The 56,824-nt window shown below is 39.6% G+C and overlaps 2 protein-coding genes and 1 long non-coding RNA gene across 7 annotated transcripts; 1 reads left to right on the top strand and 2 right to left on the bottom strand.

Moving 5' to 3' along the window:
• Positions 1-6,183: 6,183 nt before the first annotated feature.
• Positions 6,184-37,155, bottom strand: CCDC168 (coiled-coil domain containing 168). Of its 2 annotated transcripts, XM_017951404.3 has the most exons (4): positions 35,541-37,155; positions 35,384-35,417; positions 35,251-35,293; positions 6,184-27,163 (listed from the first exon to the last, which is right to left on the bottom strand). In XM_017951404.3, exons 1-4 carry the CDS (start codon positions 35,769-35,771, stop codon positions 6,265-6,267), a joined length of 21,207 nt encoding a protein of 7,068 aa, XP_017806893.3. In that variant the 5' UTR covers positions 35,772-37,155; the 3' UTR covers positions 6,184-6,264. The 2 variants fall into 2 exon arrangements, with proteins under 2 accessions (XP_017806893.3, XP_021785439.2); XM_021929747.2 differs by lacking the exons at positions 35,251-35,293; positions 35,384-35,417; positions 35,541-37,155 and having other exon boundaries at positions 6,184-24,019; positions 26,295-26,331.
• Positions 37,156-42,895: 5,740 nt separating this feature from the next.
• Positions 42,896-50,548, bottom strand: TEX30 (testis expressed 30). Of its 4 annotated transcripts, XM_003914052.5 has the most exons (6): positions 50,412-50,548; positions 46,781-46,855; positions 46,080-46,310; positions 45,025-45,076; positions 44,051-44,256; positions 42,896-43,354 (listed from the first exon to the last, which is right to left on the bottom strand). In XM_003914052.5, exons 2-6 carry the CDS (start codon positions 46,793-46,795, stop codon positions 43,175-43,177), a joined length of 684 nt encoding a protein of 227 aa, XP_003914101.1. In that variant the 5' UTR covers positions 46,796-46,855; positions 50,412-50,548; the 3' UTR covers positions 42,896-43,174. The 4 variants fall into 4 exon arrangements, with proteins under 4 accessions (XP_003914101.1, XP_009190451.1, XP_003914102.1 ...); XM_009192187.4 differs by lacking the exon at positions 44,051-44,256; XM_003914053.4 differs by lacking the exon at positions 46,781-46,855 and having other exon boundaries at positions 50,412-50,545.
• On the top strand, positions 46,134-49,416 carry LOC108582964. Its single transcript, XR_004178557.1, has 6 exons — positions 46,134-46,221; positions 46,687-46,881; positions 47,446-47,599; positions 47,745-47,846; positions 48,899-49,003; positions 49,199-49,416. It is a non-coding gene; the product is annotated as an uncharacterized LOC108582964 (long non-coding RNA).
• Positions 50,549-56,824: the final 6,276 nt, after the last annotated feature.

The raw sequence follows: 56,824 nt of genomic DNA on the forward strand, positions 1-56,824 counted from the left end.
GGTTACGTTAAGTTTGAAATATCTACTATTCAAACGAGTGGGTATATTGAATAGGGCAATCATACATGTCTAGATTTTAGGAGAGAATGTTGAGGTTGGGGATGTACATTTGGGTGTAATCCAGTAGACAGAATGCCTTTAAAACCATGGTACTGAAAAAGATCACCAAAGATGGAGGAAGAAAAAGAAAAAAAAAAAAAAACCCAGCACATGCACCTGAGATGTAGGAGCTGATGACGGAGGTCTGTGGTATCCTGGAAGCCAACTGAATAAAAATGTTTCAAGAAAAAGGCAGCAATCACCTATGTCAAATATTGCTAATCAAAAATAGTATTTTGAAGTTAGATCTAGCATTGAATTTCGCAAAGTAGAGTCTACTGGAGACTTTGATAAGAAAAGTTTAAGTGAGTGATGGGAGAAAGAAAGGTTGGAGTGGATTTATGGTACAACAGCAATAGAGGAATTGGATTGCAAGTACAGATAATTCTTTTGAGGACTTTTGTTGCAAAGAGGAGAAAATACATGGGGAAGGCATTGGCAGGGGAAGAAGGGTTAATGGATGATTTTAATTTTATTTATTTATTGTTTAGATGAAGGAAATAACAGCATGTATGCTCTTGGAAATGATCTGGTAGAGGATGAAAAAATGCTAATGTAGCAGAGAGAGAGGAGAAATGTTGAAGTGATTCCATGAGTGTATGAGTGCTCTGGTTTGAATGTCTGCATTCCTCCAAAATTCATGTTGAAATTTAATCCCCAATCCAAGAGTAGTAAGTGGTGGGGCCTTTAGGAAGCAACTAGGTGAATGGGATTAGTACCCTTAAAAAATAAAATGGCTTGAGGGAGCGTTTTTGGCCCTTTTGACCCTTCCACCGTGTGAGCACACAGCAAGAAGCTGCGAGTGAGGAACAGGCCCTCACAGACACTGAATCCACTGGTGCCTAGATCTTGGACTTCCCAGCCTCCAGATCTGTAAGAAATAAATTCTTGTTCTTTAGTAATTATCCAGTGTAAGGCAGTTTGTTATAGCAGCCCTAGTGAACTAAGACAATGAGAAAGAATGAGATTTGGCACATAAATTGAGGCATTGGCTTGAGATGGCTTTGTTCATCTGTGGGCAATAGGTGAAGAGGCAAGTATGTAGGTGGAGATGTGAAGAGAGTCTGTGAAGTCTCTTCTCAGTGAAGTATGAAGCAAGATCATCTGCCTTTGAGTGTGGGTAGAAGGTATTCGAAGTTTGAGAAGAGAAGCAAAGGTATGAAATAGCTAAGAGGGCCAAGTTCTGTTGCTCATGCTTGTAATCCCAGCACTTTTGGAGGCCGAGGCAGACAGGATCATTTGAGGTCAGGAGTTCGAGACCAGACTGGCTAACATGGTGAAACCCTGTATCTACTAAAAATACAAAAAAAAAAAAATTAGCTGGGTGTGGTGGCAGGCACCTGTAGTCCCAACTACTCGGGGCGCTGGGCCAGGAAAATCACTTGAGCCTGGTAGGCAGAGGTTGCAGTGTGCTGAGATCATGCCATTGTACTCCAGCCTGGGCAACAGAGCAAGACTCTGTCTCAAAATAAATAAATAAATAAATAAAATAAATAAAATAGCTAAGAGAGTTGGGGAGAGAATGGACTATGGGAAGGTACTAAGGCCCACCAGAGTTTTGTCACAAATGTAAAGTGATTCCAATTAGAGTGGCTGTGTGTACGTGGGGTAACCTGGTGGCAGAATGCCATAAATCCAGCTTGAGTCTCTCACTGCTTTCAATTGTCCCCTTCTCTCACTCTTATCACCTCTTATCATCCCATTGTTTTTGAACAAAGTACAGAAAACAAAGCATTGCAACAAATTTGAGGCAGCAGTTCCAAACATGCGCTCTGCAGTGACATGGAGCATTTTTGAGCTGTGAACATAGCGGCATCTGTTGGACACTGTATGAATTATTAGCTCAAGAGAGTTCACAGTTTTATAATTGCATGGTACTTACATCCCTTTCCATTACATACTTTCTTTGTCGAGCTGAGTTTTCAGCCATTGCTGAAATAAAAGCAAGTATTGCACAAGAATCAGTGTGGTGTTCCATCCAATTCCAAAGTTTGAGGAGTTATGTCATGCCCAACAGGCACACACATCTCACTCAGTAATTGTGGTTAAGAATGAAATAGGCCAGGCGCGGTGGCCTAGGCCTGTAATCCCAGCACTTTGGGAGGCCGGGGCAGGCAGATCACGAGGTCAAGAGATCGAGACCATCCTGGCCAACATGGTGAAACCCCGTCTCTACTAAAAATACAAAAATTAGCTGGGCGTGGTGGCATGTGCCTGTAGTCCCAGCTACTTGGGAGGCTGAGGCAGGAGAATCGCTTGAACCTGGAAGGTGGAGGTTGCAGTGAGCCGAGATCACGCCACTAAACTCCAGCCTGGCGACAGAGTAAAACTCAGTCTCAAAAAAGAAAACAAAAGAAAAGAAAAAGAAGAGGAAATAAAAATATTTTTATTTCAACTTATATGTACTATTCTTTAAGCAACAACTAAGTTGTTAAGATATGAATAAGGTCAGGTACAGTGGCTCATGCCTGTAAGCCCAGCAGTTTGGGAGGCTGAGGTGGATGGATTGTCTGAGGTCAGGAGTTTGAGACCAGTTGAGCCAACATGGTGAAACCCAGGCTCTACCAAAAATACAAAAAAATTAGCTGGGCGTGGTCACAGGTGCCTGCAATCCCAGCTACTCGGGAAGCTGAGGCAGGGGAATTGCTTGAACCAGGGAGTGGAGGCTGCAGTGAGCCGAGATCACGCCAGCCTGGATGACAGAGCGAGACTCCGTCTCAAAAAAGAAAAAAGATATGAGTAATAATTAAGTTGTTTAGACCTAAGCTACTTTTAGTGCTATCATTAGCAATTTATTTTGACCTAGAGGTGCAGTGGAAAAGTTAGAGATGTTAAGGGCACCAGTAACTGATAAAATGTGGGAACCTCTGACTTAAAAATGAATTCCTGTTGCTTTCTCTTTTTCTTCCACATACTGGATCAAGGCCCCGAAAAGTGCAGTTGTATGCAGTAAAACTAAGAAATTCTCTTGCCAAAGTCTAAATCTTGCAGGAAAATCGCTTATGACAAACACTCTCTCCACCCCACCCCACCAAGTTCCCTCATTACCTTAAAACTTGAGCCTAAATCTCTCTCCCTGGTTTTAATAGCATATGGCTACACCATGACCATTTGTTATAATATGGGAATTTAAAGCCAAGAGCAAACATGTGCCTTTTGGCTCCCCTAGAGTCTTACATCTCTAACAGAAGCCAGAACATGTGGGTCACCAGAAGACTTGGCTTGGACGTTTATCATTTTGTCAACATCTACTCCAAATAGGTAATTCCTGATAGATGACTTAGGCCAAATAATTGTGGCCTCAGGACTGCTTTCTTTTTGCTAGCAGAGATACCAGTAATAAACGCATGTGTACTGGGGAAATGAGATGCCACCAGGTGGTGTTTGTTTATATGTCTATGTGTCTATACGTGTTAGGGACCTTTCAAGAGACTGTCTCTCTTCCCTGACCTGACACTGTGAGTTTTGCAAGTCAAGATTGTGCTTTGCAGCAAAAGAAACTCTCAACAGAGTAAACAAACAATCTACAGAAAGAGAAAATATTTGCAAATCATGCATCCAACAGAAAATTTATATCCAGAATTTATAAGGAACCTAAATAAATCCAGAAGAAAAAGCGACTCCATTAAAAAGTTGGTAAAGGACATGAACAGATACTTCTCAAAAGGAGACATACAAGCAGCCAACAAACATACGAACACATACTCAACATCAGTAATCATCAGAGAAATGCACAATGAGATACTACTATCTCACACCAGTCAGAATGGCTATTATCAAAAAGTCAAAAAATAATAGATGTTGGTGAGGTTGTAGAGAAAAAGGAACATTTATACACTGTTAGTGGGAATGCAAATTAGTTCAGCCACTATGAAAAGCAGTTTGAAGATCTCTCAGAGAACCAAAAATAGAACAACCATTTGACCCAGCAATCCCATTACTGGGTATATACCCAAAGGAAAATAAATCATTCTTCCAAAAAGACATGTACTCGTATGTTCATCACAGCACTATTCACAGTAGCAGAGATGGAATCAACATAGGTGTCCATTAACAGTGGATTGGATAAAGAAAAATGTGGTACATATACACCATGCAATACTGTGCAGTCACAAAAAAGAACAAAATTATGTCCTTTGTAGTAACATAGAAGCAGACAGAAGCAGTTATCCTAAATTAACCAATGGAGAAACAGGCAACCAAATATCACATGTTCTCCTTGATAAGTGGGAGCTAAATCTTGGGTTCACTTGGACCTGAAGATGGGAACAATAGACACTGGGGACCCCAAAAGAAAGAAATGGGGGAGGAAGGGAGGGAGTCCTATTGGTACTATGTTCACTATCTGGGTGATGGGATAAATAGAAGCCCAAACTTCAGTACCACGCAATATACTCTTGTAAAAAACCTGTATGTATACCCCTGAATCTAAAATAAAAATGGAAATTAAAAAATAGATTGTGCTGGCCATGCACGGTGGCTCACTCCCATAATCCCAGCGCTTTGGGAGGCTGAGGTGGGTGGATCATGAAGTCAAGAGATTGAGACCATCCTGGCCAACATGGTGAAATGCCGTCTCTACTAAAAATACAAAAATTAGCTGGGTGTGGTGGTGCATGCCTGTAGTCCCAGCTACTCGGGAGGCTGAGGCAGGAGAATTGCTTGAACCTGGGAGGCAGAGGTTTCAGTGAGCTGAGATCACGCCACTGCACTCCAGCCTGGCGACAGATCGGGACTCCATCTCAAAAAAAAAAAAAAAAAAAAGATTATGCTTTGTTAATCCAGGTGCGGTATCACACACCTATAATCCCACTTACTTGGCTTAAGCCCAGGAGTTCAAGACCAGCCTGGGCAACATAATGAGACTAGTCTCAAAAAAGATAGTTTAAAAAATAGTAAATGTTTGAGTGACAGATACCCTAATTACTCTGATTTGATCATTATACATTGTATGCTTGTATCAAAATATCACATAAACCCCATAAATATGTACAGCCATTTTGTATTCATAAAAATTAAAATTAAAACAAATTAAAGATTGTGCTTTGTTAATTTTTGTTATGTTCAGTATCCAGGACAAGGCATGGTATATGGTAGACTTTGAATTTGTTGCTTACAATATGGAAAATAATAAATTGATGCTATCTGCATAAGCAGATATACTATAAAAACTGAAAAAGCTTGAGCTTCAGGGCCCCAAAGATTTGTAAAAGTAAGATAGGCTTACTGCAATTTGTTAAAAATGTTATTTCCACTTTGACTTACCCTCCATCACGTCTGACTTCAAGTCAGTGAGTATAGGATAGGTTACAAATATTTTGGGGATTAGATTTAGGGGAAGTTGAGTTAGGGTGCATTTAGACTAGATGTAGTGGGCTATATATTTGTGCAATTGACATTCACTTTGATATATATTTCTATCAAAGTGTAGGAATAGCTTCCAGGAATCCTTCTGCTCACTTTAAAGGACATATCCTAGGTGGTGAAATAAGGGGGCAAAGTCAGGGGCTACATCCCAACATGAAAGCCTCCTACAGTGTCCAGGACCAAAGGATTGTGCAAAGAGAGGAGAAACGGGTTGAAATGCACAATATGAGAAACTAGTCGGCAGAAAAAGGCTTCTTTTCATCAGGTGTGTACAATTATAAGCGGCTAATCTTTCTCTACAACTTCTAGTCAAAAAGGATGTTCCCTTCTGACAAGAATATACTCAAAAGAGCAGAGCATGCACTATCCATTTACTAGTCTTTCTTTTTTGATGGGAATTGCATGACATGGGGTTCGCCAGAGTTTTTGTGTTTGTGCAGTATAAACTCATACCGATACCACAAACAGCAAGGATATCTCTATGTGAAGTCACACATTTTATGCGTCCCAACCTATTGGTTTGCACCTTACCATATCTGATGTATCCGTTTCTGGTGAAGTCTGGTGGTTCCTGATGAAACGGTACGCAAAATTGCCAGAGTCAGCAAAAGTGCCTGGACTTTCTAAATTGTTAATGGTAAATAACAAATTTCAATCTATCACTAGAAGATTGGATTACTTTCTGTCTTTATATAAAAACACTTCACGAGGAAGCCATTGGACATTATATGATTTTATTAACAGAATATCACAATAGCGACCAGCTGTCCACTTCAGAGGAGTTTAGCTATGGTAATGTCAGCTGCGAAAAACTGTAGTAAGGGACCCCGAGAGCGACCCCAGCAACTTTTTTGAGGAACTCCATATATTCCAAGAACTTGAAATCTTTGCCACTAGGGGAACTCTGAAGTTTCTTTTCTTTAAGGTTGCAGGGGGAATAGTCCAGCGAATGGTTTTGGGTATAACCTCCAGTGAGTCTGCTGGTACACAGGCAAAAAAAAAGGGCTGGTTTTGTTTTCTTTCAGAATAGAAGTTGATATCGTTGTGATGAGGTTTTGATGTTGATTTATGTTTGCTTTGGAAACAATCCAGTCTTTCTGAGTCATAATCATACACTCTCTTCTTCCTGTCACATTTCTCTTTACTGTGTGTATAACTGTAATTGTGGTCCCAATGACTGTTGTTCTTCCTAAATAAATCAGATCTGGCCTTCTTTCTTTCTTTGCTTTCTGGGTGCATGTGAGACGTGCCTTGTTTTTTTGCAAGATGTAATTTAATATTTGATTCAGTTAAGGAAGCTAAAGAGTAACTTGTTCTGCTCTTGCTAGTCCATGGAAGTTTCTCTTCACTGAATGATACACTAGATGACCTAGACTGAATTTCCACAGTATTTAATGAACTATGACACAACCAGTCAGGAGATTTCATTTTGAAAGATGATCTGTATTTCCTGCTTTTGTGGGACTTACAGGAAGGTGATGTAATAATTAAGGTTTCCTTTCTGCACTCTCTAGTACAATGGGAACCTGAATCTTCACTGTAAAATGATTTCAAATCAGTTGTGATTTTGTAGAGATTTTCCAAAGGAATGCCTGTCTGCAATTCAAATAGAATGTTTTCTGATTCCTGACTTAAATAAGTGTTGGCTTCCAGAAACATACATTCCTCACTCTCACTTACTTCAAGACATGAACATTTGTCCAAGTCAGCTGGACTCTCAATATCTGTCTGAATATCAATAAAATCTTCAGAAATCTGAGTTTCATGTGAAACAGCTGAACCAGTAGCATTTTTCTGGGTCCTTAAATCAACAGATTCATATGCATTCCTTTCTTGAAACCATACGTGATATTGTTTGTTTTTTTCTGGAGTCACATGGAATTCTGACTCTGAAAGAACTTGAGGATCTTTCTTCCTCAGGCTGTGTAGATCACGGTTGGAAGCACACACAAGGGTTGGCTCTGGGAATTTTCTGATGAGTGATGAGTTTTCATGGGGACTTTGCTTTTTGAAAGAAATATGTTGTTCTAACAGTTCTGTATCAATGGAAAGACTACCACTTTCTCCACCAGCATCTACTTTTTTACACATTGCAATTGTGTTTAACTTATTATGTTTGGGAAGTAAATTTGGCTCAGGGAACGTACTTCCAACAGGAAGCCCTAGGAGAAAACGAAGGTATTTGTATTGTAAATCAAGATCTATTTGATGGAGAGACTTTTCCTCAAAAAGTAACAATATTCTGTTTTGTCGTTTTGGTCCTGTGAAACCAGGATGAATACAGTTAGATAAGGGTTTCTTTCTCTCACGAGCACTGGTCATTGCATAAGATTCTCTTACAATTCTGGGAAAGGCTTTCATTTGTATCTCCAATGTTTTCACAGAAAAGTGCATGAGGAGTTTGCCTTTTTCTTTTACTGAGTGCTTTTGGAGGGTATGAGGCAATAGCATCTCACTAGCAGAAGTCACTGAAGATGTTCTATTTTCTAGCTTATTAATACTCTGTGGCTTTGTGATTGTCTCCTCACCACCACTTGAAACATCAACAGTCAGTGTCTTCATATTGCTGACAAGAGGGGAATCATTTTGGTATTCATGTTTTGAGTTAGGTTCTATGGTATCAGTCCCTTCTAGAGACATAAAGCTCACTGTTTTATGTCTCGAATAGAACCTCCAACTGTTATCTTTTAAAATAGTCCCTTTTGGATAAAAGTTGAACATTTGTAAAGATTTTCTTGCCATCTCTGGTATCAGATTCAGTTGTATTTCAAGTGCTTTTGACTCTAAATGTTTAGTAAGCTTATTTCTTTCTTTGGGAGTAAACTGTTCTAAAAGGGGTTTGTGCTGCAGTTTGGGATATATTGCTGTTGATATTGTATCTGGACCCTCTGGAAAAGGTGGTGACTTCAAGTCGTCAGGCTTATAGGCTTGTATGTTACCCAGTTTATCAGAAGAAACTTTGTCTTGGATCATATTTTTAACCTGGGATTGAGAGATATCTTTGGTTGCTTCACAAATGGGAAGTAAATGTTCTGCATTTGTACTGTCTGCAACTATTTTGACTTCATTACTTTTAACTTGAGGCGGTATGGGCACAGTTCCTGGGAAAGCTTTTTGTTGCTGAACCTTTTGTGTGCTCATATCCCATACTGGTTCACTCTGATCCCTTTGCTTGGGTAACTTTGGATCTTCAAGCATAGATGGACACTCTGTGGGTGTCAGAACGCGTTTTGGAATCTTTTCTTCCTGCTTGATGATACGTAACTCTGGTGTTTTAATGATCCTTGAGACATCATGCCCTGGAACAATCTGTTCTTTGGTTTGTGCCTTTAAGTATTTTTTATTCATTTCACTTCTGAGGTTTGCTTCTGATTTGACATTAGAAAGTCTCTGCATTTGTTGTTTGTCCACTGCAAAGGGCTGGGGATCTTGTGGAACTGTGTTTGTAAAATTCTGTTCCCGTTTTACAATTGTTAAAGTGTCTCTCTTAAACATTTCCTGGAATTTGGTGTTTGGTGATTTTTCCTGGAATTTAGAAAGACAGATTCTCTTTTCTCTTTCTCGGTTTGTCTTAGAGTCAGCGTGAGCTGAACGCATCATGGAAATAGAAAGACTTCTGATAAATATTCCTGAGATATCCTTACTCCACGAAACCATGTTCTTTAGCTTAACATCATACTCTAATTTCTTTCTATTGCTTGGTGTACCACGCCCTGTGATATTAAGCATCTGTGGAATTGGGTGATTCTGGATTTTCATAGTTAAATATTCGGTGCTCAATTCTCTTTTCAGATCTCTTATTGTTAATCTGCTTTTCTGGTCTTTACATTTGGGAGAAAGAGGAACATATGAATAAAATGAATCCAGAACATTTCTTTGAAATAAGTTTTGTAGTTGAATGCTTTGTTTTGCATTAGATGCTTCTAGTTCTTTTTTCTGCTTTTGCATGGTTAGGTGGCTATTCTCCCTTTCAGTGATGACCTGAGTCTTCATTTGAGATTCCTCTGCCTTTAGAGATGGAAGATGCAGGTGTGCACTACTGCTTGTGTCCATTCTTCCTCTCTTCTTCTCCAGATTGGCAGTCCTGGCCTTGTGCATCTCTGTTTTCTCTTCTTCCAGATGTAAAGCTCTGTTTGCACCTATTTTTAATTTCCCTTCTTTCTGATTCACAGTAGTATCATTGTCCATTTCTATTCTTTTATGCTCTAGATTTATATTGGTGTTTGCGTCTGTTTGATCTTTTTCCTTCAGCTCTCCTGATTGAAATGGAAAAGTCCAGGGAGGGAATAGGGACTTTGGAAGCAATTCCAGAACACCTTCCTCTTGTTTTGAAATGAGCAATGCCTGCTCCTTTCCCCCTTTTGCACGGTCAATCTCTGTCATATCCATGTGTATTCCTGGTAGCATCTGTAGGCTGGGGTGTGCTGTTGTTTTCTTGTCCACATCTGTTTCTGATAGTGTCTTCTGCTTTCCACTTTGAAGTGGAAACTTAAGAGAAAGGATAGTGTTTGGCCTGGTCTTGCGTCCACGTTCACACCGTTGGATCACTTGCTTTTTCATGACAATATCTTGTTCTTCTATATTTTGGGGGGCATTCCAACTGATGATGATACTTATTTTTTTGAGTGATCCCTTTGTCTGTGGTGCTAACACTTTGGGAGAAAACATTTTGCTGATTCTTTCATTACTTTGTACATCTTTCCCTGGCTTATCAAATTTACATGAACCTGCAAGTTCTGGAGATAGTTTTGATGAAGTTTCTTGCTGGTGAGCATCTCTCTCTGAAACAGAAAATCCTTTTGAACTTGTAGGGGTGCCAAATGTGACATACAGTTCCTCAGATACTTTCCTTAGCAGTGAGACTGAAACCTTAGGACTGATTTTATGGTTTAAGTTATCCATTATTTCAGTTTCTTGCTGAGTCTTTTTCCCTGTAAAGAGCCGTTCTAGCCTTTTCCCACTTCTTATGGTACCAAACCCTGTGAAATAAATGTCCTCATCCTCTGAATTTAAAACTAACCGATTCAAATCTCCTTCTGACCTGACTCGTGAAGGTTCGTTCCTTTGCTGGATGCTGATCATGAAGTTTGCCGTCCACTGTTGCTCTGCCTCTGGGCGGGGCACATACTGTTCTGTTTGCTTAACAATGTTTTTATCATCACCTTCAACTGAGTCTCTATTTGCTATTTTCTGGGTATTTGAGGGTACCTGGAGATTTCGTTGTGGACAAGATGATCCTGTAATTCCTGGTGTGTCTTTGTCTATTTTGTTCCCTGAATCCAGATAAAGAGGAGGTGCTGATGATACAGAAAGAAAAGTCCTTGACAGAACCACACATGCTTCATCTTTATCTTTGTGTACTTTTTTCTCCAGTTTGTTAATATTCAACACTAATTCCTTTGCATTAAGGGTATGTGACATTGGTGAAATCCTTGGCTCTTGGCAGTGTATCCTGACCCTCATATTTATCCTTTTCACTTCATGCCTGTTTTCTTTCTGTGACCTATGTGGTTTTCCTTTTCTTACATCACCACTCCTTGCCTCTGCATCTGCTGTTTTCTCTGTATCTGGTAATGCTGATAGCATTAGTGGAAGTAAAAAGGATGTCTTACCTCCAAGCCTTTCTTCATCTGCATGTGTAGCTCTCCCCAGTTTAAGGTTAGATGGTAATGGTTTGGAAAGGAGTATGCAGTGTTTTCTTTGAATCATACCTGGTGGTTTATCTTGACCTTCATGTTCCTTTCGTCCTTGCCCTCCAAAGTTCACGTGCAGTTCTGTTCTGTGGAGCATACAGGAACGAGGTGACTTCTTTGACTTCAAAGTTATATCTGTGCCTCTCATGTCGATTATTTTTTCTTGGTTCTTCTCTTCTTTTTGAGGGATATGTTGCTTTTCATTTTTAACATCTTTTGAGATATCACCAACAATGGACTCTCTATGTACAGTCTCCCCTATGTGTGATATTCTCTGCAAAATAGGTCTTTTAAGCCGTAGCATTTCATTATCTAAATGTGTTTCTTTATCCAATTCCAGTTGAGATAGGGTTGGCAATGAAGTGGATTTGGTCAGAACCGCACCTGGTTCAGCTTCACATTCCTGCGTCTTCTCTTCCTGATGTTTGGGGAATATTACGACGTTTACTATCTGCACATCCTCCTCTTCCTTGTTCTGCAACACATATTTTCCTTTTTGTAGAAAGATTAAAATACCACTAGCAATTGGCCTTATATATGTGCCTCCCTCAGTATCTGGTGACACCTGGAGTTTTACTAGGGGAAAAGAGGATCTTGTTAATATCGGTATGCTTTCCTCCTGGAACCCAGCACTCATGTTAAGGTGAAGTGGGGAGGATCTAGAAGGACTCTTAGACAACAAGACACCTGGCCCACTTTTAACTTTCTGGATCTTTTCCTCCTCTTGCTCTCTAGTTTTCCACTGAAGATCACTTGAACTGTGTGTATGTAAGACAGGCAATTTCTTTGCCTTCAAATACATTTTGTTGGGATCCAGTACACTGGTCATATCCACAACTTTTTCTCTATCCTTCTCTTCTTTCCGTAGCAGGTGTGCTTTTAATTGCTTTACATTACTTGAAAGTTCTCCATGGGTTGCTTCTGGACATGCTATTCTCCCTGCATCTGATGAGTCCTTGGACCATGACTGTGGGAGAGATACTTTTGTAATTCTTACCACGTTCTCTTCTCCTTCTATTGTATCAAACTTAAGATAAGGTGGAGTAAGTAAAGAAGTATTCATGCTTGTCAGACCCGTAACTTGTTTATTTTTATCTTGCTGAATGTTTCTTTTTTGTTCTTTACTTTTCCACTGCAATTTTTCGGTATTGAGTTTCTCTGAGAGTAGTAATTGCTTTGCCTTCAGGTCCGTACATTTGGGGAGCATTTTGTCTTCCGTATCTATTCTGAGTTCACCTTTCTCTTCTTCCTGTGCTATGGGTTGTACTGGTCCTTTTGAGTTGCTTAACGTGTAACCATGCAGTGACTCAGCGTATGCTTTTTTGCCTGAATCTGATGAATCCTGAATCTTGAGTGGTGGGAAACTGAATTGTGTTTTTCCTAATGTGCCTTCCTTTTCATTCCTTCTAGTGTCACAATTCAGGTAAAATGGAGGAGGAGGCAATGAAGGAGAAGGTTTCCTTGGAACCACTCCAGGTTCCTTTTTGCTTTCCTGTACTCCTTCCCCTTGCTCTTCAATATTCAAAGGGCAGTTCTTTCTATTGCATAGAAGTGCAAGTGGGGATGCCTCTGGTTTCAAATGTACCCTTTTGGGGAGTATTCTACCTTCCCTGCCTTCTATTTTTACTCTGTCCTTTGCCTCTTTATATGGCATTTGTTGATTTGCTTTTAGTATTACTTCATTTGAGCTAATACCTTCATTTGAATTTGCACGTCTGCTTTTTCCTGCACCTGATGATATAGGAAGCTTTAGTTGTGAAGGAGAGAATCTATGGTGAGAGAGAGAAGGCATGAACAGATGAATTTTTGTCAGAATCATGTGAGGACATCCTGTCCTGTCCCGCTTCTGTCCTGCTCTCTCTTTCATGCCCCACTGTGGCTCCTTTCTCTTGCTCAGAGGACTGTGCTCAGTGATGCTGAACACTAGTGGAGGTACTGATGTCTTTGCCATGAAAACAGCATCACTGGGGTGCGTCAGGCCATGCGTGGATACTGTTTGTACTCCGTCTTCTTTCTGTGGGAGAAGTTGTTTCCCTTTCTTTACAAGGCTCTCTGTTGGCTTTGTAGGTGCTGTTTGCCCTGAAGGCAATGATTGCTGGATCTCAAGAGGTTGCATAAAGCTTCTTGTTATTCCTGGTTCGCCTTCCTCTTCTTTTATTGAGTCTAACTCAAGGAAAGCTGAAGAAGTGACAGAAGGACAAGTTTTGTTCAGAAGCACAACTATTTCCACCTCACTTTCTTGTGCCTTTTCCCCTTGTTTACTGATGGTCACCTGCAGTTCCTTCGTTTTTAGTATATGGGAAAGGGATGATTTCTCTGCCTTCACAGCTATGTACTTGAGATGCATTACACTTTTCTCTGAAATACTTGCTTTATCATTTTGGATCTGGGCCATGTATTTTGTTCTTTTTGAATCACCTGTGGTATCATTCAAATACAACAAAGTGTATTTTAATTTCCCTGTATCTGATGATTCCATGTGCCATGAGGGTGCAAGAAAAGATCTTGTTACTCCTTGTTCCTCTTTTTTGCCTGCTGTTGCTTTGTCTAATTTACAGTGAGGTAGAGGAGGTATTGTCAGAAACTCATCTAGCTCACTTTTTCTTTCCTGTACATGTCTCAATTTTTCTTTTATGTTTGTTGGTACTTCTCTAGTTTTGGAGCCACTGCTGCCAGGAATATTGAGTGTGTGTGGAAGTGATAATTGCTCTGCCTCAAAAATTGTGCCTTCAGGTTGCATTATATAATCCACACTTACTATTTCTCCTCTATCTGCTTCTTTCTGTGGCTTGTATTCTTGTACTGTTTTTACATCATTTGAGCTATCCACCCCAAATGAGTTTGTATGTGCTATTTTCCCTGCATCAAATGATTTCTGCTGCCTTAGTTGCAAAGCAGCAGATTTTATTATTCCTTGTAAGTCTTTCTCTCCTTCTTTTCTTGTGTTCAATTCATAACGAGTTAGAGAAGACTCAGACGGCAAATACGGGAACAGAACTATTTCCTGTTTACTCTTGTGTCCATCCCTTTTCCCTTGCTCTGTGCCTATTCCATCTGCTTGCTGTTGCCCTTCAACTTCTCCATCCCTTTTCCTTTGCTCCTCACCTTCTCTGTCTTCTTTCCCTTGCTCCTGGCCTTCTCCATCCCTTTTCCCTGGCTCTTTAGGATTCAATAGTAGGTTCTGTGAAAGTGCCTTCTTTCCTTTCAGATCTTTGTCTTTTGGATGCATTAAGTCTTTCTCAGCTGATGTTTTTACTTCATCCTCTTCTTTCTGTTGCATGTAATCTTTTGCTTTTTGTACTTCACTTGTGATATCACCCTCACTAGGCACTCCATTTGCTTTTTTCTCGGTCTCTGATGATTTCTGAGGCCTTAGTTGTGAAATACCAGGTCTGATTATTCCTCGTTGGTCTCTCTCTCCTTCTATTCTTGTGTCCAACTTATAATGGGTTAGAGAAGAATTGAAAGGCAAATATAGGAACAGAACTGTTTCCTGTTCACTCTTGTCTCCGTGCATTTTCCCTTGCTCTATGCCTACTCCATCTGCTTTCTGTTGCTCTTCAATTTTGTGATCCATTTTCCCCTGCTCTGTGTCTTCCCTATCAACCTTTTCTTGTCCTGCACCTCTTCTGTCCTCTTTTCCTTGCTCCTCACCTTCTCTGTCCTCTTTCCCTTGCTCCTGAGCTTCTTGATCCATTTTCCCTGGCTCTTTAGTATTCAGTGGTAGGTCTTGTGAAAGTGCCTTCTTTCCTTTCAGACCTTTGTCTTCTGGATGCATTATGTCTTTCTTAGCAGATATTTTTACTTCATCTTTTTCTTTCTGTTGCATGTAATCTTTTGCCTTTTGTACTTCGATTGTGATATCACCCTTACTGGCCACTCCATCTGCTTTTTCCCCTGCCTCTGATGATTTTTGGTGTGATAGTTCTGGAAGACAGTATCTTGTTATTTCAGTGACATGCTCTGCTTTTTCTCTCCTTGTTTCCAGTTGTAAATGAGAAGGAGAGGGGATGGAAGCGCAGGCATTCATCAGAAGCACACTTGTTTCACCTTTAATATGTTCTATCTTTTTCTCTTGCTCTTTGATGTCCAACTGAATTCCCTGTGAAACTGATGATTTCATTTTCTTCAAAGGCCTATTTTTTTCCATGTTTTGCCTCTCCTGTTCTTTTTGCAGTATAGGTTCTAGGGCCTTTTTTACACGGTTTGAGATATTATCAGAAATGCACTTTTCATATGCTATTTTCTCTGTATCTGATGACTCTTGGAGATTTGGTTGTGAAAAAGAGGATCTCATTTTTATTTCCACGGCTTCCTCTCCTTTAATTGTGCCCACTTTAGAGTAAGGTGGAAAAGAGATGGAAGCAAAAGGTTTGTTCCAAATCTCAACTTGTTTATCTTTCTGAATCTTTCCCCCTTTTTCTTTGATGTTCAACACTAATTCTTGGAATACTGAAGGCTGCTTCACCTCAAGAGCCATTCTTTTGGAACGCATGTTTTCTTCCAAAGCCTTTCCCACTCCGTCTTTGTCTTTCTGCGGCATATGTTTTGCTTTTTTGATACTGCTTAAACTATCATCAATTGGCTGCTCACATTTTTCCATTGTATCTGATAATTCCTGGTGTGTTGATAATGAAAGACAGAATCTTGTTATTCTTCTCATGTACACCTCTTTTATTCTGGGATTCCGTTCCAAGTGAAGTGGAGAAAGAATAGAAGCACAGAGTTTATTCTGAACTACATTTAGATTACTTTCATCTTCCTGCATAATTTTCTCTGGTTTTTTATTGCTCCATTGTGGTTCCTTTCCATGCAGTAAATGTTTAAAAGGTGATTTATTTCCTTTCAAAGTGATACATATGAGGCCCATTATGTCTTTCACATCTACTATATTTTCTCTATCTGCCTTCTTTTTCTGTGGAAAACATTTTGATTCTATTACATTACTTAAACTCTCTCTATTAACTGACTCTGCAAATGATACTAGTCTGACATTTGATGATGCCTGGAGCTTTAGTGGTGGAAGGCAGCCCTTTAGAATTCCTAACTTACCTTTACCTGCTTTTGTTCTTGAATTTGAATTACTATGTGATAGAGATGGTAAAGAAGTACACAAGTTTGTCAGTTTCATACTTGATTTACCTTTGCCTTCTTGCATCTTGCCCTCTTGTTTTATAATGTCCAACAGCAAAGGAAATTCCTTTATACTGAGTATATGTGGCAGTGATGACTTCCTTGGCTTCAAAATGATGTTAGGGCTTTTTATTCTTTTCACATCCATTGCTTTCACTCTATCCTTCTTCTCTCCCTGTGATATATGTTGTTTTGTCCTTTTAATATTACTTGAAATCACCCCATCAATTGTGTCTTTATTCAATTTGAAGTGAGGTAAAGAAAGAATAGACTCACATATTTTTGCTGCAACCAAATCTAGTTCACTCATTCTATGTTTCACATTGACCGTTTTCTCTGTCACGTTCCACTGCATTTCTAGTCTGTTACTTGGGGCACCACAGTCACTGGTATTGAGTATATGTGAAAATACTGATTTCTTCAGTTTTGAAGTTCTTCTTTTGTGGCATATCACACCTTTCCTAATAACTTGTTTTATACTATCCTTCTGTCCTTTACTTTCTTGCAAAACAGGCATGGATGCAGAAAGAGAATGTAATGTTACAGGCAGACATACTTCTTTTTGTACCTTTTCATTTGCCTTATGTGTTTCTATCTTCTTCCCAAGTCTTAACTTGGGTGAGCTATTATTTGATGTTAAATCAAAGACCTGTACCCCATCTGATGATTTCATTCCTTTTGGAAATAAGAGACTTGGATATTTTATAGTTTTATGGTATGATCCTAAGAGCAGCATTGTATCTTGTTTTTTCATCTGCCTTGGAGTACTCAAGGGCATAATCCATTCTAGTCCATTCTTAGTTATAGTGCTTAGTTGATCTTCAGAAAACAAGTCTAGTCCTGGTGTCCGGCTTGATAAATTACCTCCTTCTGATAATGTTTCCTTTTCCTGAGGCATTAAATGTTGCAGGAGACAAGGATACTTTTGAGGGTAAGATATATGCTCCCAAAAGTTCTCATAGGAAATTGGTAGGTACTGCCATTTTTGGCCTGTTTTGAGTAAGGCTTGTCTTTCTTTACTGTTTTGAGTATATCCAACTATGACATCCATTTGTTTTACTGCTCCTCTAGTCTGTGAAATTAAATAGTCATAATGTGGAATATCCATAGCATCTAATTTCTCTTGTTGCATAGATGCATTGAACTGAAATAGATCTGTTTTGGAGTGAGATGCAGGCTTTGGAAGAGCCTCGTATGTATATTTTTCTTCCTCCTCTGCCTGTCTTGGAAAAAGCAAGCCAATTCCTTTTGTATTTGAAGTGTGGTACCCTAAACTATCAACTGCCTTTAATGCTTTCTTTACCTTTGGTGACTTAATCTGAAGTATGTCCGTTAGAGAGTGAGAAACAGATGCTGGAAAAGCTTCGTGTGTACTTTCTTGTAGATGTTCTTTTCTTCTTTTAATATGCAGATTTATTCCTTCTGAACATGGAGGTTGATCCACCAGAATACCTACTTTGTGTGATGCTTTTTCTACCATTGGGCTTAAAACTTTTGAACTCATGATTTCTTCTGCTGAGTCTTCTTTCTTGGGATTTTCAATATGAAGGTGATGTAATATGCAAGGGAAAATGGATTCCAGAATATTCTCTTTATTCTGATAACAATTACTTAGATGCTTCATCCTCAATGTGTTTGAAAAGTCAATTTTCTGTCTATTTGATTTTAATGTAATATCCAAATTTGATTGCTCTTTTCCCCAGAGATTTTCACTGAAACTTTCAGAGATGGTAACGTTTTCTTTTCTTGTTGTATTCACTGTCTGTTTTAAGTGAAGAGGGTCTTTATTGAGGAAAGATTCAGAATCCAGAATACTTTCAGGAACATGATCTGGATTCACCTGTTCTTTCTGCACTGCAGGCACTTTGTTCTGGACCTCTGAATTCGTATAAAGAAATTTCTGTCCTTTAGAACCTACAAAGATAGCAGTTTCCTTTAATCCTTCTCTTTCCAGTACATGTGAACTATTTTTTCTGTTAATGTACACATCCTCTTCCTCAGCTACCTTTCCCGTGTTTTCCAAATCAAGAAGTTCCATAATGGGGCAGGCCATAGATTCCAGGTTTGTCATAGAAATATCTTCTTGTTTCAGCAATTCTTGCTCCTGGCAAGTCTTTTGTTGAGAAGTATCCAACTCTGTAAAAAATACATTCTGTCCTTTTGAGTTTAGTGGAATATCTAGTCTCTTTGATTCTTCTCTCTCCCATGGAATTGAAACTGAATGTTTGGCAATGCCCACATCTTTTTCCTTTGTTCTTTGTGCAATGAAGAATTCAAGTTCTTCATCTGTTCTAACTCGTGGGACGTCAAAACTACTGCAATTGATTTGTTGTGAACTAATCCTTAAAGGTCCAATATAGTATTGGGATATGTCTTCTGAAATGCTTTGGTGTTTTTGTTCCTTTTCTCTAATATCTTGTTCCTGTTTTCTGAGAATGTTGGACATATCAGTACATCCCGACAATGACCTTTGCATTTCTTGTAGCGGGTTCTCCAGCTTTGGCTGTGGAAGAATGCATGCCCTGTCTTTTGACTCGTCTTTCTCCATTTTTACTTTTGTAAGCTTTTTAATGCTAGACACATAGTATCCAGAGTCATAAACAGCCTTTAGAACTCGATGTACTGCATTTTTACTCAGCTGGAATGACTTCTGCTGCTGGATGTTACCTCTCAGTTCTTTTTTATTGCTTGCAGTACCATATTCAAGCAGCTGGGAAACTGGTATTCTCTTCACCTTCAATTTTATCTGTTTGGTATGCATAGTACTTTCCACATCAGCTGTCTTTGCCTTATCTTTATGTCTTATGATTTTAGGAAAAATAGATGTGTAGGGATTAGGATAACTCCAGAGAGTTCCTGAGACACACAGCTCTTGCTGTTTATTTTGCAGGGCAAGTGTCTTGGGATCTGCCCTTGTTTTCCAGTCTGCAGTTTTAGATTCTTTCTTGTTTTCAATTTGAAGTAGATGTATCTTAGAGAAAAAAACAGATTCTTGATTAAACTCTTCTGCAACATTTATCTTTGCTTCTTCATCTATTAAATCAGCTTCTGTTTTCTCGGGAGTGATGTTCCTAGAACACACTGTATTGATTAAAGATGCTTCTGTTTTGAAAGGACCAGGCTCTCTCATTTGATTTGCTCCAAACTCAGATGGCTGGATATCCTGTGGAGCTGTTTGAAACAAAACCTGTTGTCCATACCCTTCCTTCTCCCTCACTTTTGCTTTGTTTAGGGAATTTCTTGTTTCAGAAGATTGTTCATATATATCCCAGGTACTAGGTGATTGCTCCATATTTATGCATAGTAGACGAGGTATAGAAACATACATAGATTTTAGCTGGGCATTTAATGCAACTTTATTTCTCTCTACTTCTGTCTTCTGGGCTTTAAAGTTCTGTTTTTGTTCCTTATTAATGTTTACAATAGCATAACCTGCAGTATTAAGTGATTGTGAAACTGCTGATTGCTTTGCCTGCAAAGGACTACCTTGGGGACTTGACCTGTCAGCTATTTTAAGGCTGCCATTCTGTCTTTTAATTTCTTCTGAAGCAGGCGAATGCCTGCCAACGGAATCTGGGACAATTGCTGCCAAATTACAGAAAGCTTTTTCTTTGAAAACAGAATGGCCAATGTTCTCTTTATCATATTTATTTGATATGGCATCATCTGTTGCCTCACTGAGTTCTGCACAATTATCTGATTTCTCCATCCTTGGGAGCCCAACTTTGAGACTTTCTTTTCCATTTTTGTTTTTTTCTATTTTTACATTTTTTTCTGAATTCCCTTTGTAAAACTGACTTTTTGAGATAAAAGGTTCTCCCAAAAGCACATCTTCTGATTTACCAAGATGAGGATCCTTCCTAAGATGTGTATTTGCCATGAAGTTTTCTGCATAGAATGGATCCATTTCTGTAAGATGTTCTCGCTTCTTTTCCCCACTTTCTCTATCATGTAGTTTTGTTCCCTTTACCAAGTTGGAAGTCTTTCTCTTGTCAGAACACCTTGCTATCCCTTCAGCTAGTGACTCTATTTGTGTTGGTTGTGTATGACTTAACCCTGATATTCTCATGTCTATCTCTGTTTGGAATCTGCTTTGCCTTTTAATGTCAGAGGTATCTGGAGTGAAGGAAATGGTATTTGGAAATGTATCAGTCACATTTTCACCTTGCCACATTGCTTTCAGTTTGGTTTTTAAATTGGATTCAAGTTTCTTCCTATGTTTTGTAGTAAAGTGTCTATTGATTTTATGTATCTGTGAAATTGGTGATTTCTTTTCCTTCATAGTTAAACATTTGGGATTCAATATAGTTTTCCTTTCTGATAACTGTATTGTGTTTGTCTGGTTTTTAGAGTCAGATAAAACAGGCATAAAGAAATCTAAAGGACCCAAGGAACCTGCAGCTACATTTTCTTGTACCTCTTCCTTTTCCTCTGTAGTATGACCATCCACATTTTGTTGGTGTGTTCTGTTAGACAGAGTGCCCCTTGCTGCTGTATTGAATAAGAGTTTATCAATCATTGATTTGGATGGTGGACTCTTAGCATATTCAGTGGCACTGCGTAATGCCTCTCCTATACTTGTGTACCATTGCCTCCCTTTCATCTTGTACTTAAAGCGGTGCTGTTTTTTCTTTCTGTGGTTTTCTGTAGAACGTCTTATGATATTAAACAACTGCGAAATCGGTAGTTGCTTTGTCTTCAAAGTTACATGTTTGGGACTCGTTATACTTTTCTTGCCTATAAACTCTAATGTATAGCTCCGACTTTCATATTCAGATGACATGAGACTGGAGAAATCTAAAGGTTTTAAGACTGTTTGTAAGTTTTTTGGATTCCATGCAGTTTTCTCTGAAATAGAACTATCCCATTTCCTTCTAGGATTTTCATCCCAAGGGGTATCATGTGGCATTGAACCAATCTCTGATTTCCCTGTTTTGGGAAATGAAGTCTTTAGACCTACCACACATTTTATTCCTTCTTGCATATGAGGACTTTGTTTCATCATGTAACCAGAAATAGGCTCTAAAACAGTTTCTCTAAAGTGTGTTTCTTGCTCTGTTTTTTGCACTATATGAGACAAATTCCAAGAACTTCTGCCTTCAGGACTCTTCGGTTCAGATCCTGATTTGCAAGGGTCAGGGTCTTTCATTTGATATGTACTGAAACTGAGGTGTTGACTATAACATGGAACTGATTCTGGTAACATTTTTTGAATATTTTTATCTTCTCTTTCATGTTGTACATTCATGTTCATTGCATTGCTAGATTTGCTTTCCATATCAGTCAAATTGACCTTCTGTGCCTCCCCACCATGTGGTGATTTCTGTAACTCCAGGATGGTTGCTCGTAGATCTTTATTAAACTCTGCCTTTCCCCCTTTACCTGAATTGTGCTGTTCCCCCACACCTTTCCTATGAGTTGGTACACCACGTTTTATTGCACCAATTAAAACTTCACTGTTTAGTGGGTCCTCTGATTTTAGAGGAAGAAGTTTTGAATTTAATGTACATACTGTGCCATTTTGAATCCAGAGGCATTTCTTTGTCTCCTCTCCTTGTATTGGCTCTGCAGGCTGAAGTTGTTGTGGGACATCTTGTTTGGTAACAAACAGAATTTTCCTTCTTCCTTGGTTTTCTAATTTGTGAAAGTCAAGATCCTTCCCCTGACCTGAACGGAATATGAAATGTTGCAAGTGCTGTGGAATTACTTTTAACAATGCCTCTGGTTCCCTTTCTTCTTGCTCTTCATCTTGAAGACAGGTTTCTTTAATGTCATGTGAAGTAATACTATCTTCATGTGGAGATGTATCTTGCTTTACTTGAGTAGAACTTAGTCTTTTTTCTCTTAGCATGTCTTTCTCTGTTTCTACCTTGCCATACTTGTTAATGTCAGGTGTCATAGTCAGGAAAGCATATGTTTCATCTGCTCCCTTTTTGCCTTGATGCACTTCTTTCATTTTGGTTGTCAAGTTACAGCTCAGTTCTTTTCTACGGTTTGGACCAGCACTAGCCTTGATATTGAGCATGTATGAAATTGATGGCTTCTTTGCTTTTATAATTCCACATTTGGGATTCACTAAAGTTTTCATGTCTGAAAATTGTTTTAAGTTTCTCTTCCTTTTAGGTGTAGATAAACCAGGCATGCAGGAATCAAAAATCACTGTCTCTTTCTTTTCACTACCAGCGGCTTGTTCCTTTTGATGGCTAGAATCAGATGAGATACCACCTTCTCTTGCATAAAATATGATTTCATCAACCTTTGCTTCCCCAGACTTTAGAGGTGAAAACCTAACATAACTCTCTACCTTTTCAAATTGAAATTGATCCAGTGTAGGGCATGAAGTAGACTCCAAAATAGTTTGTGTAAAATGTTTTTGTGGTTGTACCTGAATATTTGTATTTCCTGGTTGCTTCATTTCCTCATCTGATTTGACAAGCTCATTATCCTTCTGATATGCATTGAGTATGAAGCCATGGCTATTCTCTGGAGTCCATAAAACTTTGGGAGGTGGAATCTTATGACCTACAGGGACTTTTATGTCATTTTCTGTTTTGTTGACTTTTGGTAGTTCTTCAGCTTCTGAAGGACCCATTTGGAGACTAGTCTCTGAAGAAGTTTGTTTAAAACCTGTTTGGTGCTGCATACATTGTCCATTAATAGGTAGCTCCATTGTTAAACAGTTCAGCACTGGGTCTGATTCAAGATGGATTTCCTTCATTTGACCCGCATCAGACCCCAGCTGCTGGCTCAGCTGCGGCGCTGCTTCTAATAAAACTTTCTGTTCCTCTTCCTCTCCATCTTGCAATTTTTCCTCTCTGTCATGGGATATACTACTCTTAGCAAAGACATCAAGGTATGTCTTATCTGCTGTTTCTCCTTGCTTTAATTGAGATGCAGGGAGACAGAACTCTGTCTGCAAACTGCTATGCATTGGAGAGCAAAGGGTATTTACACATTCAGGTACAAATCCTTTAGTTTGATTTAACTTTTTAAACTTAGTCTTAAAGTCTAATTCTGATTTCTTTCTGTGGCTTGTGACACTCACTGTCTCTGAGATTGATGGCTTCACAGCCTTTGTATTTACGCATTTGGCCTTCACTGTGCTTGTTGGGAGAGAAAATGTTACTCTCTTTTTCATCACTTTAGAACAAGATAAAACAGGCATGCAGTAATTGAAAGACTCTAGCGAAGTTGCTGGTAAATCTTTTGGTATTTCTGTCTTTTTTTCTGCAAAACAGTAACCCATTTCTCTTGTATCACTTCTATTACTTGGAACATCATTTTCTCTTGTTTGGTTTAAACGGTCTCCAATCAGCGATTTTCCTGATATTGGAGAAGGCATCTCTGAATCTGCAGTGCATTTGCAGCCTGTTTGTGTTGTTTGAGTACTCTTCACATTCTCAACATGAGATGGTTCCATTATGGGAGACACAACAGACTTCATAATAGTTTCTGTGAATGGGATTGGTTGATGCATTTCTTTCTCTGTTTTAGTCTCCTTAGCTAGATGTGCATCAAGTCCAAGGTTCCAGCTATCATGCAGGACTGCTTTTGGTAGAGTTTCTTTAACACCTTTTACTTCATCTTGCAATTTAGCATCTAGTATGTTTTGGGATTCATCTCCCTTATTAATGAAATATGGATACTTTTCTTCCCTTTCAATTTGGGATTCCTCTTGGACTAGCTTGATATGACTGTGATTCTCTGCATTTAATCTGCTATGCATTCTAGTATTAGGCAAAATAGACATGTGAGGGTAAATAACATTCAGAAGCATACCTGCCACAATTTTATCTTGCAGTATCTGTTTAATTATAATTTCAAAATTGCCTCCCATTTTTTTCCTGTGGTTTGGAGTACCACTATTGCTATAAGGCATCAGTGAGATTGCTGGTTTCTTTACTTTCATAATTACATATTTGACACTGAGTACACTTTTTGTTTCTGATAATTTTTTTTTAATTTCCTGCCTTTTAAAATATGGTAAAGTAAGCAAGTGGTTATTGAAAGACCCCAGGGCAACTGCAGGTAAGTATCTTTTTACATCTTCCTTTTCTTCTACAATATGACTATCTATTGTCTTTTGGAGGTTTCCACCAAATGGGACACTATGCTCTGTTGTATCAATTAGAAGTTCACCAACTGGCAAGTTCTCTGGTATTGTAAGTGGATTCTTTGGATCTCTGGCACCCTCTCTGTCTGTAGGTCTATCTGTGCTTTGCTTCACCTTCTCAACTTGAAATGGATCCATCATTGGGCATGGACTAGTCTCCAAAATAGTTTGTGTAGAAAGATTTTGTAGTTGGACCTCTTGCTCTTTATTTGGGGCTTTACTACTTCCTGAACTGATCCGCTCCATTTCAAATTTGATGTATTCGGGCTTTTGCTTTAGATGTACGCTGAACCTGAAGCCTTGTGTCAGCTCTGAATTTGCTTCTTTCTCCTGTTCCTTTCTATCACATTTTTGTGGCTTTTTAAATGTAGAGCTCTTATCAATGTATTCTGCATTCTGTGTTTCCTTCTTATCTGGTAATTTCTCTTGCTTTGATGCTGAATGACTGAGCCTTATTATTCTTAATGTATCTGTCTTGACTTTTAATCTGCTATGTGTTTCTGTATCAGGTAGTTGAGAAATGTTAGTGTAAGTGGCACTGTGAAATGCATCAGACGTTTCTTTATCTTGGTGCATATTTGTTTTGTTACTTCCAGTGTTGCATTCTAGTTCCTCATTTTCATATAGGTCACTATCTTCTGTAACATTAAGTATCAATGGTGTATTTTCCTTCAGATTTACACTTCCTGCACTCACTTGAATTTTTAGGGCTTCTAATTCTTCACTGCTTTTATGCATTTTGCTTCCTAGGGAAATGACCAAATGGACATTTGACAACTCCAGAACAAGTTCCAAAAAATCTTTTTGTTTCTGTGTATTTTCCCTTGGAAAGCACCTTTGCATTTTTGGTGTATGGGTTGGTAACTCTTCTCCATTTGAAAGTTGAAGACAGGAATTCTCTGAACTTTGTAGGTCCTCCTGTATTTTCATTCTATTGTTTGATTCCATTTTGGGAGAGAAAACAAGTTTCTGCATAGGTTTTGATATGGTTTCTTCTAAAGATGTCTTGTGCTTTGGAATATGCAGATCAAATGGTTTTTTACTATTTGGAGCATGAAATTCTGTAATACCAATTCCCTTTGCTTGAGTAATTGAGTCTTTAAGAGATTCTTTACTCTTCCCATTTGTTTCTACTAGTAAACAAGGTGCTTTTAGTTGAACAGTGTTGACCATGAAGGATTGTTCTTGCTGAGGTAACACTTTTGGTGAAATATTTTTTAGTCCTTTGCTTTCTTTGTCATACTCCTTTTCCTTTTTAGTAATACCTGAGATTCCTGTCTCCTCAAGAGGACCTGCATAACTGATTTTCTCTGTATCTGGTGACTTATTTTGCTTCTGCAGAAAATGTCCACATTTTATTAAACTCGGCATGACTTTCAGTAGTTGTTTTCTGGAATAATTTTTAACATAAGGCAGAATAAGCTTGGAAATAGAAATAAGATGCAAAGCTATATCTGATATATCTTTCCTTTCATATAATTCTTTCTTCTCAGTGTTATTCTTGCATCCTAACTCATTCCTATTTTTTAACGTGTGACATACTGTGATTTGAAATACTTGTGAAGTTGGTGTTTTTTTGGCTTTTAGAGATGGAATGTTAAGACTGAGTTTGCTTTTACTGTCTGGTGTTTTTCTTCTATTTTTCTGCCCTTTAATGGTAGACAAAAGAGGCACTGAGCTATGTACAGAATCCTGGTTTAATTCTGGTGAAACAATTTGTTGCTGGCCTTGTGGTTTTACACTCCTTAGTTGTGGCATATCTTCGGTAACTAAATTTGGATTCAGAGTTAAAACTAGAAATTCAGCATTCTTAAAAATAGTGTCTTGCCTCTTAATTGAATATTTAATCTTGTTTGAATTTATAAACCAAACAGAATGCTGATCCTCACCTAAGTGCTCATCAGACTCCAGGCCCTTTACTGAATATTGTGCCTCAATGATTGATGGAATTTTAACAAAATGTTGGTTCCTATCCAAATCTTGGGACTGGAAGGAGTCTTGTGTGCTGCTAGAAAATGGCTTCCTCATCACATCTTCAGGTTGGGCAAAGTTGCTGGCCTTGTTATCAGGCTGGCTGTTAATTGATTCTTGGTTATGATTTATATATTGGGTTTGACTAGTAAATTGGGCTTCATAAAGACATTGATTCTGAAAAGCATTTTGTCCTGGAAAAGAATCCTGTGCTTGGACAGAAATAACCATTCCAACAGAAGGTTGATTCTGATTCAAGGGCTCTTGAGATCTTGAGCATTGATAAGTAGTTCTAATCCCTAACTTAGTTTTGGGTTTTGAAGGAATTTGATTTCTCACATTTTCTTCCAGAAGTCTAACTTGATCTCTAGAGAGAAATAAGTGGGCAAGAGGGCAAGGTGCCACATCTGGATCTTCAATTTCTACAGCTAATCTAGAGGCTGAAAAGCTAAGATCAGAAGAAAATTCTGAATTTTTGTTTTTGTTGGTTTTCATCATTGAAAATAATTTCTTGGAGGAAAATTGTATTGTTTCATATTCACTGTCTGGATGCTCTGTATGGCTTAGATACATTTCCTCTACTTCTGAATAAAACAATGGCAAAGATGAGCTGATTCCATTTGAAGATGGCACATGACTTCCACTAGAGTGACTTACTTGATCTTCACTTTCACTAGTACCTGACCGTATTATTTCATGTGAGAATAAAATTCTATTCTTAAAGTTATATTCCTTTTCTTCAGATGTAAGTGATGAAATAATTCTTTTTTCTGAAAAGGTGCCAACTCTGAAATATAAGAAAACAGTGTACAAATGAATACTAGGATATATTTCACATAAGAATTACCTTCTAGATTCAAGAAAATGCAGCATAGTGTATGAAAACAGATCAATATAGAGATAAATTGGAAAACCATTATCCATAATACAAAACAATTCATTACCTAGTTCTTCTCACTTAATAAACTAATTGACTGAAAAAGTGAAGTAAATCAATTATATATCTCAGAGAATATACCTCAGCATCTCTAAAAGTCTATTTTTGACAGGAGTGGGTCAAAGTTGCTGGATTAAGATTATATTCTTTTACAAGGAACATCTTTTCTGTTCTCTATATGAAAGTTTTCACAAAAAGAAAGCATTCTTAAAAAAATAAAAAAACATTCTTATGGAAATGTAATAGGCACAACAGAAGAATATCAATAGTATAAACTAACCGTCTATAGATAAATCCAGATTATGTTAACAGTTCTTTGGGATCAACAGAAAAGCCTACATTTTAGGGAAGCACGTCTCAGTACAATTTTAGGCTGGAGTAGCGATCATGGATGATGTGAACTTCCAACACCCATGTACCTCAAATGATTAGTCTCAGTCTAAGAAGTGCTCAGACCAACAGCATCAGCATCATCTGGTGTGATGGTTAATTTTATTTGTCAATTTGGCTGGGCAGTGATGCCCAGAGATATGGTCAAACATTATTCTGGATGTTTCTCTGAGGGTGTTTTGGATGAGATTAACATTTATATCAGTGAACTGTGAGAAAAGCAGATTGTTCTTCCTAATGTGGGTGGGCATGATCCAATCAGTTAAAGGCCTGGATAGAACAAAAGACCGATACCTCAACCCCCTGACGTACTCCAGCAAGAACTCCAGCAAGAAGAAATTCTGTCAGCAGACAGCCTTTTGACTTAAACTGCACATTTTAGGCTTGCTAGTCATCATAATTGCTTGAGCCAATTCTTTAAAATATATCTCTTACTCTCTCCCTCTCTCTCTCTATACGCGCGCACACACACACACACACACACACACACACACACACACATACATACATAACCTACTGGTTCTGTTTCTCTGGAGAACCCTGATAATACACCTGGAAACTTATTTGAAATGCACATTCTTTGGTCCCATCCCAGCACTATGGTATCTGAAGTTTTGAAGGTAGGGTCAAAAAATCTGAGTTTTAATAAGCTCTCCAGCTGATTCTGATACATGATAAATATTGATAGTCACTGTTTGATGGATGAGCAAGCCTAAAATCAAAAACTGAAATTCATATAAACTAGGTGAGATCATTCTACTAGCTATTTGTTTGGGGAACACAGATTACCTCTTACTTTACTGTAAGTGTGACTTTACTTTTAAATACCCCTCAATCAAAGTAGTGAAGGCAGTATATGAAATCCATCATGATCTACTCAACCGCAAAAAATTATTTGTACTAATTGATTACTTATAGAACTGAGAATTAAAAATGAAATGCTAAGTCTCACAAATGACTGAATGGAGCTCCTCTTGGCCAAGGAGACCCCAAAGAAATCTTGAAAAATGAATTCCTGACCATGATGGGATGGGAGGTCAGACAGGCCTTATTATATCACCTGCCTCCCTCACTACCATTAGGCTTTCTTTCCTAAGGGTAAAAAGGCTTGCACCATCCTTGATATCAACCAATGGCCTGATGCTGCCCCTCACTTCTACTTTCAATGAAACAACCAGCTAGCATTCCTTCCTGATAAGAGACCACCAACCACAGAGTGGTTCTGCCCAGTCTAGGAAGGATGTGCAGTGGGGGTTTTCATGTCCCTGGCTTCACCTTTTGATGTCAGAGGGCCAAAAACTCCATGCTTATATCATGCTAAAGCTGCCATTTTTTGAACATGAGTTCCATGGAGAGGAATGAAGCTCAATTGCTCATGCACACATTTCTCCTTTCATAAATATTCATGATTCCTCCTACAGCTTATTGACTACAAGTATTACCCACCTCATTCAGCATGATTTCCTGTCTTATTCTTCCTGCCCTCCAATGGCCTGTGTCTGGCTTCTGACAGGAGGCTATGCTTCCTAGCCTGTCAGAATGGCTATCCTACAGGCTGCAATCCTTTATGAACACCATCATTCTTTTCAAAACCATCATTCTTCAGTTAACACAATGAAATCTCATTAATCTGGAGTTGGTTAATTAGAATTTGGGGGTATATTAGGCTATACTAATGATTTTGCTTTTTCATAGATAACACAAAAATATTAGGTAAATATTTAAAATATGTTAGTTTTCAAGTTCTTTCAATTTTTAGAGCACTTATTAACCTCTAATATATAGGCTATTTTATGGGCTGAATTGTGTTTCTCTAAAATTCATATGTTGAAGTCCTAACCCCAGTATCTCAGAATGTGACCATATTTGTAGACATGGCCTTTAAATAGGTTATTAAAGTTAAATGAGGTCATATGTGTGGGCCTTAATCCATATTTGGAGATAAGGCCATCAAAATGTGATTAAGTTAACTGATGTCTTTATTTAGAGTGGGGCCCTAATCCAATATGACTGGTACCCTTGTAAGAAGAGGAAATTTGGACACAGAGACACCATGGACATGCACATACAGATAAACGAGCATGTGATGCACATGTGTGTTTACTGCAACACTATTAACAATAGCAAAGACATGGAAGCAACGCAAATGCCCATCAATGATAGACTAGATAAAGAAAATGTGGCACATATACACCATGGAATACTATGCAGCCATTAAAAAGAATGAGTTCATGCCCTTTGCAGGGACATGGATGAAGCTGGAAACCATCATTCTCAGCAAACTAACACAGGAACAGAAAACCAAACACTGCATGTTCTTACTCCTAAGTGGGAGTTCAACAATGAGAACACATGGACACAAGGAGGGGAACATCATCCAAAGGGGCTTGTCAGGGGGTGAGGGGCAAGGGGAGGGAAAGCATTAGGACAAATATCTAAAGCATGCTGGGCTTAAAACCTAGATGACAGGTTGATAGGGGCAGCAAACCACCATGGCACATGTCTACCTATGTAACAAACCTGCACGTGCTGCACATGTATCCCAGAACTTAAAGTAAAAGAAAAAAAAAGAAAAAGAAAAGAAACGAAAAGAGCACGTGAGGACACAGCAAGAAACTGCCCATCTGCAAGTCAAGGAGAAACACCTCAGGAAAAACCAAGCCTTTCAGCCTCCAGAACCTTGAGAAAATAAATTTCTGTTCTTTAATGCCACCTAATTTGTGATGTTGTTATGGCAGCCCCAGCAATCTAATACAGACTGTATATACATCTTTGTTATCTGCTCATTACTTTTAGTATAAAATATTTGGTAGTAAAGTCCGTTCTTCAACTAAGACAAAATTTTGGGTTGGATGATCATGATGTCTACTCTCCAACACCTGTTCTACCTCAGATTATTAGGCTCAGTCTAATATAGTAATCCCATTTCTGAGTAATTAGTTTAGGAATGGGCATGATCTAATCCTAACATGAGAAAATGCTGAAGCAGGCTGGGCGGGGTGGCTCATGCCTGCTAATCAATCCCAGGTCTTTGGGAGGCCGAAGCAGGTGGATCACTTGACATCAGAGTTTGAAACCAGCCTAGCCAACATGGTGAAACCCCAACTCTACTAAAAATACAAAAAGTAGCCGGGTGTGGTGGCAGGCACCTGTAGACCCAGCTACTTGGGAGCCTGCAGCAGGAGAGTTGCTTGAACCCAGTAGGTGGAGGTTGCAGTGAGCCGAGATTGTGCCATTGCACTCCAGCCTGGGCAACAGAATGAGACTCCATCTCCAAAAACAAAAACAAAAACAAAAACAAAAAAACCTTGCAGCAAACCATTTCCCAAAATTCAATAATCCAATGTAAGATCAGCAGTTCGCTTTGCTCACTGAGACTATGCCTGGTCAGCACAGTTCTCTCTAATTTCTCATGTCACCTTCTGACATATAATTTATTTATTATGTTGTCATTTATTGTCTGACCCTCTCTCACCCCCACACACTGTTTTGTTTGCTGATGAGTCTCAAGGGCCTACAGCAATGCCTGACACAGAGTAGGCAATCAGTAAGTATTTGCTGAATGACCATCTCCACCTCCAGGCTTCTGATTGCTAACAGCAAACTGACCCAACTCTTTCCTCAATTTCATTGAGGAGAAAAAAATCCCTCATACACAAACCACTCATAGATGTGACTGATTTTAGTGAAGACTTGGAGGCAGAAGCAGGAGAGAGTTGACTACAGTCATGCAAAGGGCTCCCATTTAAACATTAGGTACGTCTCCCCATTTGCGAGATGTCCTCTGGCCTCTCCCCACCAAGGAATCTTAATTGGCCTTTGAGATTTAAAAAATAACTCCTCATTCTCCTAGGAAAAGAGTGACAATCCTAGAGCCATGGTAACCAGTACCAGAATCAGTTGTCAATCAATCAATGGCAACCCTATAGTCATAGTAACAAATAAACACCAAGTCTGCTTTTAAACTGGTTTATCTATCAACGATAACTCCCTTCAGGAAATGCACTTCTGAAACCAACCAGTCAGTGACAAGTTTAAGCTTTGAGAGTCAGGTGACTAGTGGCAGACTCTCACTCAAGCATGCATCTATGGATAAGGCCAACCCTAAAACAAACCATTCCCCAAAATCTGATATAAGGTCAGCCGTTTGCTTTGCTTACTGAGACTATACTTGGTCAGCTCGAGTCCCCAGATTTCAGATACTGAGTGGTGGTCTTATCCTTTATGTCACTCAGTCCTAAGCCTCATACCACTACACTTGCAACTCCCTCTGTTCTGCTCCCCTATGCCCCCCCACTACCCCTTTTTCCTTTGTCCTATTTCATAAGCAAGATAAAATCCACTCCACCTCTAATGCAGTACATTTTAACCATTCTGATGCTTAGGTTTCGGCCAATATACCTTTCTATTTCAAAATAATTTATTAAGATGCTGTCCCACTATTTCCAATAGCAAATACATGGAACCAACCCAAATGCTCATCAGTGATAGACTGGATAAAGAAAATGTGGTACATATATACCATGGAATACTATGCAACCATAAAAAGAATGAGATCATGGCCTTTGCAGGGACATGGATGAAGCTAGAAGCCATAATTCTCACCAAACTAACACAGGAACAGTCAACCAAACACCACATGTTCTCACTCCTAAGTGGGAGCTGAACAATGAGAACACATGGACACAGGGAGGGGAACAACATACACCAGGGCTTTTTCTGGGATGGCGGATGAAGGGAGGAAACTTACAGGACAGGTCAATAGGTGCAGCAAACCACCATGGCACACGTATCCCTATGTAGCAAACCTACACGTTCTGCACATGTATCCTGTTTTTTTTTTTTTTTGAAGAAATTTTAAAAAATTAAATGAAATAAAATTATTTGAAGGTGTCAACGGTTAAAAATAAAATATGCTGTTCCAAACATAGTTCTTTTCAAAAAAAAGAATTCATGTATATAAAATATATGTGTGTATGTGTGTATACACACACATATATACACACATATATATATACACACATATATATACACACACACACACACATATATATATATATATTTTTTCCTTTCTAGCTGGAGTCTTGCTTTGTCTCCCAGGTTGGAGTGCAGTGGCATGATCTCGTCTCACTGCAATCTCCGCCTCCCAGGATCAAGCCATTCTCAGCCTCCCGAGTCATTGGGATTACAGGTGCATGCCACCACACCTGGCTAATTTTTGTATTTTTAGTAGAGATGAGGTTTCACCATGTTGGCCAGGCTGGTTTCAAACTCCTGACCTCAAGTTATCCACCCACCTCGGCCTCCCAAGGTGCTGGGATTACAGGTGTGAGCCACCGTGTTACACATTATTTCAACTAATCTTCATGATATTCCTAAGAGGTAATTCTTCTAATCCTTAGTTCGAAAATTAAAAAAAAAAAAAAAATGGAGGTATAGTGAGTTTAAGTCCTTAGCCCAAGGCCATGCCATCATTAAGAGGTAGAACTACAGGGCTGGGTGTGGTGGCTCATACCTGTAATCCCAGTGCTTTGAGAGGCCAAGGCGGGTGGATCACCTGAGGTCAGGGGTTCAAGACCAGCCTGGCCAACATGATGAAACCCCATCTCTACTAGAAATACAAAACATTAGCCAGGTGTGATGGTGGGTGCCTATAATCCCAGCTACTATGGTGGCTGAGGCAGGAGAATCACTTGAACCCAGGAGGTGGAGGTTGCAGTGAGCCGAGGTCGTGCCATTGTTCTCCAGCCTGGGCAACAAGAGCAAAACCCTACCAAAAAACAAAACAAAACAAAACAAAACAAAAAAACAAAGAGGCAGAACTACGATATAAAGCTAGACCTTTTTTAAATTCAAAATTTGTGTTTTTTCACCATAATATGCTGCTGCCATAGGAGCCGTATCTTTTCTCTAATCCTTTTCCTTCAACACCACCCCCAACCTCTTCTTCTCAATGAATTTCCCTTAACTCTCCCTAGAAAGATGCCACCCAAGGATAGGATTAACTTCTGTCCAGGCAGGAAGGGAATAATAGGATACAGGGATGGAAAATCTTTAAAGTGTTCTTGATTCTGAAGCTGAAAATCCTTTTTCTTCTCCATGTCTTCTTGTGAATTCCTCTTGCCTGTTAATCCTCTGATTTTGAATTACATGTGAAGCTTGGGTCACCAAGCACACCTAACCCCTGTAATATCTCAAATGCTGACTCTTGGTCTGTCCATTTGGACTTATTCTGATTGCACTACTGACATGCTGTAGCTTGTGCTGGCATTCTTGTTCCCAACTGGCCCTGACAAGTGTTCTACCTACTCACACCTCCAGATATTGTTACAGCTTCCCAAGACACTCACCTGAGAACTAGAGTTGCTAGTACCCAATATGACAATATAGCAACCAGATTAAAAGAATAAAGTCCTTTGATACCTGACAAATAAAAGAAATTAGACGAACATCAAGTAATCCTCTGTTTCACATAGCAACTAATCACACAGTGGCTAGTGATCTAGCTGAAACACAGAACTGTGCCACTCTTATGTGTAACCACCACTAGTGGTTATTATCTACAAAATTGAATCCAGGCTTCTTAACATGGTATAGAAAGCCCTTTATGACCTGACTCCTACCTACCTCTTCACATTCGTCTTCCACTACTTCCTGACTCAACCTCAACATTCCAAGCAACTCTGAAATAATAGTAATTTCTTGCACGTTGCTGCTGTTTCTGTTCATGTCCTGGAATGTCTTTCTTACCCTCCTAAACCTGTGTCCTTTTCGGGCTAATGTTCATTAATCCTTTAAAATTCAGCTCCAGCATAACATTCTTCGTGAAGCCATTACCAACGCCCTAGGCTGGCTTAGGCATCTCCTAAATGTTTTAATATTTCTGTCACTGTGTCACCATACCACAAGGCAATTTTCCTGTATGTATACATCTTCTCCACAAGAATATAAGCTTCTTGAGAACAAAGACTATCTTATGGCTTGAATCCCAGTGTTTGTGTCCACTTTATAGTAGATATCTAATAATTGTTGAATGGATTTCAATTAAAACAATTAAAATATTGATGGCAACAAGATTCATGATTATGTCAGTATTTAATCCCTAGTACGGAGATAACTTTACAATTCTGATAAATTCTGATTTTACAAACTCCTTTCATGTCACTCATGCAGCACCCAGCTCAGTGTTTGCTTGGTCCACAGTAAGTGCTAAATAAATATCTTTTCAGTTGAATTGTAAGAACTGGTATATTGGAGAGAGTGTTAGAGTAGGAAAGAAAGCCACTTATCCTCTTCAAGCTTTATTTTCCTCATCTGTAAAAACAATAATAATACTACCTACCTTGAAGGATAATTTCAATAATATACGAAAAGTCCTTAACATAGCTTGGAGCATAGCAACCACTTAAAGTAAATGTTAGATTGAATCGTGACGTGGAAGAGCTAGGAAAACCCTTCTTTGAAATTCAGAAGTAAAGGCATTTTGAATAGAACACAACCAACCTATTTCATTTAGCTTCAAAATATATATGTGATATGTCACATACCTTTCTCCTGAAGATGGATTAATAACTGACCAATTCTCTGGAGCTGAGTAGGAATAAAAAAGTCACAGTATCAATGAGAAAAGCTCAGGATGAACAAGTTTTATATTAAAATGTGAAATTGTATAATACTTACCAAATTTCCTGCTTTTCGGGCAACTGTCTTCCCTCTATTTTAATGGAAAAAATTGTTAGAGGAGTAATCTGAGTATCAAAGTTCAAAAATTTTACAAATTATTCTTATGTCTGATTTTGAAAACTAGGGAAAGGGGAAATCAACCATTTGTTCTTACCTCCCGGACATCTGAACTACCCTTTTTAGGAAGTGCGGACTTCTTCCAAAAGGATGCACAAGCTTTCATGAGTATTATTTCAAAAATAATTCCTAGTAAAATTATAAAGAAAATTGCCATCCAATCATTTTGAATAATCCAGGACTCTAGAAATTCCCATAATGTCACAAATGTATTATCTTCCAGTTCACCCCCTACCCCTTTTTTAAAGGAATAATATTGCTTTGACATTTTAATGTAATATGTGAAAGAGACTGCTGTCTCATTCAGAAGTCCTTGATTTCAGAGGCCCTGAATTATAAAAAGTTGGTATGCCCAACTCATAACCATGTGCAACATTTGGCCAGTGCTTCTTGGTGCCTTATCAAGTGTGGCAGTGACTGCTCTGGGCCTAAGTTAAGTGAGGTACGTGTCATAGTGGGTATTTAACTGAGCTCATATCAACTTTAGCAATAATGAAAGTTCATAGGTAAGATATGTACACTGTATAAGTAGTTTTTTACTAAAATTCAAAAAGTTACCTTCTCTTAACTTCATAGAAAGCAACGTAATTCTATCATGGATTGTCACTGCCCTATTATAAACATAGAATAAATTTGGATTGGTAGAAAGCATTTGACATAACCATTTCTATTAACACCAGGAATAGCGTATTTTATGCTTCTTTGTGGTCAGGAAAATATAGTCCTTTCTTAGAATGAATATAGATAGGGTTGACAGGTTTAGCAAATAAAAACATTAGATGCCCAATTTAATTTGAATTTCGGAGAAATGTCAAATAATTTTTTTGGTCTAAGTATATCCCATTGCAACTATGTAGAATGTATGATGACTTGTCTTTTAGGGGCCTGATTTTTTTTCTTAAAATAGAACACATTTTATATTTCTTTTTGCTAGCAGGGTCCATTGGCACCATTCCCCTTCAACAATCTATCGATATGCTGAAAACTACAGTGTCTTTGGAATAACCTCCTGTTGAATTTCCTTTTCACCCTGTCTACGGTGATTTCAAGGAGCTACTTGTGATGTCCTTTCTGATGTCAGAATTAAGGGTGGGGCAGAGGCAGATGCAAGTACAGTACTGCCCACTCTCCTTCAAAGTCTAGTGGGTAGGCCTGGAAGCTAATTGAGAAGTACAATTTTAGTCACAAGTAGACAGGATAGTCTGGACTAGTAATGAAGAATGTTAACACTACCTTGGATTTAGAGTACTCTTCCTTCAAAGGTGTAATTAATTAATAGTTCCTTTGCAGATGTAATTCTTTAATGCTTCACTTTTGTTTTGTTTTTAGTACTTCGCTTATCCAAGGTAGGTTAAGCAAAGAAGTATTACTCATTACACTGAAGTATTATTCATTACACTGAAGTAAACTGTTCAGGCCTCTTCTGTCACATCAGTTTAAATAAGTGCAACAAAGATTTACAACTTCAGCTGGGTGAAGTGGCTCATGCCTGTAATCCCAGCACTTTGGAAGGCTGAGGTGGGTGGGTGGCTTGAGCAGGAGTTTGAGACCAGTACTGGGCAACACAGGTGGACCTCCGTCTTTACCAAAAATTTAAAAATTAGCCAGGCATGGTGGTGTGCGCCTGCAGTTAGTCCCAGCTACTTGGGAGTCTGAGGTGGGAGGATTGCCTGACCCTGGGAGGTGAAGGCTGCAGTGAGCCATGATCCCACCACTGCACTCCCATCCTGGACAACAGAGCAAGACACTGTCTCAAAAAAACAAAAAAAGAAAGAATTATCAGCTCTGTCCCTGAACGTTGGAGATTATGAGATCAGTGACATTCTAAATGTTGGAATTTACAGTCTTCCAGTCTCCTGGACCACAACGTACAGGTATTTATAATCTTTATTTAAGTATAACTCTTATTTTGAATTTTGTCTTTGCAAAGAATCACCCTTTAGAATGCTTGGTAGGTCTTCATTGGCTCTGAAAGAAACTTCAGCAATTCCTCTTGATTTTTCTACAACTATGGTAAAGTACACCTTCCCCGTACTCCCCTCCTCACAAAGACAATTGAGGTGATTTTAGTCTCCTGGGTTTCCCCACAAAATTTAAGCATCTGGGCCGGCCGCAGGGGCTCATGCCTATAATCCCAGCACTTTGGGAGGCCAAGGCAGGTGGATCACCTGAGGTCAGGAGTTCAAGACCAGCCTGGCCAACGTGGTGAAACCCCGTCTCTACCTAAAAATACCAAAATTATCTGGGTGTGGTGGCAGGTGCCTGTAATCCCAGCCTTGGGAGGCTGAGGCAGGAGAATGGCTCAAACCCGGGGAGGTGGAAGTTGCAGTGAACCGAGATCGCGCCATTGCACTCCAGCCCGGGCGACAAGAGCGAAACTCCATCTCGGGGGAAAAAAGAAAAAAAAAAAAAATTAAGCAGCTGGAAAAATAGTTACTCTCACCTACTTGCAGAAATTCTCTAAATCATTTAATGGTAACTATCTTAAAAGGGATTCATTGTTTCAACATTTTCTTCTCTCTAGTTCCTTAGATCTTTCCAAGCTTTATGGCACTGAATTCCTAATTAGTATTTCACTGAAGAGCTCTTAAAGAACTGAAAAGGAACTGCTGCGTACCACTCCTGCTGATGGCTAGGTTTACATAGGCATAAGTATTATCCGTCTCCAGGCCTTTGTCATGTTTCTTACTTATGTACTTGCTACTAACGAAAGTATAATTATCTATTTTTCAGCATAAATGCTTCTGTCCCTTGGACTAGAAACCTCCTAGACCAATGTCAAGTGAACAGCACCAAAAGTAAATGCTAAGCAAGATTTACTTGCTTACAGAGTAAAAAGAAAAGGAATATCAGAGAAAGCCTATTACTAACAGTAATAAAAAACAGACACTACAAGAAAACACAAGGAAAATTATATTAGTTTTTTTTTAAACTTCCTATTATATTTACCAATGTTACCATCTTTGAACTATTTTGACATTATGAACTTGGTTTTTGTTCTTAACAGGAAAAAGTCCCAATATTAGATATATAAAATAGCAACATAAAGCCAGAGATTGTTCAAAATTGTTAGAAATTCTTTCTGTAAATATCTTAGTTTAATACATGTATTGAATAATAATTGTGTAAAGCACTGAACAAGGAACCAAAACGTGCTTTAACACACTTTGTTAAAGTTTTGTTAACATCTTTGTTAACATTTAACAATGATGCGGAAAAAAAATCCCAAACTTGAAGGAATCTGTAATGTAAGTGAGATGGAGATATTAATAACTTAATGAGAAGGTAGAGTTCAGTTAACACAGAAAGGAGGAAGATATTACAGGAGTTTGAGGAGAGATACTTGGTTTGGGGTAATTTCAAGGAAAGCTGCAGAGAGAGGAAAAAAAACTTTTTTCCCCTACTCATTTGGATTTGGTAGCAGGCAAAGATGAACAAAGAAAGTAGGAAGAAGAGTAAAAAATACTTCTTCCATTTTATAAACATTTATATAGTCCATGTTAGCTATAGCATGGTTACAGGTGTGAAGTCTGGGAAAAGAAGGCTAAAATGTTGACAGATCCCTCCTGTGGAGCCACCTTCAGAGGTCTAACAGTTTTTGAGTTGGAAGTATCAACTGGTGTATCAAAGCAAGGAGACAATAAAATTGGAAAATCAATTAGGCTACTGCAGTGATAGAAGAGAATTGATAAGGGTCTGAATTAGAGTGATGGTAGTGTAAAAAGAAGAGTAAGAGAGTGAAACCCAGGATTTAGTAACTAAAAGAAAGCAAATGGCTGGGTGCGGTGGCTCATGCCTGTAATCCCAGCACTTTGGGAGGCTGAGTTAGATTGCTTGAGCCCTGGAGTTCGAGACCAGTCTCAGCAACAAAGCAGGACCCTGTTCTCTACAAAAATATTTGAGACCCTGTCTCTCTAAAAAAACCATAATTTAAAAAAGTAGCCAGGTGCAGTGGCAGGCGCCTGTAGTCCCAGCTACTTGGGAGGCTGAGGCAGGAGGATCTCTTGAGCCCAGGAGTTCAAGGTTGCAGTGAAGTATGATAATGCCATCGCATTCCAGTCTTGGTGACAGAGTGAAATTCTGTCTCAAAAAAATAAAACTGGGCCGGGTGCGGTGGCTCGTACCTGTAATCCCAGCACTTTGGGAGGCCAAGGCAGTCGGATCACTTGAGATCAGGAGTTCGAGACCAGCCTGGCCAACATGGCGAAACCTGTCTCTACTAAAAATACAAAAATTAGCAGGCGTGGTGGCACACACCTGTAATCCCGGCTACTCAGGAGGCTGAGGCATGAGAATCGCTTGAACCCAGGAGGCGGAAATTGTGCCACTGTACTCCAGTCTCAAAAAAGAACAACAACAACAACCAAAAAAACTAAAATAATATTAAAAAAAGCAAATGGATCAAGGAGGGGGATGGAAGAATTAATGGTGACGGAGAAAGGACTTACAGATAATCCCAAATCTGGTTTAAGATGAGGCTTCCCAACGTGGGCACTATTGACAGTTTGGACAGGATTATTTCTTTGTTGTGGCTGCAGTCCTGTGTATTGTAGGATGCTTAGCAACATCCCAATCTTCTACCTACAGAATGCTGGTAGCACCCCAACCCTAGTCATAACAATCAAAAATATTTCCAGACATTGCCAAATATCCCCTAAGACAGGGGTCCCCAACTCCCGGGCTGCAGACCAGTACTAGTCTGTGGCCTACTATGAACCAACAGCAGGCAAGCCAGCATTACTGCCTGAGCTCTGCCTCCTGTCACATCAGCTGTGACATTAGATTCTTATAGAAGCAGGGAATCTTATTATGAACTGTGCACATGGGGAATCTATAGGTTGCACGCTTATGAGAATCTAATGACTGATGATCTGGGATGGCACAGTTTCATCCAGAAAACATCCCTACCCCCACCACTCCCACCCCAGTCAGGTGGAAAAATTGTCTTCCATGAAATGGGTCCCTGGTGCCAAAAAGGTTGGGGACCACTGCCTTAAGTGGTAAAGGTCCCCCCTGGGTGGGAAGCATTAGTCTAGGCGAGTGGTTATGAGGCAGGAGAATAGGGTCTGGAGGCAGGGAACCTAAGACCGATTCACCCTGACTTCCTACAACTAAGTTGATAGGAAAATTCCAACTTTCCACGGTTAAGTAACAGAAAGACCAGAGGCTACTACTCCCTTTGCAAACCCCTTTTCTGTGGAGCAGATGGAAAATTGAAAGTTGGTTGCAAAATTGGTTGCTTTCTGCAACCAGACATTTGCATGGGAGTGTAACTTTGTAACTTCACTTCAGCCTCTAACCAATTGATTTCTGCAACCAATCAGACTGATTGTGGGCTACCACTTCATTTACATGGGGTGAACACCAAGTAGACAATTGGAAACCTCTAGGGGGTGTTTGCACCCCAGAAGATTCCTTCTCCAGGGCCCTTGAGCCACTGCTTGGGCCCACTGTGGAGTGTACTATCATTTTCAATAAATCTATGCTTTCGTTGCTTCACTCTTTCCTTGCGTTGCTGTGCATTTTGTCCAATTCTTTATTCAAAATGTCAAGAACCTGGACAACTTGCAGTCAAGACCCTCCACCAGCAACAGCTACGCCATTAATTAGGGCCTACCAGAATAGGCGGCCAGAATGGCTCTTTGTCTATAATCTCAAACTTGAAGGGGCTGAACATTTTCCTGCAAGGCATGGTAAATCTATGGAGGAGAGCAGATGTGACCTCTTCCTAAATGTTCGTTTCAGCTGTAGATATATCATTCATATCTTTCTCTAGGAGTTATATGTTCCCCAAATATGGCTAGTTATACAGTCCTCAAATGTCAAGCCATTACATTAATAAGGAACAGTAGTTTCTTATAGACAACTCAGGGGAAAATCAACTTTAAATAATCATCTACCTACATTATGCCTGTATTTGATGTAGTATCTTTGGTCATCATATTATGCCTATAGTTTAATTTTGCAAACACAAATATTGTAAATTGTATAGCCTGGTTAGCAGGCTTTTAAATGTTTTGCTGTACTCTAACATTATGTAATAAGTTGTCCTTTGTGTTTTCCTTGTCCCATTAGTTTTACTTCTGGTTCACAATACTTACGTTCCTCAGTGACTTAGAGTTGTTAATAGACCAGTGATTCTATCTTCTTGATAGCTTTGCATATTTTTTATGTTTATAATCTTTTGATACTAGTAGTGTTTTAAAATTTCAAATGTTAATTATTGTTTACTCATACAACATTTTTAAAAATTTAGGTTCAGGAAATGACTTAGTCAAAAATATCTATTATACATAGTAACAGGAATTTTATAGTTACACATCACTTTATTCTGTAATATGAAAGATTTGGACATTATTACCTAAGTTTTCACTCTTTTGTAATATTTAGAAAAATAATATTTTAAATCTACTGATTCCATCAGGGCAGGAGGAATGAGGGGCCTCAAAAATCTGCAAGCTGCCCAGGCCACTTGAGGCTATTTTAATCGCCTAACATTAAGAGTAGTAGGGAGGATATGCAAAAGATTTACTATAAAGAAACATTTCTTACTACAAACTTCTATTTAAATTTAACATCAGCCTCATCACCTTTTGTGAATTTTACAGGAAATACAAAAACCATGTTTTTTTATACATATAACTCAATACCATTCAAGCTTGAGATCAGGTGATAGTTGAACTTTCCAAGGCAAAATTAAGTGCACCAACTGCCTAGATATAGCAAAGACGTTTGTACCACAAATTTACAATTATTTTCTTTAATCAGAGTGGTCTATTGATTTTACACACTATGTCATTTTTCTGAGACACAGTCTCACTGTCGCCCAGGCTGGAGTCCAGTGGTGCGCTCTAGGCTCACTACAGCCCCAACTTCCTGGGTTCAAGCAATTCTTCCATCTCATCCTTCGAGTAGATGGGATTATAGATGTGTGCCACCACACTTGGCTAATTTTTGTATTTTTAGTAGAGACAGGGTTTTGCCATGTTGGCCAGGATGGTCTCAAACTCCTGGCCTCAAGTGATCTGCCCACCTCAGCCTCCCAAAATGCTCAGATTACTGGCATACGCCACCGTGCCCAGCCTCACACACTATGTTGTAAGCTCCAAGTTTTTATTCATCTTTGCAAACCCAATGAGGTTTGCCTGTAATAAGCCTTCAGTGAACACTTCTTGAATTAAAGATCTTTATTTCATTCTAAAAAGTCTTCAGGGTCCCCATATTTGAAACATATGTCCACTCCTATCCCTTCACTGAGATTTATTAAAAGGTGAAGAGAAGTGTGCATTCTATAAATCTGACTAGATGAAACATAATGGTTTGATTTCCTTTTCTGAAGATAACACTGCTCTGCAAAATTTCTCAGTTGCATATCAATAAGACAAAAGCACCTTTGTAACAAAATTCGAATGTTTAATTTTTTTCAAAACTTAACTAATGAAAATAAATTATATGTAGACCACCTTCAATATTTTTACATCATCTTTATACAACTATAACAGTGCTTTCAAAAGACATTTTGTGAAGGACATTAATTTCACATTTAAAATGTGTTTCAAAAATAAGGGAACATTAAAGAACATCAAATTAGTCTGAAATATATCTCACAATGCTGCGAGGCATACTCTTCTTTATCAAATTAACTGTATGTGTATTCAAGATGGCTTTTAACTAATGACATTTCTTGTCCATTTCAGTAATTTCTTGGATCCAAAACAAAATCTGTGTATTTATTTCTTTGAAAACATCATTTGTCGACCGTCCTTTCACTGCCATGGAATGATTTGCCTTCTCAATCCAGTGGATTTTATGGGGAGCTTGCATTTTCTGTGCCACTTTCTCCAACAAGTTCTAAAGAAAAAAAGAAGAGGATACTAGACTAATGTTCTGTTGATATTTAATAAAAGGTCCTCTCTCCCCCACCTATACTGACATTCATTCCCAAGTATTCACTAAATGCTTTCTCACAGACAACTTTCTAGGCAATAGAATGTGTGAGGAAATGTCCGTAAATGTGGCAGTCCACTTCTCTCAGCTGTAGCAATATCAGATCAAGCACTCATGCATCTACTAATAAAACGTTAAATAAATTGGAATAAAAAATTTTTTTCCCAAAAAAATCTTTTTCCCAAGCAAATTATATGCTCTGGGGAATACAACATTGTTTCATAATATTGGGCTAATATTTAGTAATGTGTAGACATTGCCAACCCTTTCTCAAGAATCAATTTTTATAACAAACAATCTGCCTGAATATTGAAATGATTTAAAAAATCTACAGTGTAGTAATCCCCAAATCAGACGATTCATATATTAAGCCTTCATTTTCCAAATAAGGGTCATATTTACCAACTCTATTTCCAGGGAGACAAATTTTGTCAGTATACTTATATTTTTAGGTTCTCAAAAGCAACGGAGTAACCAGGACACAAAACTAGCATTAGTCAAATTGGCAACTTTTAAAAGAGACTGTTGCCAGAAGTATCTTGCTCCCAAGATATTTCTTTCATTCTCTTTCATTCACACAAACATTGAGTTATAATTCACCTTTTCACACATTTCATCTGCTGAGCCTGACACAAACAGTACAGGCTCTTTTAAACGAAAGAGGTCTTCATCTCTGAGTTTATGCTGCTGCTTTGGATGGTGCAGTGGGTAAGAAATACAAATGAGACCCCGAACAAAATCATCACCATCATCTGGCTCAATGTGACACATTACAGAAGCAGCTGCTCTTGAGCCCATTGAACGACCTAAAATCAATTAAAATTAAGTTCAGTTTGAAATATAAACTTTCACATAAAGTAGCAGTGATGGTGTGGCAAATTGAATCTTTTACTGTTCATCATATCTGTTTACCAACAAATTAACTCCAAATGGCAGCAATTAACAAGTTGCAATACCAGGCCAGGTGCAGTGGCTCACACCTGTAATTGCAGCACTTTGGGAGACCTAGGTAGGCAGACTGCCTGAGGTCAAGAGTTTGAGACCAGCTTGACCAACATGGCAAAACTCTTATCTCTACTAAAAACACAAAAATTAGCTGGGCATGGTGGTGCACACCTATAGTCCCAGCTACTTGGGAGGCTGAGGCAGGAGAATCACTTGAATCCCGGAGGTGGAGGCTCCAGTGAGGAGGTGGAGGCTCTGTCTCCAAAAAAAAAAAAAAAAGAAAAGAAAAAGCTAAAAATTGATCTTAAGTCAAATGCTTAAAAAAAAAAAAAGGCAATTATTTTTCTGAACACTTAAAAGGACAAGGACAATCATTGTAAAGGAATCATATGCAAGAGGACGATGCAGGGATATGAATAAAAGGAGAGAAGCTCAGCTTACAATACATATACATGAGGTTCAAGTTTGCTCTAAGTATATAAAGTACTTTAACATTAAAAAGGTGACTTACCAAAACAACAAAAAAAATCATTAAATTAGCTTCCTATGATCAACTAATTTTAACTCTCCATTACCTATTCCTATATTAAAACAGGTACTTAACAAGTATTCACAAGTATTGTACTTACCTCCAAGAAAAACACCTGCAAGTTTGTATTCTCCTGATGTCTTTAGGTAATTCTAGAAAAATAAAAAAATCATCAGTTCTTCATCTATAAAATATTCCACTGGAAAGGCAAGATATATTGTTTCTCATCATTACTGAAATGTATGAAAATCTATGCAAAGATAACCAGAAAATCTTAAGGGATTCTTCTTAAAAGAGGTAAGCAGTCCTTCCTCTTCTGGTCATGCCTTCACTATTAAACCACATGTTAGGTAATACAGGCAAATACGTAAGAAAAAAGTCAATCTACCTTTACTAAAATTATTTAAGCACTAAACTATTTTTACAGAATAAATTATTTTTTAAAAAGGCCAGCAAAGGCTTGCAACTAATACCAAATTTGATAATGTTAACATCTAAAGTTGTAAAAAACTTATTAAGTTTGAAAGCATTTAGATCAGGGGTGTTCAATCTTTTGGTTTCTCTGGGCCACAGTGGAAGAACTGTGTTGGGCCACACATAAAATACACTAACTCTCATGATACCTGATGAGCTTAAAAAAAAAAATTGTAAACAAAAATCTCATAATGTTTTAAGTAAGTCTACAAACTTGTGTTGGGCCACATTCAAAGCTGTCCTGGGTCATATGTGGCCCATGGGTTGGACAAGCTTGATTTAGTGAAACTTTAGTGTTATCCAGGATTTTAAGCAAGGTTTCTAAATAACATATACAGAAAAGAGTATCGTATTTGTACAGGCATAGTATGGTAAATAAAATATTCCAGAATGCCAAAATGATGCGCTGAAGTTACATAATTCCAGTGAGAAAAATCGTAAGTAGTTTTCTTGGCAATATCATGGTGGAACATTTATGATGTAAGCATTCATCTCCACGGAAACTGATGACAGGGAAATCTGACCATTAAAAAGCTTTCAGGTACTGCTGAGTTTTCTAAGAATACACTCATTCAAAGATTTTTTAATTAAACCAGACGACTACTAATAAAATTTATATTACATTTATTAAGAATTTCAAACAGAATTCTGTTATAAGTAAACATAAAGAAATTTTCTTACCAAAACTGATTTATATGCCTTAATTCTATGTACAATATTAAGGCCTTTACAGGTAAATCTCAGGCAGAAAAACCCATGGGATGCAAGATGGGATGCCAGTGACATCAAATGAGGAAGATTCATATCTCCTGATGCTCCATGTGTAAGAATTATTCCATATGTTAAGCTCTTGTTAGGTACCAAACAAACGGCATCTAGTAATTTATTTCCAAAAGGTATTTTTAATTTAACCTGGAATTCAAGAGAATAAAGGGATCAAAAATTACTTTCTTGCCTATTAAGACAACTGAACAGCTACATACATGTTTGCTCTGTGAGGCTCATAATTCAAGTCACAGCCTCCAAATAAAAAGTAGTGATATTAATAATAGTATTTAAGTGCTTACTGTGTTGGGTATTATTACAAGTGCTTTATATGTATTAACTTATTTCACCTTTCTAACAATTCTATGAGGCAAGCACTATCATTATCCCCATTTTATAGATCAGGCACAGCAGATTAAGTAACTTGCCCAAGGTTATATAGCCGCTAGGTAGGATTTAAACTCAGGGCAGTCTGTTCTAGATTCCTCACTCTTAACCACTTATGCTATACTGCCTCCCACAGTGAAAGTTGAAAATAAGATTACTCTGAAGCCATATAAGTACAAACAAACAAAAAACCAGGAACCCTGAAGATGCAGAACATACGAAAATATTACCTCTGTATGACTCATTTTCACTGTTGAATAACAAACTTAAAGTGCATTTACATCTGAGAAGCAAAGGACATCTCCCTGAAAAGAAGATTCTGTTGTGAAAGGTGAGTTGGCAGACATGGATATGACACAAAAACTATGAATGAACACATTCAGTAGCTAATAAACATTTAGAATTACTTCCCTAAAATCTGGTGTCTTTACATGTACATTTTTCTAAGGGCACTCAGAATTGGTTAGAGGGCCAGGTGCAGGGTTGGTAGATGTTATAGAAGATAAAACAAAGGTGATACTTTGACATGGAAACTGTAAGGTAATTCATATCAAAGTAGGATGCTGTATCTTGGCAAAAAATGATAACGTAAAAATGTATAAATACACATTTTTGTAAGAATCTTCATTCTAAATGAACTATCCTAATTTTTCAGCATCTTTCCATTAACCCATTTTCTTCATTATTATAGTTCCCAAGCCTACCCATCCACACCTTGTCATGTAACTTCACAGTGCTGCCAGAAGGCAGAGTATATATGTTTTCACCCTGTTTACTTTGGACTTGGCTATGTAACTTGTTTTAAGTAATGGAATGTAGGTAGACATTTCAATGTGTGACTTCTGAGCTTAGGCGTGGCAAACTTCCCAAAGCCCTCTTGAACTTTCACCCTCAGCCATGAGAAAAACATGCTCTAGGTGGTTGTGCATTTTCAGCCTGGGTCCGAAGACATATGGAACAGATTTGAACCCAAAACTGAAGTCTGGAGTCCAGACTAGTCTAACCAAGACCTAAACAACAGCTGATCTGAAGATCCATGAACATGAAATGTAAGCCACTGAAATTTTGGAGTTGTTACGTAGCATTCCTTCCTATGTTAAGAGCTCTTGTATTGTTTAGGATATTATCAACATTAGGATCTCCATTACTCACCCACTTTTCCCATTAACATTTATTTATTCATTCATTCAATAGGTAACAGTAACAAGGTTTAAAGTTCAAAAGGTACCAAGACTATGTAGTGAAAAAGTCTCACTCATTCCACTTTTGACTTGCCATCAGATCCCCTCTCCAAAGGTAACCAATATTATCTGCTTCTTACTTATCCTTCCATATAGCACTGTACTTAATTTTCACACGAGTGTAAGTATATTTATAAGATAAATTCCTGGGGAAGGAATCGCTGTGTCAAAGGGTTTGTTCATAATTTTTTACAGAATTTTTTCATAGAACTTCCTGAGGTGAATACATTTCATTTTTGAACAGGTATCATGTGCACATGGTACACTAAAAAATGCAAACAGAAGTCAAAAGATTTGTTCATAATTTACAGAATATTTTTTTCACAGGCCTTCCTGAGGTGAAGAATACATTTCATTTTTGAATAGGTATCGTGTGTACATGGTACGTTTTAAAAGACAATGTAAACAGAGGTTTCCTCACACTCTTTCCCCGAGCCACCAAGTTCTTTTCACTTCCTAGAAACCACCATAAACAACGTATTATGTACCTTTCCCCATCTGTGTGTGTGAGCGTGTAGAATTCTCTTATTTCAGCCTGGAGAGCATTAGTCTGATCGGACTGTAAAAGTTTTGGAAGTTGAGTGAGATAAGGGAGATGAAGGACTTCAACCTTCAGTGTCCCTAACTTCATACATGTAGCCCCAAAATTATGCCTGGGTTTCTCAGTTCAAAGATCCTGTTTTACCTTCTCAAGAGAATAAGCCTCCATCCATCCAGTCTTCTAACAAGGAGAAAGGCAGTCACCCAACAGCGTGAAATGGGGAAGGGGATCTGGATATCCAATTGCTTCTCAGATTTCACCTAAATCATTTCTTTAAGCTCCTTACACCCACCTTCTGCACCACCACCACCTTCATTCCCAGTACCACAGCTGTCCAGTGCTGTCAGTTTCCATGCAGTTTGAAGATTCTATGGTTAATACAGGGTTTGCCAAGATATTGCCAGCATTTCCTTTCCTATTCTCCTATTGTTGGAGGTTTGTTTTTGTTTTTAAATCCCCTTAATGTAATTTTAGTGAAACTTCACGAAGGAGTAAATTTAGATGCACGTAAACAGTCACTATCTTAACTTAAAATGCTTCACTTTTTTTTTTTTTTTTTGAGACAGGTTCTCGCTCCGGTGGACAGGCCGGAAAATTCTGTGGCGCAATCATAAGTTCACTGCATCCTCGAACTCCTGAGCTCAAGCGATCCTCTCGCCTCAGCCTCTTGAGTAGGTGGGACTACCGATGCTCACCACCACGCCCGCTAATTATTTTAAAATGTTTTTGTAGGGACGAGGGTCTCCCTATGTTTCGCAGGCTGGTCTTGAACTCCCGGGCTCAAGCGATACCCCCTGCCTTGGCCTCCCAAACCGTTAGGATCCCAAGGCGTTTGCCACCTCCCGGTCTGCTTTACTATTTTTCAGACTTCACGATGCACAGTGTGTTCTTCACGGCTGGTGCACACATGCTGCTTTTCTTCAGAAACACGGAAAATGCCCCATAATACAATCCCCAAGCAACCTGCTCTAGGTCGTCTGGGTGTGTTTTTTTGAGACAGAGTCTTGCTCTGTCCGCCAGGCTGGAGTGCAATGGCGCGATCTCGGCGAACTGCAACCTCCGCCTCCTGGGTTCAAGCGATTCTCCAGCCTCAGCCTCCCGAGTAGCTGGGATTACAGATGGGCGCCACCACGCCCGGCTAATTTTTGTATTTCTAGTAGAGACAGGGTTTCCCCATATTGGTCAGGCTGGTTTTGAACTCCTGACCTCAGGTGATCCACCCGCCTCGGCCTCCCATCGTGTTGGGATTACAGGCGTGAGCCACCGCGCCGGGCCACTGTCGTCTGGGTTTTCATCTCTGGCTTTAAGTTCAGAGAGGGCAGGGTTTCAAGACTGGCCCGGCCTCAGTGCCCTCAATGGCGATGGTGAAGATGACCGGCTAGAGGTGCTGCGCCCACGAAACGCCAGTGCTAGTGGCTTCCGGAGCGCCGGCTCCACGGGCTGGGCGGTCGGCAGAGTTCTAGGACAACTCCTACTCAAAGGGCTGGGCGATCACCTCCAACGCTACAGCCCCTTCAACTTTCAGTTACAAACGTTCGTGCCCTGTTACGTCCACAGCATTACGTTGGCTGTCGTGGGGCAAACAAAAACGTTGAGTCCGAGTCTTACAGGGGGTCGGGTCAACAACCGCAGCAAACATGGAGAGAAAATTCAAAGTGGGTCTCACGGGCGTGCGGGGCTCGGCGGCGCTCGGGCACGGGATCCGTTCCCTCCGCAAATGCGCGCTGCCGGGGCTGCCCCGCCGGCCGCCCCGGACGACCCCTCTCAACTCGGAGGCTGCTTCGAGCCAGTCACCCGGGACTGGCTGACGCGGTCCAGGTTAGCCCCGTCCGGCTCTCCCTGTCCGTACCAACCCCACACTCCGCCCTCCTACCCGGCAAAGCCGACGAAGCCCCCACCGGCTGGTGCCCGCGGGCACCGAACTTAACGGAACGCCTCCCGGCTCGGACCAACCGCGCCTGAGGAGCGACGCCCGCGAGCCTCAAACGCCTCAGGCGGGCCTGCCGGGTGCTCTCCCCGTCTCGTCTCCCAGGAAGCCGCCCCTCAGACGGCGGCGCCAACCGCCACCGCCGCACTTACCCGGGAAGGCAAAAGTGGCCGCGGGCACCCAACCGCCGTCACTCCCTTCAGGGAGCTGACTAGCGCGCTCGAAGCGACCGCCTCGCCTGCCCCGCCACAGCGATCGGCTACGACGCACGCGCGCGCAGGCCACGCCCCCGGGTGCGCGGGCCGGGCCGCAGAGCACGTCGGGAGCGTGAGTCTCCCAGCCCGCCACATCCTGGGGCGGTACGCGCGGAGAGGCTGAGCCGGGGGAAGGCGCCAGGGTGGCCGCCGCCTCAGCTGCACACGGACGGCTAGAAAGTCAGCCCCAGTTTCCGCCTCCCCCAGGATTGCTCCACTCGGGGCTTTTCCTCATCCCAGCCACCACTCCATTCCGAGGCGCGATCAGCTCTGACCAGTCTCTTCCTCACATCCATAGTCAAATCGTTAGTCCCGTTAGGGTCAAACGCTTACAGAATCCAACCGCTTCTCACACTTCTACATGGGGTCACGCCTCCTGATGGTCGCTTCGTACCATCTTGCCCCCCGCCTGGGCCTTGTCGGCGACGCCGCAGCCACGTGGATGCTGTGGAAGCCTACCCGCACCCCCCTACCCCGCCGGATCTTCCAAAGGCTCCGCGCTCATCGCCAAAGCCAGCGGCCCGCAGTGGCCTAGGCTGTTGCACGCGATGGGTCCCCCACATCTCCCCTCTCTATCTCCTTTCCCTGGAGGCCCGGGGCAGCCCAGCCTCCGCTATCCTCACCATCACCCACCAGGCACGAACCCACGACGACGGGCTTTTGTCCTGGCTTCTCCCTCCCAGCGTGGGCCGTGTCTTCTCGGGGTCGGCAGGGTGCGTGGTTTTCACAGCGAGGCCTCTCTTGATCGCCTCCTCGCTCTTCCTGTCCTTCCCTGGTCACCTCACGAGCTATGGATGTGTCTGCCTCCTCACTGCACTATAAGCTCCCAGGTGAAGACAGGGTTGCTTTTTGTAAATTTTTGTTTTCACTGTGAACCTCCTGTGTGTGAATAATGCTCAGAAAAAAAAAATATATTAAATGAATGACTCTTCCCCAAGCCCAGTGCAGCCGGCACCTGCCCTCTTTTCTGTCACGGTACGTACAAGGAAATACATTCCACAAAACCACATAGTCACTGTCATTTATCACAAGTGTTTTCCCAAATTACAAAGTCTTAATACTTCCTCGTCTCCTAAGCTTTTAGCTGTGTTTTTTTAAAAAGTTTCTTTACATGCCATGAAATTCACTCATTTGAAGTGCACCATTCAATGATTTTCAGTAATTTTAAAACCATTTGCAACCATCACTATAATTTAAGAACATTTCCACTATCCCCCCGAAAAGTATGTGCACCGTTACAGTTGAAGTAGGAGATCAGCAGAACTTGTTTTCCAAGCACTGATCACCACCCGCTGAGCAAAACAAGATCCGGTCAGAACAGGATGCCCTAAAAAAACGTCCAAAACTGCCCTAAAGAAACAGGCCCAAACCAGCTAAAACAAGGATGGTGACCAAAGTGACCTCTAGTGCCCTCACTGCTCATTATACACTAATTATAATATATTAAACATGCTACCACACTTCCACCGGCACCCTGACAGTTTATGAATGCCATGGCAATGCCCAGACCTTACCTTACATAGTTTAAAAAGGGAAGAATCCTCAGTTCCAGAGGAACTCCCCATCCCTTTTCTAGAAAATTTGTGAATAACCCACCCCTTATTTAGCGTACGATGAAGGAGTAGGTATTAAATATAGCTAGCCACTGGCCCGGTGCCCTGACTTATGCCTGTAATCCCAGCACTTTGGGAGACCAAGGTGGGTAGATCACCTGAGGTCAGGAGTTGGAGACCAGCCTGGCCAACATGGTGAAACCCAGCATGTACTAAAAATACAAAAATTAGCCAGGCGTGGTGGCAGGCACCTGTAGTCCCAGCTACTTGGGAGCTGAGGCAGGAGAATTGCTTGAACCCTGGAGGCAGAGGTTGCAAAGCCGAGAAGAGTGCACCACTGCACTCCAGGCTGGGCAACAGAGCGAGACTCCGTCTCTCTCTCTCTCTATATATATCTATCTATATATCGATATACATATAGATAGCTGTAGATATCTATATATATATAGATAGATAGATAGATAGATAGCCAGCAATCCATGAGTGTTACTCTGCCTGTGGGGTAGCCCTGCTGTGTTTACCAGAAGCAATTTTCCTGTGATTTGTTGCTCTAATGTACTTGCTTTGCTTTCATTTTACTGTCAGTTTGCTCTTGAATTCTTTCCTGTGCAAAGTCAAGAACCCTCTCAGGCTCAGCTCCAGTTTTGGGATTCACTGGCATTACAGCCATTCTCTGTTCCTACCCCTATCCCCGGGCAACCACTAACACACTTTCTGTCTCTCTGGATTTCTCTTTTCTGGACAGTTCATGTAAATGGAGTCCTACACTGTGTGGTCGTGTGCCTCTACCCTCTTGCACTTAGGATAATGTTTTCAAGGTTTGTCCATGCTGTGACATGCATCAGTACTTTGTACCTTGTTACAACTCATATATTTTTATTGCCAAATAGTATTCAGAATTTTTGAGTATCCATTCACCAGTTGGTAGACATTTGAATTGTTCATACTATTTTGTTATTATGAATTCTGCTGTGCCATTCAGAGAAACAGAAGGCGATGTGACGACAGAAGCAGAGAGATTTGAAGATGCCAAGATGCTGGATGGGAGGATGGAAGAGGGGCCTCAAGAAAAGAAATATAAGGACTGCAGCTCTAGAAGCTGGAAATGGCAAGGAAAAGTTTTCTCCTCTCCGAGACTCCAGAAGGAATCAGCCCTGCCAGTGACCTTGACATGAGCTCTGTGAAACTGGTTTCAGACTCTGACCTCCAAAACTGTGAAAGAATAATTTATGTTGTTTTCAACCACGTAAGTTTGTGGCAATTTATCATCGCAACAATAGGAAACTAATACAAAAGCTTTATTTATGAACCAAAAATTGAATTTCATATATGCTTCACATGTAATGAGATACTCTTCTTTTTATTTTTTTCAGCCACTTAGCAATGTTGACATCATTCTTAGCTTGCAGGCTGTACAAACACTGGTGGTGGCTCAGATTGGGCCTGTGGGCTATAGTTTGAAATATCCTAAATTAAATATTAGTGCAATTAATTCAGCCATGTATTAAAATAATAATATGTAATAACCCTGGTTTGTGTTTTTTTTAAACCCTGGGGTTTTATAATGTTTCAAAAATTAGAATGCTGTTAATGTAATACATTACAGATTAATGCAGCAAAAACAAAGCCAAATAAAACATGAACATTTCAATAGATGCCTTAAAAACACTTAATAAAATTTAATGCCTTTCCTATTGAAAAAGGAAATAAGTCAGTATTAGATTAGAGACCAGCCTGGCCAACATGGTGAAACCCGGCATCTATTAAAAATACAAAAATTAGCCAGGCGTGGTGGCAGACACCTGTAGTCCCAGCTACTTGGGAGCTGAGACAGGAAAATTGCTTTAACCCTGGAGGCAGAGGTTGCAAAGCCGAGAAGAGTGCACCACTGCACTCCAGGCTGGGCAACAGAGTGAGACTCCGTCTCTCTCTCTCTCTCTCTATATGTATATATCTATATCGATCTATATATAGATTGATATATATAGATATAGATATAGATATATAGATATATAGCTAGCCAGCAATCCATGAGTGTTACTCTGCCTGTGGGGTAGCCCTGCTCTGTTTACCAGAAGCAATTTTCCTGTGCTTTGTTGCTCTAATATACTTGCTTTGCACTTCAGATAATGTTTTCAAGGTTTATCCATGCTGCGACATGCATCAGTACTGTTTTAATAGTGGTTGTTTATCATAAACTAGACCAAACATTTTACTCAACATTGAAAAATCTGTAACATCTTTGATGATCCAATCTAAACTAGCCACCACTATCTACCCCACTTTTTTCTCTGTAATACCCTGTTTTTATTTATGACAATCCATAATTATCTTGTTTAGTTTTTACTTGATAATTTTCATTCTTTTCCAGAATAGACAGCAATTGTTCACTTCTGTATCCTTAGAGCACAGTACAATGTCTAGCACATATTAGGTGCTCAAGATTTGTTGAATGAATTCCCATTTGTAATGCTAACTTTATGTGTCAAGTTGGCTGATCCAGGGTGCCTAGATAAGTGGTCACACATTATTCTGCATGTTTCGATGAGAGTGTTTTGGGATAAGATTACCATTTAAATCAGTGAACTGTGAGTAAAGCAGATTGCCCTCTGTAACGTGGCAGGTGGCGGGGGATGGGCGCTCATCCAGTTAACTGAAGGAGTAAGTAGAACAAAACACTAGCCTTCCTTGAGCAAGAGGGAATTCTGTCAGCAGACAGCCTTCAGGCTTGAACTGCGTTACTAGTTCTCTCCTGGGTCTCCAGCCTAATGGTCTTCGGACTTTAACTGCAGATGTTGGACTTGCTAGCCTCTAAAATTGTGTGAACCAATTTCTTAAAATAAATCTTTATACATGCACACACACACACACACACACCCCTCTATTGGTCATATTTATCTGGAGAATCCTGACTAATGAAATACCATCGCAGTCTGAAAGACAATAAGAATGCTTGTTGTCACCACTATTATTCAACATTATGCTAGAAGTTCCAGCCAATGCAATAAGGATAGAAAATAAATAAGATTATAAATATGGCAAAGAAGATACACTGTCACTTTCAAATATGATTGTGTTTGAGAAAAAACAAGTGAAATGTATTAGAGCTAATAAAATCGTTCGTTAAGGGGTTGGGTACAGAACATATATAAAAATCTACAGTTTTCTTAGCTACATTAAATAACCAGCTAGTGAGACCCTGTCTCTACAAAAAAACCCCAAAAAACAAAAACATAATCTTTTGAGCATTAAAAGACACTGAAATGAGAGTCTAAGACATGCCATAAAGTAGAACGTATGGAGCATATACCACAAAGTACTAAATCCAGAATATATGTCTATGAATCCAGCAGAAAGTTGAACTACTTAGTAGGAAAATAATTAAAAATTTTACAGGAAAGGCAACACAAAAGGCTAATAACCACAAAATGGTCAGCCTCATTAATAATCAGAGAAAAGAAAATTAAAACATGTGTTACCATTGTGTACTAATCAGATTGGCAAAAAATTTGTCAGTCTGATAATATCAACTGTTAGCAAGAAAGTAAAGCAACTGCAAATTCTGTACAGCCCTGGAAAGAGCATAAACTGGGACAAACAATTTGGAGTCATTTAACATTATCTAGTGAAATAACAGATGTACATCCCTTATAACCCAGTAATTCCACTTCTAATCAAATGTGGCCAAGAAACATGAATAAGAATGTTCACTGCAGCACTGATTGACATTTCCCCCAAATGGGAGGAATCCAAATGTCCATCTGCAATGGAATGGTAAAATAAAGTGATCATATTTATATGGTGAAGTACTGTCCACATATAAAAAATGAATAAGGCTGGACGCGGTGGCTCACGCCTGTACTCCTAACACTTTGGGAGGCCGAGGCTGGCATAGCACTTGAGTTCAGGAGTTTGAGACCACCTTGGGCAACATGGTGAAACCCTGTCTCTACTAAAAATACAAAAAATTAGCCGGGCAAGGCAGGCACCTGTAATCCCAGCTACTCAGGAGACCGAGGCAGGAGAATCGCTTGAACCTAGGAGGTGGAGGTTGCAGTGAGCCAAGATTGCGCCACTGCACTACAGCCTGAGTGACAGAGTGTGACTCTGTCTCAAAAAAAAAAAAAAAAAAAAAAAAATAGGCAAGTAACAACAACAGAAATTTGATATGATTTCATTTACATCAATTTCAAAATAGGCAAGAGTAAACTCTGCTGCTTAGGGAGGTGCTATATGTAAGTGGTAAAACTAAAAAGCAAGAAAAAGATTATCACAGCCATCATGTTTGTGGTTACCTGGGAGCAGAGAGGAAATGTGATAAGGGGAGGCACTGTGGTCACCTCTAAGCAATGTTCTATTTCTGAACCCGAATGGAAATGTCGAAGAAAAACCAGAGCTGGACGATAAAGTGGTAAAAAACGGATGCTATTCAGGACTATTGCAACAGGGGACAAGACATTTCAGTATAGGATTGGGCTCAATTCTGAATACAGCATGGTTAAATGGGCATTTATAGCCAAGGATCAGGGTAGGGAGTCAGTGGATGGAAAATTACTAAGAGGAAATGCATCAGGGTGACAGATATTCTGGTTAAATAGACCAAATGGGATTCTAGCTGAAAACAGGCCAGCATGATCAGACATGACTTGGGGGATGGTAGAAGATGAGGAAGTAGATTAGATACAAAGCGTGGTCACATATGGAGGGTGGGGGATTTTTGTGAAACTGACTTAGCAGGGTTCTTGGTAAAATTGAATG

The sequence above is a fragment of the Papio anubis genome, chromosome 15, assembly GCF_008728515.1.
Source record: "Papio anubis isolate 15944 chromosome 15, Panubis1.0, whole genome shotgun sequence".
Taxonomy (NCBI): domain Eukaryota; kingdom Metazoa; phylum Chordata; class Mammalia; order Primates; family Cercopithecidae; genus Papio; species Papio anubis.

Coding starts and splice junctions, on each gene's coding strand:
- CCDC168 (XM_017951404.3), bottom strand. CDS start 35,771: ATGTCAAAGCAATATTATTCCTTTAAAAAAGGGGTAGGGGGTGAACTG. Junction 35,418..35,540: donor GTAGTTCAGATGTCCGGGAG/GTAAGAACAAAT, acceptor CCATTAAAATAG/AGGGAAGACAGTTGCCCGAA. Junction 27,164..35,250: donor AATCCATCTTCAGGAGAAAG/GTATGTGACATA, acceptor CTTATATTTCAG/AGTTGGCACCTTTTCAGAAA.
- TEX30 (XM_003914052.5), bottom strand. Junction 45,077..46,079: donor AGGCATATAAATCAGTTTTG/GTAAGAAAATTT, acceptor TTATTTTTCTAG/AATTACCTAAAGACATCAGG. Junction 44,257..45,024: donor TGCAGGTGTTTTTCTTGGAG/GTAAGTACAATA, acceptor AATTGATTTTAG/GTCGTTCAATGGGCTCAAGA.